This window comes from Gymnoscopelus microlampas (genome assembly GCF_963454915.1).
Source record: "Gymnoscopelus microlampas genome assembly, chromosome: 10".
In the NCBI taxonomy this organism is placed as follows: domain Eukaryota; kingdom Metazoa; phylum Chordata; class Actinopteri; order Myctophiformes; family Myctophidae; genus Gymnoscopelus; species Gymnoscopelus microlampas.
In genome coordinates this window covers 50,486,156-50,558,244 of record NC_139947.1, presented here as the reverse complement: position 1 = coordinate 50,558,244, position 72,089 = coordinate 50,486,156, and the positions used below count along the sequence as shown (strand labels likewise).

The 72,089-nt window shown below is 40.0% G+C and overlaps 3 protein-coding genes across 4 annotated transcripts; all 3 read right to left on the bottom strand.

Annotated features, from left to right (window-relative positions):
* Nucleotides 1-12,715: 12,715 nt before the first annotated feature.
* Nucleotides 12,716-38,271, bottom strand: slc17a9b (solute carrier family 17 member 9b). 2 transcript variants are annotated; one of them, XR_014601639.1, is made up of 14 exons: nucleotides 37,817-38,271; nucleotides 34,863-35,060; nucleotides 31,260-31,399; nucleotides 28,080-28,179; nucleotides 23,745-23,875; nucleotides 22,490-22,586; nucleotides 20,887-20,983; nucleotides 19,629-19,716; nucleotides 17,570-17,604; nucleotides 16,693-16,808; nucleotides 16,272-16,327; nucleotides 15,809-15,838; nucleotides 13,959-14,714; nucleotides 12,716-13,860 (listed from the first exon to the last, which is right to left on the bottom strand). XR_014601639.1 is itself a non-coding variant. In XM_084068988.1 (13 exons), the coding sequence occupies exons 1-13, from the start codon at nucleotides 37,963-37,965 to the stop codon at nucleotides 14,533-14,535; spliced, it is 1,419 nt and encodes a 472-aa protein (XP_083925114.1). In that variant the 5' UTR covers nucleotides 37,966-38,271; the 3' UTR covers nucleotides 12,716-14,532. The 2 variants fall into 2 exon arrangements, 1 of the variants encoding a protein (XP_083925114.1); XM_084068988.1 differs by having other exon boundaries at nucleotides 12,716-14,714.
* Nucleotides 38,272-40,132: 1,861 nt separating this feature from the next.
* Nucleotides 40,133-49,496, bottom strand: LOC311053464 (glucose-induced degradation protein 8-A homolog). The gene is made up of 5 exons (XM_084069000.1): nucleotides 49,491-49,496; nucleotides 47,591-47,720; nucleotides 46,395-46,591; nucleotides 45,017-45,214; nucleotides 40,133-42,583 (listed from the first exon to the last, which is right to left on the bottom strand). Exons 2-5 carry the CDS (start codon nucleotides 47,706-47,708, stop codon nucleotides 42,410-42,412), a joined length of 687 nt encoding a protein of 228 aa, XP_083925126.1. The 5' UTR covers nucleotides 47,709-47,720; nucleotides 49,491-49,496; the 3' UTR covers nucleotides 40,133-42,409.
* An 18,993-nt stretch (nucleotides 49,497-68,489) lies between these two features.
* LOC311053462 (galectin-5-like) lies at nucleotides 68,490-70,090 on the bottom strand. Its single transcript, XM_084068998.1, has 4 exons — nucleotides 70,044-70,090; nucleotides 69,729-69,817; nucleotides 69,157-69,301; nucleotides 68,490-69,005 (listed from the first exon to the last, which is right to left on the bottom strand). The coding sequence occupies exons 1-4, from the start codon at nucleotides 70,059-70,061 to the stop codon at nucleotides 68,853-68,855; spliced, it is 405 nt and encodes a 134-aa protein (XP_083925124.1). The 5' UTR covers nucleotides 70,062-70,090; the 3' UTR covers nucleotides 68,490-68,852.
* Nucleotides 70,091-72,089: the final 1,999 nt, after the last annotated feature.

Below are 72,089 nucleotides of genomic sequence, written 5' to 3'. Positions count from 1 at the left end.
AAATTAAAATGGTTGAGAATCACTGCTAGAGCCGTAAAAATCTTCTCTTATTGGGGGGTCCCTGGCTTATCTTTTCAAATGGGTGGTCCGCAGGCTAATAAGTGTCAATTTGGGGGTCCTTGACATGAAAAAGTTTGAGAAACACTGATATAGGCTACTATCAAACACTGAATCCTTATAATGGAAATGATGGAAATTGTCATAGACATTATGACATTGCTTAACCAACCTATTTTATACTTCGTCTTATGGCAATGTTGCGCTTAGGGAAAATATCCGTGAGCTTGTAGCTCTGTTATTTTAGGGGAAAAAAACATTTGTAATGCAACGTTTGTCTGCCCAAAATAGAGAGGCCAGGTTGAAAGTGATTAACCACTTATTGTTTGTCAAGTGGTCTTAATGAGATAGTTTCACCCCTAAAATGAGTTTTTTTCTCTATGGATTAGTCACCCCATGGAGACTTGAATTCATGGATATTCTTTTGTTTTTGTCACATTCCCAAGCCAATCATTTGATGACTGGCAGCGGTTCCGGTAGGAGACACAAAGAGTCTCCTTTGTGTCTCCTACCGGAACCGTTGCCTACCGGTCCGCTGGTCATCTAATTATTGGCTTATGAATGCAACAAAAACAAAAAAATACCCATGAATTCAATTTGTGTCTGTTAACATTCTCTGTGAATGAGTGTTGTGATTGGATGAAAAAGATAGTTTCCGGGGGGAAACGACGGAACTTCAGTCCCCCCCTGGGAACGAGGCTAGTGTAAGCGACGTAGGTGTGGGTGCAGAATAAACTCATCAACACGGTATAGGTTCTTCTCAATAACTTTGACTAGTCTCTCAGCCAAACAGTACAGTCCAACAGATGTAGACAATCAAATGAATGAATCCCTCGCTCTCTCTCTCTCTCTCTCTCTTCTTCACTCCTTCCCTCTCTAGCTTTTTCCCACAGCACCCTATAGCGGGAGCTCTCATACTGAACAATGGTTATCTCTTATTTCAAACATACTGTAACAATACCCCATGACTTAATTTCACTCTTACACTATAGCTTCAAAGTCAGTTCTTGTTTGCTGATTTTTCTCCCCTGCAGGTATTCCACATCAAGATTTTGTCTTCCTTTGCATTTGGGTCCCAGCTAGAAAAAAAGAAAAACACTTTGGCAAGGCCAGGTTGAAAGTGTAGGTCACAGTGGTTCTCAAAGTGGGGTCCAGCAAAACGATTGATAGTTAGGAACCAAATGGACCCATGTGTCTGTATCTCCGAGAGCATTCAAATGATCCATTTGTCCACTCTCAGAGTTAAATTAACACTGGTGATACTGCAGTGTAGAGTGGGGTCCCAGGGATCAAAATGGTATCAAATTGGGGCCTATATAGCCTACATATTGATATTGGCCTAATAGCCTACATATCAACTGGGGGCTCCTTGAAATTACAGCTGAGAATCGCCACAGCGAGATAAATCTTCTCTTATGGGGGTCCCTGGCATATCTTTTCAAATGGGGGTCCACGGGGTAATATATATACCGTAGGTCCTTGACATGAAAGAGTTTGCGAGCCACGTAGCAAGTGTAGCAGGACATAATGGGAGGATATGATAGCGCTTCATTTTGGGTGTTTTGTCATTCCTGTCCGTTGTAGAAACACCGCTGTGTTCAGAGTGTAAAGTATCATGTTTCATCTGCCTTCACAGAGAAACTTTAAACACCGTTACTGACTGCAGTCAAAATCATACAAATCACCACTGGCACTGAACTGATTCATGCACAGCAGGGAGCCCCAAACAGTGGACATAGCGGAGTGTACAGCAGTGGTTTTCAAACTTTTTCATGTCAAGAGACATGACAATGATAACGTGTTTGGCCGCGGAACCCTAAATGAAAATACTTTGTGCCAGGGACGCCCATACATCTTTTTATGTTGTAAAAATGTTTTTAAAAAATCTTCATTGAGCACAACTTCGCCCAAACCCAAGCAAACCAACCTATATGAGAATTGATTTTTTGAAAACATTAGGATATGATATTTGATGGAAAGTAAACCTGGATTTCATGTTTCCTTAACCACTTAAACCCTACTTTAGTTCACCGGGGTCCCTCAGGGCTCTACACTAGGTCCTCTACATCAAATCTTGTCACCAAAAAAAAGCAGATCTACAAGCTCACAAGTCAAGACAGTTTAGACTTTATGGTGAAATTGCGTTCACGTGATGCAACTTTTACAATCAGCATGATTAAACTTTCATTAAGCACAACTTTTACACTGTGCTCTGCACTGTCCATTGTCACTAAATTATGACACGTGTGTCAGTGTGTGTGTGTGTAGTAGGCTCTCAAACTTGCCCCATAATTACTAAATCCATCCCTGTTCGCGATGCGTTGTGAATCGACTATTTTGGCCAAATGTTCGTCCCCAGAGTAGGGACACTATGGTTCGTGTGGTTAAAGAGTATTGCTGTCGATAATGTTGAGAAAGAACTAGGATAATGTTTAAAATTAGTTGTGAATCATAAGGGACAATCCGACATTAGGCTAACAGGCGCAACGCAATTAGCACATAAAGCCCGTCAATGGGGCCTCGATACAAAGGCCCTCAAAGGAACTGTAGACTTATAAAACCTCCTGATCTATTACCACAGTGAGTGATTAATCCTTCCGCACACAATGGACAACCTTAAACTGCAGCCTTTATATCATTAGGTGGCCCAACAAGGCCGTCCTTCCTTTGGTCTTATAGGCACTAATTAGCATTCGGCTCAGGGACACGGGGGGGAGACGAGGGGGGGACGAGCCCCTCTGCCACAGAGGAAGGACATGGGATGAGATGGCGACACAGCGAAATGTCATTAACTTGATGTTAATTACTAATTAATGGGGCTATTTCATTTACATGTATCTCTGGCTCTCTAATGGGGGCCCTGCCTTTACTGGGTTATACTCTGCCAGCCACGAGATGGGAGGGGGGAGGGGGGGGCGCTTTCTCCCAGTCAAGTGTTGCCAGATTTTGCGAGAGAAATAAGCAACCAGGTCTATGAAAACAAGCCTGAACATGAAGCGACTAACACATGAGCACTTTGAACCTTTATATACATCGGGTATTTGAAAATTTGCTATTTAAAAAAAGAAAATATGTATACCTTTGAAACATTTTAACAACACAGATCTGCTATGGGGCATGGGGCCCGGACCCCCTGGCACAAACTGTTTTCAGAAGGGGATACGCGGACAATTACATATTAATTTGGGGGGGTTTTCTTGACATGAAAATGTTTGAGAACCAGTGGTTTAAACAACATTCAGGAAGCAAGACCAAATAAGCAACTGCACTTTAGAGACAGGCCCCAAAAAAATGCAACCGGCAACTATCAAAATTGACAAGCGACTTTACAGAACAACATGCCCAAAGTTGCTTATATAATAAGCAGATATGGCAACACTGCTCCCAGTCCCCCATCCTCCTCTCCTCTCCTCTCCTCAAAGTGTTTCATCTCTACTAATTAAATAGTGGGCTGCTCATCAAGATTATGTCTTCTTGGTATTTTACAACACCATTCCCTGTCATGATGGAGACCACTCCACTGAGCCTCCTCCTTTATCCTTATGACTGTTTCTTTTAAACGTAGCTGACATGTAGGGGTGCAGCAAACTAATCGCTTTCAATCGATTATGAAAACATAAACGATAATCGACAATAAAATACAAATAATCGATTAACAATCCGATCCCTGTTTTGGGCTGAAAAGGTTCCTAAAGTAACACAAACTTAGACTATTGATTAGTCACACATGGAGACTTGAATTCATGGATATTTATTTTTGTTTTTGTCACATTCATAAACCAATAATTTGATGAACTGGCAGCGGTTCCGGATATCCATGATTTCAAGTGGGGTGACTTGAAAAAATCACATCCAGTGTGAAGAGAGTGGTGCCTTTGAATTAGTGTAACTGGTTGCATCCTTGTGTTGCAATCAGCTGCAGCTGTTGAGGCCGTGCTCAAACGGACGGACGGACGGACGGACCCACACACACGGTCAAGTGTAGGAGTGGCTGGCACCACTCAAAAATCGATAGAATTTTTTTTTTTTTTGGGTGAACTATCCCGTTAAGAAAATAATCAAGAATTGCAGCTCTTTTTTTCATGTGACACGCCGGTTCTCCATGTCCACCTCTAGGACTTTAGTTTTATCCACTCGCGATGACCCCTCCTCCCCCCTCCCTTTTTTTTCCTCCCCTCTTTCTCTTCCTCGTTGCTTGCTGTGGTGGTGGTGGTGGTGGTGTGCCGGCGCGGCGACAAGCCACCGGTCGCCATGGTAACCTGAGCACAATTCCGTCCCATGAGATGATGAGAGAAAGAGAGAGGGACTGGGTTTGGTTGGTTGGGTGGACTGGCGTCTGGCCGTTCACACGTGGGCAGTGCCAGCTAGCCAACATGGCACTCAGCATCCTGCCATATGGTGCCGCCCCATACGTCCTGCTGGCCCTGGGCTGGGGGGGGGAGCTGGGCCTCGAAGTGTGAACAGGACCAGACCTCTTTAACCCGTCAGAACCGGGAAAGCATCCGTGTCATTTTAGATTTTACCTATTTATAAATATAGCACATCGGTTGGCTATTTGAACATAGCAGATCTACAAGCTCGTACCAAGGTCGTTGTAGATCTGCTATTTTTGAAAAATTTAGAACGTTTCTGCAAAATCTTTGAATATACTGTATATATATATTTTTTTTTACTTTAATTTTTTATCCCACGATTTTGTAACCCATGTTTTCACCCAGTGCCACATTGTCTAAGTAATCCTGGGCACTACACTCCCTCAGCCAGCCTAGGGAGAACCTAGAGCCAAGCTCATGCCTCCTTCAATGCAGGAGAGAGCTAGCAAGATGCTTCTTATCACCTGTATTTATTCTTTATCACTGTATATATTTTAAAAACATTTTTAACTCAAATCTTTGCTTCTGGAGGTCCCTGGTACAAAATATTTTGAGATGGGGGTCGGCGGCCAAATACATAAAATATTGGGGGGGTCCTTAACATGAAAAAGTTTCAGAACCACTGATATTATAGCGACATAAGTTTTTCGTATTTGGAAGACATTTGTAGAATCGGCTTCAGGTCTTAATGTGTTAAGAAGAAGAAGAACCCATTCAACAGCTGATCCACATGGACGCAAGGAAGGAGTGGGCACCTAAACAACGTGGGCACCTAAACAATGTGGGCACTGCAGCAGAATTATTCATTATAGTATAATGTATAATTCCATAATTGTTATTAAGGTTGCTTACATCTAGCCTTTATATCTAACCCTAACCCTATCTTATAGTACTTAGATATAAAGGCTAGATGTAAGCAACCTTAAACAAGCTACGTGCTTAACTGAGCTATCCAGTTTAGTAGACCTTGTATTGCGAATTTGTACTTCCATGTACTGTTATGTACTGCCATGTACTGTTCTCATGTCTTACTAAATAAAGTACATCAATCAATCAATCAAAACTTATATAATACTTTATATCAGGGGTCTTCAACAGGGGGTCCGGGTCCCCTAGGGGGTCCTCAGAGTTATTACAGGGGGTCCGCCAAATCTTTGTGTGGTATGATATTTTTTTTACCTTAACCACTTGAACCTTAGCATCCCTTTTCTGAGGAGAACTTTTAGCCAAAAATAGCAGATCTACAAGCTCTCAACGCCTCGCGCTGCGAGGTGTTGAGAGCTTGTAGATCGGCTATTTTTGGCAAAGAGGCTGTAGAGGTGTAGAGGGAGAAAATAGCAGACTAAGTAAAAAAAAAAAACTTTAATCTGAAACACAATTTTATACAATATAGAATAGGGGTCCCTGCTTTATCTCTCTCTCAGCTAGGGGGTCCTTGGCCTGAAAACGTTGAAGACCCCTGCATTATGATATGTCATGTGGTGTAGCTTAGAGCCTAGATGTCTCCACTAGGCCCTGATAGCTATTGTTTTGGTTACAGCCTGTCTCGTTATGGTTCAGCTTGTCCTTGAAGCAGCTACAGTAGAACTATTGTCTGATCCCTGTGTCTCTTGGTAGAACTATACCGTACCACGACCTGAGTGTTATTGTACTTCTCTTAAGTACATGTACATCAAAGCATAACCATCACCCCCACTTAGAATATCATCTCGACTCCTATTGTCTCATCAATTACTGATTGATCCAGAATGCCACAACAGCACCTCAATGTTAAATTGGATATTTCACCCCCCCCCTAAAATGTAAAAGAAAAAACTGCTTTGGAACATGGTCTGAAATAATGCTTGAACATTTGACATTTAAGGCTAGATATTTCACAACAATTGCTCCAAAACCTGTGGATAGCCATTAGCCAGTCATTGTGGCATAAACAATAAGTTGAAGGGGAAATGTCAGTCTGATATAATGATGTACCGTGCATGCTCAAATCATGTATACTTTACATTACTTCAAACCGTTTTCCAAATACATATTTTCTTTTCTTACATTTTGGGAAAAATAGCCAATTTACCACTGAGGTGTCTATGTTTAGGTGCCCACTCTTTCTGTATCCGAATAAATTAGGGGGGGGCTCATGTGTTAAATCTTTCAATATTAATTAAAATTTGGGGAAATTTGCTATGAGGTGAAGTTAGTGTTGTATTTATCATTATTATTGTAGTTCTGTGAAAGGCCTGCATTTTAGACCAAAATGCAATGTTGACGCAATACTCTTTATTTCCTGCACTGTGCTGCCACTCTGTGGCCGTACAGAGAAATTACAGGGTCAGTCAAACTGCATATGGGATGAAACTGGGGAATCATTCCATTCAGTACATTTACAATACCTTAACCACTTAAACCCTACATTACAATACCTTAACCACTTAAACCCTACATTACAATACCTTAACCACTTAAACCCTACATTACAATACCTTAACCACTTAAACCCTACATTACAATACCTTAACCACTTAAACCCTACATTACAATGCCTTAACCACTTAAACCCTACATTACAATACCTTAACCACTTAAACCCTACATTACAATACCTTAACCACTTAAACCCTACATTACAATACCTTAACCACTTAAACCCTACATTACAATACCTTAACCACTTAAACCCTACATTACAATACCGTAACCACTTAAACCCTACATTACAATACCTTAACCACTTAAACCCTACATTACAATACCTTAACCACTTAAACCCCAGCATCCTATTGTGGGGAAAGCTTTTGCAGAAAATAGCCTATCGGCAAGCTCACAACGCGTCGCAATCGGCTATTTTCTGCGAAAGGTTTCCCCACAATAATAGAAAACTGAAAATACACTAGTATAGGGCATTGGTTCTCAAAGTGGGGTCCGGGGACCCCCAGGGGTACTTGAGGGGGTTCCAGGGGGTCCCCAGCGAAATGATGGATAGGAACTAAATGGACCCTTATGGGTCTGTAACTCTGAGAGTGTACAAATGGAACCAAATGGACCATTAAATTAACATTGATTTTACAATATGAATTGGGGTCCCAGAGATAGAAATGCCATTATATGGGGGTCTGTAGCCCTAATGCATGTCAAACTGGGGGGTGCTTGAAATTAAAATGGTTGAGAATCACTGCTAGAGCCGTAAAAAATCTTCTCTTATGGAGGGTCCCTGGCTTATCTTTTCAAATGGGGGTCCGCGGGCTAATATGTGTCAATTGGGGGTCCTTGACATGCAAAAGTTTGAGAACCACTGGTATAGAGCCCTGAGTGGTTAAGCAGCTATTGAGAAACTTAGGCACACAATAATACATTCAACAAATGATCCTTAACACTGCATGTACAGGCCAAGATATACGTATACGTCCATGAAATGGTGGTTATAGGACCTTTTGAGTATTGCTCCATTGTTTTGTCAGACCCCAGTGGTGGGGGTTCTTTTTCTTGTTTACTTAAGTAGAAGTAGCAACAATGTAGAAATACTCTAAGTAAAAGTTACAAAGGTATATTGGCATCAACATACACTAAAGTACCAAAAGTAAAAGTACTCAAAAGTTTTCAAATTTGATGTGACACATTGTGAGCTTGTGGATCAGCTATTATCAACTAGAGACGAAGTATAAATTAGGGCTTAATTGTTTAACATAATATGTTAACCAATTAAGCATATCATGTTTTAATGAACCATGTATTGTAATAATTCAAACCTACAAAGACACTTGTAACTAAAGATTTAATGTCATTGTAGTTGAGTCAAAAGTATAATATCACCTATAGTCTAAAGTTAGTAAAGTAATAGCACACATTTTTGAGTACAGCACTTAAATGTAAATGTACTTAGTTACTTTCCACTACTGGTCACTCACGCCCAAGTAAGCTAAGTACTTACTATTATTATTATTATTATTGTCTTCATACAAAACGTTCCAGAAATTGTCGAAAGAAACTGACACCCTTGCTAAAATTATATTTTTTATTCAAATATCCATAAAATATGCTTAGAAATAGAACATGTCTTTGAAGCAATAGAATACTGCATTTGTTTTCCTTAACTTTGTTTTTCCTATGATACATATTTTACAGGTTATCAAAATTATTCATCAAAAAAAGCTTTCAGGACCCTACATTATAACATGTGACCATAATGATCCACATACAGCTTGTGCGAGCATGGTCACCACAGCATGTGACACAATAAATGACGAGCAATAAAGGCGCTTCTTAACAATACAAGAGCTGCTAAGGCAGTCCAAACATTTGAAGAATGTTGGGGATTTAAATGACAAAAAACAACAACTTAAGACTTTAGAGCTGATGAGGATTAAAACATTTTTTGTTCAGTGGTTTTTCAGTATCTCGCCGTTAAACGTTTTCAGAATGATTCGTGTGTACAGCTTTGTGGTTCCACTACAAAAAGCTCATTAGAAAGAGAGTAATTACAGGTTCCAACTGATTTGTGAAAGCTACAGTATTGTATCATCTGATAATATCTATCAGAAGAGAGCTTTCCAAATTAAAAAGTGCAGTAAGTGTTATTTTTTGTTAAATTAAGTGTAATAGCTCTATATTCTGCAGTAACAGGGGTCTGCCTGTCTCTCCAGCTCTGAAAATGCATTTTCAGGTGGGGATACCTATTTCATCCAATCATGAGAGAGAATTCATACATGATACAGGATAAACAAGTGAAATTGGACGTGTTGACACAAAAAAGTGAGCAGACACAATTGGAACAGGAAGATAAAGCTGATAAATAGACTCCATTGGGCACGCCCGATTAGCTATGATTGGCAACCTACCTGAAAAGAAATGTTCTGTTCATTAAAGACCTGGATAGACGGGGAAACCCATGTTACTGAGCAAACACTCTATAGCAATGATTGATCAGAATATAGAGCTTTAACATTTTAACAAAAATGTTTTGTTTTAACCAAGAAATATCACTTACAGCGCCTTTAACTGTTTTTTTTACAGTTTGTTTGTCTTTGTCTGTCTCTAGTCAGTTAAGACTTATACCCCATTTATACTTTGTCGTACAACGGCGTCCACTATCGGAAAATAGTAGATGTACAAGCTCATAATGTGCATTGTGAGCTCATGCATCTGCTATTTTCGTACACCATCGGGAAAAAAAGAAAAAAGTATGCATTTGTCTATTGAAAACATCCATTTGCCTAAATGCTCTTTGCACTTAATGACATCCAACAATGAAGCAATAAAAAAAAAAGAACAGGGGTTGCACTCTGAAATTACACACTGAAATTACACACTTTCCTTGTTTTTATTCTTCCATATGCTTCACAGATCACACATTTTGTGATCTTTGGGGCCTATGGAATAATAAAAATAAGGTTTTATTGCCGAGTGCGACCCTACGTTTTATATCGCTTAACAGTTTATTAGGACAACGCACCAAGACGTGGTCAGAGCACGTTGGTAACAGAAACAACTTTGCTCTCCAACACTGAAGCAACGCAAATCTTCACAACATAGGCTTAGAAATAACATGGGAATTATTACAATTATAAATAAACCAAAACGTGTGCGCCCCGCCCCCTCAGTAAACAGTTCCTTGTGCAAGTCGTCCCATTTCATGGATTTAGGCACAACATTAATAAATACATACATTAGGCCCATCGACGTCTCAAGTAAGCAACTAGGTCCCCCTCCGGCCCGCAATAATAAGGTCCATGTGAACAAGTCTCATGCAATATGATATTGTGACACTCTCTCTCTCTCCTGTCCTCCAAAAGTCATGGCATCAGTGTGTTTCATAGGCAACGCAAGGGCAAGGGACTGTAATGTTTTTGAACGAGTTTAATTAGCAGATAGAGCCAGACAGTTATATTGGCTTGGCCGATACGATTTGTATTTTATTTATGACTTCAGTATTGGCAATTATACAGCAGATGTGTATTGATTTCATTGCCACTTTCAAACTGGCGTCCGTAATTTGAAAAAGTTTCAGACGTTTAAAAAAAATTATCAAACTTTTTCACGTTGTATGACATAGTGATGCCTTGCGTGTAGATCAGTTATTTTGTAACATTTTTGAATAGGGCTTTAGTAGGTTAAATAAAATATATTACTAATATATATTATCAGATATTTACTTATATCTGAGGTCTCTGCAAAATATGGGACGGAATCGGTCGGGCTCCTTCCTACATCTGTGACCTTTGACCTATCCCTAGTAGCCTGGCTGCTGCCTGAGATCGTCCAGCAGGGGGCCCCACACTGAAGCCTGATTTTTACCTTAGTTGCCTCGTGCTCAGTAAATTAGCAGATCTACAAGCTCACAACTCGTCACATTTAGCTTGTACAGTATATCTGCTATTTACGGCAGGCAGGCAACACCAGTGTCCATCACCTGTGGACTTCCCTGCTAGGGGGATCTCAGGCAGGCAAACTCAAGTGTCCCAAAACTCTTCTTAAAACTCTTTTTTAATGGTACAGCTTTTTCTTAATTGATGCTATTGTTAGGGTTATCATGTTTATGAGAACTTTTGGTGTACCAAGTTTCTTTTTTTTCCTGTATTTTCAGTCATAGTGACATTGCTTTTCATCTAGGCAACGCTAATTGAATGTATGCATGTACTGTATATTTATTCCAGTACCAGGTATAATTGTTTTTTGTTTCATTTTTTACTAGACCTGTGGTTTAGCAAACCGCAGCTACGCTCGGCTTAAGCCTCTGACTCCACGAGCCGAGCAAACAGTCATCTCTCTCCCGATATGTTACATTTCTCTCTTTTGTACAATTGTATAAATATAGATGTGATCAATAAGCAAAAATAATTAAGTGAGGTATCTGTATTTCATGCGGTCATTTTGTTAAGGGAAAAATACAAGTTTGGTCTCCTTTGTACACAAAACATTGATTGATAAACGCTCTTGTGACTAAGCCGTCCCCATCTGCGTTTTAACCCCCCCTCTGGAATAAAAAAGGAAATGAAAAAGAAAAAAAAAGATGAGCTCGTCACCATGGAGATGGGGACAAGTAATTAGCCACCTGGTAATGAGGTGTCACTCGGCGATGACAGACAGCTTACCTACTAATAAGAGCATTGGGGTGTGACAGCCTCTCCCCTCCCCTTCTCTGCCCCGCCCCCACCCCAGATTTGCCCAAGGGTAGGAAGTAGTGATGTGTCGTTCATGATCGATTCGTTCAAAAGAACTAGTTCATTTGCCGCGAACGTTAACAAGCTCGATCACTTTCTGAAACTGTCACGTTCACGCGCAACGTAAAAACGTGTTTTACACACATTATAAAACATACATTAACCACTTTAGCCCTATTTTATACTTGGCTATTTGAAAATAGCCGATCTACAAGCTCACAACGCGTCGCATCGCGACGCGTTGTGAGCTTGTAGATCGGCTATTTTCAAGTATGTTAGTACTTTTACTTTTGGTACTTTAAGTATATTTTGATGGCAATACTTTTGTACTTTTACTCAAGTCAATTTTGAACGCTAGAAAATAGCGCTACTGAACGAGAACGTGAACGAATCATTTGAACGAAACATTGCCGTGAACGTGAACGAAATCGTTCGTTCACTGAAATGTACCTTTTTCCGTTTATGACAGACCATCTTGGTCTGTCATAAACTAACTGGTGAGTCTAAAACCTCCGTCATCTCTCAGTCAAAACAGCCATTATTACACGTCTACTCCTAACCAAGCCTTGAAGCCCGACTCATAATTCGACGTACGACCCGGTTTGCTCGCCGACAACAACATATTTCCGGGCCAGCGGCGCAAAAGGCTGTGCGTACAACGAAGTAGACATCAGGCTTGAGGACATTCTTGACGGGCAGATGAGAATGACATAATATGACACATAAAACAGAAACAGCGGTACAGCAGCAAAGTTGCTACGCAAGCCGTGAGTTGAGTGAGACAGAGACTTGAGGGAACTGCAGGACTAGACTCATACTGTATAGCCTCTCCGCCTATACCGGATACGTCTGGGGAAATCTAAATTCAATGTAGGAGAAAAGCTCAGCTAACAAACCTTACATTAATAACCACTTAAACCAGGGGTCTTCAACAGGGGGTCCGGGACCCCTAGGGGGGTCCTCAGAGTTAATACAGGGGGTCCGCCAAATCTTTGTGTGATATCATTTTCCTTTTTTTTACATTAACCACTTGAACCCTCGCATTCCTTTTCTGAGGAGAACTTTAGCCAAAAAATAGCAGATCTACAAGCTCTCAATGCCTCGCGCTGCGAGGCGCTGTGAGCTTGTAGATCGGCTATTTTTGGCAAAGGGTTATAGGTGTAGAGGGAAAAAAGAGCAGCAAAAGTTTATCTGAAACATAATTGTATACAACATAGAGGGGGTCCCTGCTTCATCTCTCTCTCAGCTAGGGGGTCCTTGGCCTGAAAACGTTGAAGATCCCCGACTTAAACCCCATATGGTTGAGCGGAGTCCCTCAGGGTTCTTTTCTATTTCTGCATTGGTTCCGCAATGCAATTGGTTTTATTTTGTTTTTTATCTCCAAATAGTTTCCACCCACTTTTAGCCCCTACGTTGAATTTAGACAAGATGTCAGCAGATGTATCAGTAGGCGCCGGCGGAGATCTCGGATTTGTCTGGCTAATACGTGAGAATACTGCAGGACTACTTCCTGTCCTCTTGACCAATCCACAGCACCTAACAGTCTAAAGGTCGTCTGAGACGGGGAGCGGCCGACGCGTTCATTTCATTCATTCATTCAATTTGGGACGCGCAGAGAAATTGAGGGGCGGAGAGGCAGGCACGGTCCTGTGAAATTCTCGCTCGTTTGTGCAAACGCCTACGGGCGGCAAGCGCAGGATTGTGGTGAGCTTTTTGTTCCCCCCGCTACGCGCAGGAGGCCAGTTCACGCCAATGATTCCAACACAACCACTTGCAACAAAATCCTAAAACAACAGGACAGTCCACTCCCAACACAGAGCTGCGACCGATTGCCGTTACCATACTGTAGTAACGTGATAAACAACAGACGTGGCTGCCCCTAAACTGGACGGTGTCAGACACTGTTTGCATAGCACTTCAACCTATTACAGTTATTGCATATATCGTCTCTGTTGGGTGGAAACCTCATATGTCCAAAACTGTTCCTTTTTAGGATTCAAAAATAGCAAAAGTAGCAGATCTACAAGCAGATCTACAAGCTCGAAACGCGTCGCGAAGCTTGTATATCTGTTACTTTTGATACTTTTGTGTGACGCTGTACTATGATCAAGTAGGGCATATATTTACAAAAAACACAAAAAGTTAGAATATGGAGATAAGAGGTTTCTGCCCGACAACAACAATATTGTAGATACTCATCTTGAAATAGCTCTCCTTTCCTTTCTCCCATTCGCTCGGTCTATTTTTCTGTTTGTGCGTTTGTGTATTTTTGTGTCACACTCACACACACGCACACACACAGCGCCAGTGTGCGTGTGAGAAAGAAAGAGAGAGAGAACATATTGCAAGTCTGACCTATGGCATTCTTTTTAGTGACCAGTTTAAAGTCGCTCTTTAAACTGGTTTAACATGATAATTCTGCCAAAAGGTTGATAAGCAGGTTTTCTTTCTCCTCTGTCGTTGTTTGGTTGTTTACATCTGTGAGCGTGAGTGTTCTCAGACAGAGCTGTACACGCTCGTGAATGGTGAAATGTTTTGACAGCAGCTTCTGCAACGTTTTGCTTGCGACTGAACGTGTCGAATCGCTGGCGGCGCGATGAGACGGCACGCGCCGACCTGCGACGAGGTAATTCAGACCGTCTCTGCAACGGTTCCGTCACGTTGCAAATCATTGGTCTGGACTGGGCTTTAAGGTTTCACAATTCTAGGCTTCAGCTCCATAATTCACTAGCATTGTGCAGGTTCGGTTTGTAGGCTTATTATTTGTACTACTAAAACCAACCGATGAGCCAAACCACAATGGAAGCTGTATGTGGCACCTCCAGTCCCACAGATAGTACTCTGGTGTGGGGTATTGTGGGTTTGGCTGCTGGTTCTCTCCCCCCCCCCCGCCCCCCCGTGAAGACTGCTCTGGTCCCCTCACAAGAATAATTCCCTGGACTTTGGACAGTTCAGATCATGTGGACATTGTGGTAGCGTGCCTTGGCAGAGTCGATGTCCACACGGCGGGCCTCGGCGAACGCCAGGAACGTGCAGAGACCCAGCAGGTTGACCACCGTGATGAGAGCGAACACCGACGCCCACGAGCCAGTGGTCTCGATCAGGTAGCCCGAGAAGTACACCATCAGGACCCCTGCACAGGAACACGCCGTTACAGATTTAGCAGTATGTTAGGCAGCGTTCAGGGTTTTTTACGCCCAACATGTCTGGAACAACCTACTGTACCAGAAAACTGCAGGTCTGCTGCAACTCTCAGTTCTTTGAATTGCCTTGTTGTTGGAGTGTGCAATACCAATTACATTGCCTTGCCTTACATTAATTATGTCTGCAAACAGCGGATAGTTGAACACAAACACTCCTATTAATAACACATCAAAATGTACATTTTGATGTGTTATTAATAGGCGTGTAAGTTAAGAAGTAGGTTAAGAAGTCAAAGCTCTATATTCCTAAAGTACTTATTGTTATAGACACTATAACACTAGAGTGTTTGTTCTGTAACAGCGGTCTGCCTGTCTCTCCAGCTCTTTAGTAATCAGAAAATACATTCTCAGGTTGGGATACCAAGACCTGACTTATCTTGTATCCTGTATGAAGATCATACAGGATACAAGATAAGTACTATTGGAAGTGATGAAACCAGAAAAATTAGCAAACAAAGTTGAAAGTGAATGTATCACTATTTGTGTAAGCTGCTTATCCACATGGGATTAGTATTATTATATTATTATTACCTCACACTGTTAAATCCTCAGTGTTAATTTAACTCTGAATGTACAAATGGAACCAAATGGACCCATAAGGGTGAGTGTCAGTGTTAAATTAACACACAGGATTTTACTGTGTGCATGAAGTATTAAGTTCCATTGACAGATATCGGCCCTCCACGTTAAAGTTCTGCCTACTAGATGCAAACTGAGCAAATAAGTGATACACGGTCAAAGCCCGCTCCCCCCCCCCGCTCCCCCCCCCCCCCCCGCGGGACCGCTTAACTGTCATCCTTTCTCTCCGTTATTCATTCATCTGACAACAGCCTCCATTATGAAATATGCACGGCTCACAGGAGCCCAACATGACTGACAGGAGACGCTACGGCTCAAGTCTTGAGTTCAGAGGAGCAGATGAATTATTTCACTCCGTGGATCATGAAAGGGCCAAAAACACAAACCCACGGTTTCAGAACTTTCAGAACAAGATCACAGATGTTTTGGTTCTCATGATACTCACCCGAGAAGGCTCCACAAGTATTCATAACGCCTGCGGGGAGGAAAGACAACCATTTTAGTTTTGATGAAGGGTGTAAACAGTTAAAGTGAAACTTTAACCGGTTAAGACCTGAGGCTATTCTTAACAAAAATCCTAACAGTTTTTTGAAAAAAAATCTAAACATTTTTTTTCCAAGATTTTTCAAAAATAGCAGTTCTACAAGCTCATAGTGCGGCACTCGGTGCCGCGCTATGAGCTTGTAGATCTGCTATTTTTGAATAGCCAAAGAAATCTTAAGTGACACAGATGCGTTCCAGGTCTTAACGGGTTAAATAAGCTCATCTAACACGCTAAATCTAACTATTCCGTGAGGAGATTAATAGAATCTAGTGTGGTTAAAAAAAATAAGAAATCAAGATTAAAAATGCAAAATTCCTTAGTGAATGGATGCTTTTGTGAGTGAGCATCCATTTTGGGAACGTACCAAACAGCGCTCCAGCGCAGGAGGGAGCCAGGTCCTGGACATTTACAGACACCCCGCTGTCAAAGAGAGACAAACACATCACTTAACACATTGAGTGCCAAAAGCTCACAACGCGTCGCAGCGCGACGCGTTGTGAGCTTGTAGATCGGCTATTTTCAGCATTCAACCAAGTGTAAAATCAGCCTTTACGACGCCATCAAGGCACCGCCAACATACATTTCAGTCGACTAACTCAACTGTAGATTTAGTCGACTATAATCTTATGATATTTAGTCGAATAAAACTAGACTAACACTAAAACATTTCAGGTGACTAAAATATGACTAAAACTAAATGGAATTTTATTCAAAAGACTAATGGCTAAAACTGAATCAAAATGTGCTGTCAAAACCAACACTGTTGCACCCGTACATAGACATACCTGTGGCTGAAGGTGGTGAGGCCCATGGTGGCCGACACAAAGGCCACAGCCCAGGGGAAGGTGTGGGTCCTACACAGTAGGAGAGTAAACACACTGGAGACTCCCATGGAGAAAAACTGATGGAGAGAGACAGAGATAGACAGAACTTTATTGACGCCACGGGGGAAATGCTGTTCAGAGGCAGTGCACAGCAGTTAAAGGGGTATTTCACTTTAAAATACTTCTGGGGGTCATGTTAACGTCTACTCTGTCTTTTGTGTGCTGTGCTGAGTTTTTAAGTTGCTTGACTCACTGTTTAGATGTTTGATGTACATTTTTAACCAACATAAACCCATTCAAACTCCTCTGAAACTAAACTACAAAAACCCGCTTTTAAAAAATGAATACAAACTACACTGAAATTGAAAAGGAAACATCTAAAGAAAATAAAAACAAAAACTATAATAACCTTGATTGGGGTATTACTTAACACATTGGCTGCCAAAAATGCAGATCTGCGTTCTATTGAGTCCTTAGAACGCAGGCTGCCAAAGACGCAGATCTGCGTTTTATTTAAAATTATTATTTATTTATTTTTATTTTATTTTTTTCAATTTGACCCAAAGACCAAGGAGATGATTTTTCGAAGATTTAAACTCCCATCCACTTCCTTGTTAACTTAAAACTTAAAAATTCTGTATCTCGGCTCCTGAGTACTTTTTTTTTTCATTGAAAAAGTCTGGCAGTCTACTGTAGAAAATAAATAAATAATTCTGGCAGCCACAAGAGAGAGCCGCGGGAGAGAATACATTATAATCAGAGCTTACAGGGAAAAGATCCTTTCATATAAAAGATATAGAGAGGACTAAATACTAAATACACATGAAATCCAAAATACCTGCATCAACTTCCTGACAGAGGCTGTATCAAATCCTGGTGGGATGAAGAGAGAAATAAAGAAATATGGGTACATGAGAAACAATGGAAGAGCTCTGTTATCAACAATCAATCTCTCAACTTAATGCAACATAACTAATGCAGGGGTTTCCAAACATTTCCATGCCAAGCACCCTCAAATAACCATAGCCTCTGCGTTGCAGCCACCCTATTATGTGAAATGTCTTGAAAAAGGAAACTTTCTAAAAGGTTTTTTTTTAACATTGGCAGCCCTATTTTGGGCTATGAGTTATGAATGTTATTTGAATAATTTGTTTACACACACACACACACACACACACACACACACACACACACACACACACACACACACACACACACACACACACACACACACACACACACACACACACACACACACACACACACACACCATCACCATCTATTTTTCATTTGTCTGAAGAACACAGTAGGAAATGGAGGTCTTCTAGTCAGGCATTTCAACAAAAAGAAAATAGAGTCTGCAGTCTGCACAGCGGTAAAGAAAAAGCTCTTCTTTTCCAATTCTACAAATGCCATCTAAGTCAGTGGTTCTCAAACCTTTCCGTGTCAAGGACCCCCAAAATGATATGTATTTGGGCTGCAGACCTCCGTTCTGAAAACGCTTTGTGCCAGGGACCTGGCCTCTCCCCTGCGTGAAATTTTGCGTGGGGGGGGCAAGTGGCCACTTGTGCCATAGCTAAAATCTAAAATGACATGCTTTTCCCATGCTTTTAATGGGTTAAACATTTTCTTTACTGGTGCGAGGACACTAATTTACTTTTTGTTGAATTTCCTGTTGGGTCTGCACGGCATAGGCGTGTGGATGTGTGTATACTCTATATATCAGGGGTCTTCAACAGGGGGTCCGGGACCCCTAAGGGGTCCTCAGAGTTACTATAGGGGGTCCGCCAAATCTTTGTGTGATATGATTTTTCTTTTTACCTTAACCACTTGAACCTTAGCATCCATTTTCTGAGGAGAACTTTTAGCCAAAAATAGCAGATCTACAAGCTCACAACGCCTCGCGCTGCGAGGCGTTGAAAGCTTGTAGATCGGCTATTTTTGGCAAAGAGGCTATAGGTGTAGAGGGAAAAAAGAGAAGACTAAGTAAAAAAAAATCACACCCAGTGTGAAGTGGGCGATGTGTGGTCATCACACTTAAAAAAAAACATAAATGTGTTTTTTTAAGTCCATACTGCTATTCATAGGGCTGCACATGTGTCATGTGTTTCGCTAGCCAATCACAGTCCTGAATTTGCAAAGTCAGCCAATCACATTACAGCTAGTGGTGATGACACTAGCTGTAATGTGATTGGCTGACTTTGCAAAAGTATAGATTTGCATTGACTGTGGAAGGGTTAGCGTTAGGGGTGTGCCGATATATCGTCCCGCGATATATCGCGATACGTTTTCGCGACGATATGTATCGTTTTGGAAAAAAAAAATATCGTTTTGGAAAAAAAAAAAAAAAAAAAAAAAAATTTACCAATCAAAATAATCAGGCATGCAAACAGCCCCGAGGTGAAAAGGGTGACAACATGTTGTTTTTTTCGGCTCAGGTGTCACACTATTGCCCTATTTGGATTCAAAACGGCTGAAAAGCTACAAGTTTGCATGTCTGAATAATGCAAAAACAGAATTATTTGTTTGCATTTCCTTTTTTTCTCCCCTATTTATTTTCATAATAAAAAAAGTGCGTATCTATCGTATCGAAATCGTATCGAAGTTGTGAGCCAAATATCGTATCGTATCGTTTCGTGAAATTAGTGTATCGGCACACCCCTAGTTAGCGTTGTAGACTGCGTTGTAGACTATTGGCCAATCACGGTGCAGGATTGGTCAGTGTCAAAACCTCACTTATAGGGGGCGGTTACACCGCCCCAATAATCTGAAACACAATTTTATACAATACAGAGTAGGGGGTCCCTGCTTCATCTCTCTCTCTCAGCTAGGGGGTCCTTGGCCTGAAAACGTTGAAGACCCCTGCTCTATATTTTCATGCATCTGGCCCGACATACCTTGGCTGATGAGGTGGTCGGACAGGCAGCCGCTGAGCAGAGACGATGGAATGGCCACCAACCAGGGAATGACATTGAACACCCAACCCTGAATGGAAGACAAACATTTGAGTTATAGTCCAAGTCAGGTTGTGTTGCCTTCAGCTACTGATGCTTGTAAGAAGGTGCTGTAACTGATATATCATTGCTGTCGGGGTGGAAACCTAATATATGTCCAAAACTGTTTTTGGAATACAAAATAGCCAAAACAATAGCAGATCTACAAGCTGGTGGGTTAGGGTTACATATGACATCCAATCAGGAGCGAGTACGCCACAATGATCCATTTCTCAGCTTGCTTTACAGTTCCAATTCTGTCTGCTCATTGGTTTTGTGTCATCACTTGTTTATCCTGTATCCTGTATGAGATCTCTCTCTGCTGATTGGGTCGAAATTGGTATCCCGTGGTGAACATTTTATTTTCTCTTTACTAAAGAGCTGGAGAGACAGGGAGACCCCCTGTTACCGAGCAAACACTCTATAGTTATGATGATTGCTGTCAGAATGTAGAGCTATTTAACACGTTAGCAACATTTACACCACCTTTAACCCTTTAAGACCGGGAAGGGAACGCATGTGTGTCATTTTAAGATTTCTTTGGCTCTATAAAAATAGCAGATATACAAGCTACGACCTTGTAGATCTGCTATTTATTTTTCTAATCGTGAAAATGTGTGCAAATCTTTAGTTTGAATATATATATACTTTTTTAAAGCGAAAGTTTTTAACTCAAATCTTTGCTTCTGGGGATTTTACAAATGTCTTCTAAACACTTTTTTTTCCCAACGTTTTTTTTTTTTTTACTTACATGTATGTTGCTATATTTTCAATGGTTTTCAAACTTTTTTCATGTCAAGGACCCCCAAAATAATATGTATTTGTCTGCGGACCCCCTCCCATCTAAAAATATTTTGTTCCAGGGACCCCCAGAAGCAAAGATTTGAGTTAAAAATGATTTGCACAAATTTTCAAGATTTTTCTAAAAATAGCAGATCTACAAGCTCATAGCGCGGCACTCGGTGCCGCGCTATGAGCTTGTGTATCTGCTATTTTTATAGAGCCAAAGAAATCTTAAAATGACACGGATGCGTTCCCGGTCTTAAAGGGTTGATGTAATTATCTACACATCCTTCTTCATTGTAACGTGACTTTTCTTCAGTGAGGTGGGGGTGGTGGTGAGGGACCCTGGGGGGGGGGGGGGATGGAGGAGTGAACTTACCTTGGCGTCGGGGAAAGTGTCCTTGAAGAAAGTTGGCAGCCACGACAGCAGCGTGAAGAAGGTGCTCGCTGTGCAAAGGTGTGTAATGATCACAGCGCTGTCATCATCAGGGACAAGGACAAGAAGAGAGAGGAAAAATTATACCTGGCACCTTTATTTCCACATAAAAATGACACCACTACTAGACATTATATGGTGAAAGAACAGAAGTCTCTGTTAGCTTTGAGCAGAGTAGAAACTGAAGTCACTTCTACCGTATTTGTACCACTGATAACGCAACATTACGTTTTTCAGAAAACACGTTAGGTTTTAGAAGACATCTGAATGGTCCTGACCCCCAGGTTGGGAAGCAGTGATTTAGACGGCCTGTTGTTTGGACAGATGCTGCGTTCATTGTTTACCTGGTCTCCTAGGTTTCTTGGAGGAACCACATTGTTCTCTCTGCAGTGTCTGTTTACCCTGTTGTTTGTTGACCCGAGTTCACGCTCACTCTACTTACTCTGATCTAGATGAGAGGGTGTGAGAACATTGCCTACAGTGTAAAGTGTGTAAAGGGTGACTCTATGAAACCACAGAGAAGGACCGCTGTCATCAAAACAGCCCAGATTGCTTGCATGCGACGACCAATAGCTTCTATAAATAACCACGTACGCCATAGGGACAGGCTGAGAGGAAATGAATGAACTCATTCTCTGACAGACCCATCAGATCATCAGCCACACTGACCAGAGACAAAGTCCTGCTATTCAAAAGTGTCTGATGATGCAAACGGCTGCTTCTATTTATAGATGGAAGGACGCATAATGTACCTTCACCAGGGAGGCGACAGACTGTCTGTCTGTCTGTCTGTCTGTGTGTGTGTGGCCGTGTGCATGGATTAAAGCAAAATAAAATCTCAGAACTGAAAGAATGTGTATGGCCAAGTCTTATTATGTGATTTGTGAAACAGTGTGAAAGGAGCCCCTCCCCACACTAGCGCCGTTTCCTAAACAATTAACACAATATGTAAGATGAATCTGGATTATGTTTTAGTAATATTGTTCCTGCTGTTCTACATACTGTACTGCCAACCAGGTACAGCCGAGAAATCACATATTTAGGCTTTAGCCTTTGCTTTTATGACATATCCGAGACCATTAGGGTTTTAAGGAAAATGCTTCTAAACATTTTTTGCTAGTTTGACCACTTCAAATGCTCCAATCTTTGAAAATATTAACCGGAAATAGCCGATCTACAAGTAGTCTTGTAGCTATTTTCGCTACATGCTACATTTTCGCTACATTTTCACAACATGCGCAGTCATAGAAGACATGCTGACTTCTATGGAATCCAAAAGACAGAAATCAGTCGTGGCGACTGAACACTTGAATTCATGTGTGTGTGGCCGTGTGCGAGTCCTCCGTGTACAACTGATCTAAAATGTTGTGTTTGGTTTTAAACTCACTACACAGCAGGTTGTGTTTGGTTGTGTTAGGTTGTGTTTGGTTTTAAACTCACTACACAGCAGGTTGTGTTTGGTTGTGTTAGGTTGTGTTTGGTTTTAAACTCACTACACAGCAGGTTGTGTTTGGTTGTGTTAGGTTGTGTTTGGTTTTAAACTCACTAAACAGCAGGTTGCTTGAAGAGGCGCAGCCAGTGTCTCTTGGACAGTTTGGACTGAGGTCCACTGCTTCCCAGAGACTCCAGAGTTATGATAGGGCCTGGAAGGATAGATATACAGAGTTATTATAGGCTCTAGAAAGATACCTATACAGAGTTATGATAGGCTCTAGAAAGATAACTATACAGAGTTATGATAGGCTCTAGAAAGATAACTATACAGAGTTATTATAGGCTCTAGAAAGATAACTATACAGAGTTATTATAGGCCCTAGAAAGATAACTATACAGAGTTATTATAGGCTCTAGAAAGATAACTATACAGTTATTATAGGCTCTAGAAAGATAACTATACAGAGGTATGATGGGCTCTAGACAGACATACGCGTACATACTGTAATTGAACACATCAGGACTCAGAACACATGTATGTAGAAGTAGGACAGAAAATTATTATTAATCATTGATGCAAGAACATGAATCACAGGACACTAAATCGCGCTTAAGCGGGAATTCAATGTGAAAATGATTATCAAGGGCACTGGTTTTCAACGTAAGGTCCGGGGACCCCCAGGGGTCCTTGAGGGGGGGTCCCCAGCTAATTGATAATTACAGAAGGAACCAAATGGACCCTTGTAGATCTGTAACTCTGAAAGTGTGCAAACGGTTCCATTTGTTCAGAGGTCTCAGAGATACAACATGGTATCGATTGGAGGTCCATGGCTCAGTCAATACATATAAAACGGGGGTCCTTGAAATGAAAAAGGTTGAGAGAATCACTGACCAAGAGCTAGTGTTGATTTTTACAGGACATTTTTTTTAGTCGACTAAAATGTATGTTGGCGGTGCCTTGATGGCATCGTAATGGCTGATTTTACACTTGGTTGCATGCTGAAAATAGCCGATCTACAAGCTCACAACGCATCGCAGTGAGCTTGTAGATCTGCTATTTTCAGAGTACAACACCCGAGCGCAACCAAACATAAAATGACTTGTCTTTTAGTTCTACTGGATCTCTTCTCCACTAGTCCCTCACTAACATTTTAGTCTAGTTTTTATTTGTTGACGAAATTATCAATATATTTAGTCTTATTTTTGGTCATCGTAGCTTAGTTTTTTAGCTTTTATTTCGTTTTCGTCAGTGAAAAAAGGTAGTCGACCAACATTTTTCACTAGTTTTAGTCGACGAAATCAACCGAAAACTACCAAGAACACAGAAAGTAAGGGCAGGCAGAGGCAGAATGACCAGCGGCGTTTACCTTCCCCTTTGAGCAGATACTTCCACATGCAGTGTGCCCACAGGACCGAGAGCACCCCCGACACGTAGAACACACTCTCCCAGCCGTACAGGTCCAACATGAGGGAGCCGGCCCCTCCTATCACCAGTGTGCTGGGAAAGGAGGAAGAAGGAACAAGTCACAACAAGTCACAATACGTTAAATGCAGAATGATCAAGAGCACTTCAGGGGACAGACTAGGGCTGGGCCATTAACCCTCTCAATTCGGGGAACGCATCTCTGTCACTTTCGATTTCTTTGGCTATTCAAAAATAGCAGATCTATAAGCTCATAGCGCGGCACCGAGTGCCGCGCTATGAGCTTGTAGTTCTACTATTTTTGAAAAATCATGAACATTTGTGCAAATATTTGAATTTTTCTTTTTTTTTAAGCGGACATTTGTAACTCAAATCTTTGCTTCTAGGGGTCCCTGGAACAAAATATTTTACAAATGTTCACTTTAAAAAAATATATATTCCAAGATTTGCACAAATTCTGACGATTTTTCTAAAATAGCAGATCTACAAACTTGTATATCTGCTATTTTCTAATAGCCAAAGAAATCTTAAAATGACACAGATGATGCTTCCCCGCTCTTAAAGAGTTAAGCAGAAACATAACAAAACCGATATTTAGAACCAATAACGGACTTAATTTGTCTCGTGTAGGTTAACCGGATAATCTGGAAGCAGATTTTAGTTTTTGATATTTGTATTTATTTATTATATAACAACAAATCAACATGAAAACATTCTAAGATTTTTTTTATAATCTACTAAATCGATTATTAGTCTGATTAACTGATTAACTTAACCCCAGGAGCCGGGAATCGAACCAGGGAACCTTGATAATGTTGTACCCGCCATTGGTACAGAAATGCATAGACATCATGGAAGGTACATCATGTGGCCTTCATTCATTAAATACCTAAACTGAAAAAGGCTGCAGTGACACAGTAACCTTGTGTTGTTGCTTTCCTGCATAGTGCTGGAAAGGCATTTGCACTGACTGTAATGGGACTCTTCATTTGTTTTAGGACGGTTTACGGTGAGACGCTGTAACCTTGTGTGTGTTTTCCTGCATAGTGCAGGACAGTTGTATAGGTAATAGGTATATATACTATTGTATACTGTTGTTCTGTATTGATGGCGCTTCTTGTTTTCTTTTTCTGGCCTTGTATTGCTGTATATACGACAGTACTTTCTTTCCTTACTCTTTACCTGTAACTCTGTAACTCTTAACTCATTCAGTGCCAAGCTTATTTATTCATGTTTATGGAATTTTGGCTCTGAGTGCCACAGCCAAAATTCATTGTAAAAAAAAAAGTGCTTAGGAAGCGAGATACAGCCTTTTTAAGTTATAGGTTAAACAAGGAGTGGATGGAGCAGCAAATCTTCAAATCATCATATCTTGGGTTCTGAACATGTTTTTCCCAAATTGTTGGGAACATGTTTTTTTATGACGGATTGTGGCGCTCTGGGCGTCAGGCCACGTGACGGATTTGACGGATTGTGGCACTCAATGAGTTAACTGCTGTGCTGCCTGTGGGCGACTGATTTCCCCCCGCGGGATCAATAAAGGTGTCTATCTGTCTACAGAGGCCAAATCCTCCCCCCAGCCTCTTGTTACAGAACATTTTAGGAGAAACACTGCACCTTGCAGAATGGCTATTTTCGGCAAAGAGAGAGGGGGGGGTGCCCAAAACCCCTGTGGGACACGGTCTATGAAGCATAGAGGGTTGGAGGTGAACCTTAGTTTAGTTCAGTTTGGTTTAACATAAAAATGTTAGTACATAAAATTAGGAAACAGTAGTTGCATTGCAGGGAAGGAAGGGAGGAAGCCATGGCAGGCTTATATACAGAGTCCGTATCTTGTTGAAGTTTCAGTAAAAAAGCAGCCATAAATCTCTCATCTAGCAACCTTGGGTTGTAAATACTTTAAAACACATGATTTAAGTCCAAATATTTGTTCATCATCTATCCTGTCAGCTGTTCCCGTGTTCCTCGAGTGTGAAACGAGGAAGTGTTTTTATTTCTCCATCATGCTCATTGCATGGTGAAACAGGACTCTAAATCACACTTTTAGCACACAAATGAATGTGAATAAAGTACGCTCTGCCAGTGATTTGACTTTGTTTTGGGGAAGTGAAATGGCTCTATCATTTTTATGTTCCCCATTTCTTTACTTTGTTTCTTTTAAGTTTAAGTTAGGCTCTATACTGTATATTGTGAGAAAATACACAATATACAGAAAATACATTTTCAGATGGGTCACCGATTTCATCCAATCAGGAGAAAGAACCCATTTGTAGTGTTCCAATTCAAATTTCATCAGCTCATTTATTTTGTTTCATCACTTCATTTGTTCATCAGGATACAGGTCATTTGTTTGTCCTGTATCCTGATAAAAGTGGTATCCCGACCTGAAAGTGTATTTTCTGTTTACTAAAAAGCTGGAGAGACGAGGAGAGGTCTATTATTGAACAAACTGTATAGCAACGGTTACTGGAATGTAGAGCTATTTAACACTTACAAAAAAAACATCACTTACAACACCTTTAAGAACATCGAAATCTGGGACCCACCAGATTCAGTGATAGGTAGGGTAAGTGATATATATATATATATATATATATATATATATATATATATATATATATATATATATATATATATATATATATATATATATATATATATATATATATATTTATTTATTTATTTTTTTGTTAGAAGGTTAAAGTACTACATTCTGATAGTAATCATTGCTACAGAGCGTTTGTTCGGTCACAGGGGTCTCTCCAGCTCTTTAGTAAACACAATATAAATACATTTTCAGGTAGGTGACAACATTTAAGCCAATCAGGAGAGAGCACTGAAAATGCATTTTCTGTTTAATAAAGAGCTGGAGAGACATGGAGACTCCTTTAACTGAACAAACACTCTACAGCAGGGATGGGCAACTGGCGGCCCGCGGGCCGCATGCGGCCCGCACCGTCACTCAATGCGGACCCAGGCCAAAATCCCCCCCCCAAAAAAAAAAAAAAAAAAAATCTTTTTTTTTTTTTTTTTTTTTTTGGGCCAAAAATGTTTTAAATAGTTTTTTGGCCAAGTCTACACTTGCAACCACACGTAACTTCTACTTTATTCTTCTTATTCCTCGTCTTTGTATTGGTATTGTTTGTGTTGGAGCGCCTCAGTGCGGCTGCAGAGTTCATGTGCAACCTCTTCCAGAGAGAGATAGACACTAGAAACTCTGCTGGAGACACAAAACAAACTGTGTAGACTTGGCCCTTTGAAATAAAATGTATTTTGGCCCCAAAAAAAAAAAAAAAGTTTTCTTTTTGTTTTGCATTAGTCGACTGCCAGTCGACTATTGGCAATTAGTCGCCAATTACATTCGACTAAACAAATCCTTAGTCGGGGAGAGGCCTACTAAATGCTAAATAAAAACAAAGTTATTACAAATAATAATAGTTTTATCCCTTATTTATCACATATGTGACTATTATGGGCTTTTTGAGTAATGGGGTACTATGGCGAGAGTGCCGATAAACGGGCGTGCATTTTTTTTGCCGATAAATCCAGCCCTGGCATTTTGGTCCGAACCGGCGCACCGCCCCCGGACCGTTTTGCCAACGGGAGGGGTTTTGTCAACGGGGGGGGGGTCCCTGCCGATAAACAATGCGGCCCCCCTGCCGATAAACAATGCGGCCCCCCAGAGTGATTGAGGAAATTTTGTGGCCCTCACCATCTAAAAAGTTGCCCACCCCTGCTCTACAGCATGGGTTTTCAACTGGTGGTCCGTGGACCACTGGTGGTCCGTGAAGGTATTGCATGTGGTCCCTGACCATGCATTTAGTAGGAAAGTGAAGATTTGTATTATATTTTATCGACCACTAGTTGAGAAACAGTATGATGTATGATGACGCATCAATGTTGTCAGTTACTTGGAAGTCCGATGTCAAGAACTTCCACAGAAATGGGAATTAGAATTTCAAAGGAAACTGTACCGGTTTACCTGGTTGAGTCATCATTAGTAGGAAATGTGCCCATATCAATCACATGTGCTTGCTCATACATATGTTGCAATTAATCAGTTAACATGAGTTTAATATGGAAGAAAATCTAAGTGACACAACTCCTTTTTTTCCACCTATTGTCAGAATCCACTACGTGGAGCAGCAGACGTATATCTTGGCTAAGGTACCCAATACAACCCCAAGGTTCTTTTTGAAATTCCAGGAGAGACGCTGCACCTCAGGGACTCCTACTGCAAAGCAGCTAAAAATGGATTGTGTTACAAAGCACAACTCACCCCAAGTAGGAACCACTTCCCACTGTGCTCATGAGGAATCCTCTCTCACTCTCAACCACCTTCTGAGAGCACAGACTGGCCAGAGACGGGTAGTGTACTCCTAGACAAGAAGAAATGAGGATGAATGGCAAAGTTCAGGGGCGTCACGGCCATTCACTGTGCGTACGACGCGACACCCTCACTCTCCCAGATCCGTGATTTCATACCCCCACTTTTTGAAAAAAAAATGTCTTTCTTTTTTTTTTAAATAATAAATCGGTAAAAGCAGGCAAAAATAAGAATTAAAGGTAGGGTAAGTGATATTTTTGGGTTAAAACAAAAAGTATTTTGTTAAAAGGTTAAAGCACTATATTATGATAGTAATCATTGCTATAGAGTGTTTGTTCAGTAACAGGAGTCTCCCTGTCTCTCCAGCTCTTTAATAAAAAGAAAATACATGTTTTGGTAGGTGTCAAAATCTCAGCCAATCAGGAGAAAGTACCCATTTTTAAGCTTCATGTTTATAGTGTTCCAGTTCCAATTTTGTCTGCTCATTTCTTAGTGTCATCACTTCCAATTTCACTTGTTTAATCTGTATCCTGATTGAGTTCTCTGTCCTGGTTGGATAAAATTGGAAATGAAACTGAAACGGAAACGAAAATGCATTTTCTGTTTTATAAAGAGCTGGAGAGACAAGGAGACTCCTTTTACTGAACAAACACTCTATAGCAATGAGTACTATCAGAATATAGAGCTATTTAACACTTATTTTAATCAAAGCAAATCACTTACCCTACCTTTAAACACCGAAATAAAGTAACCAAAACACAAAAAAAAAAGCTAACAAAAAACGCAACATTTTGAAAATACATAATTTGTTTACATTTGACAGTTACAAATGTTTTTTCACGATTTTTCAATAAATAGCAGATCTACATGCTCATAGCACGGCACTCGGTGCGGCACAATGAGCTTGTAGATCTGCTATTTTTTGAATAGCCAAAGAAATCTAAAATGACACAGATGCGTTCCCAGATTGAATGGGTTACAGTTACAGTTTTCGTTCTGATTTGCCGTCTCTCCCCTGAATGACTATTGCGTCGCAGGCAGGCAGAAACTTTGTACAGTATCTCCATATTTCATGTGTTCATAAATGAATGCCCTATTCTGTACTTGGTCTAATAACAGTGTCAGCTCATTCCGCACCAATAATACGCAACTAAACTAGTCGCACCTTGTAACCAGTTGCAACAACAACTATCCCTAAACTGCGGTCAACTCAGACCACTGCAATGTCTTGCAACATGGTTGCAAGTTGCAACTAGTTGTGTTGCGAATCATTGGTAAATAAACGGTCTACAAGCTCACATAATTGCCTTGCGATGTGATGCGTTGTGAGCTTGTAGATCGGCTATTTATCTATCTACAGTCTATTTTTGAACATTTTGAACGTTTTCACCTAGCATAATAACATGCCCCAAAATAGGGATGCCAGGTTGAGCGTATGACAAAATAATAAAATAACAACTACTGTGATCCATCAGAACACAGGCTCTTTTTTCCTGTTTACTGAAAAGTAAGAGACGGTTTTGTCTCTGTCGGGTGGAAACCGCATATTTCCAAAACTGTTAGTACTTTTCAGGATTCAAATTCTAAAATAGAAAAAGTAGCAGATCGACAAGCTAAAAACGAGCTTGTAGATATGCTTCTTTCGATGCTTTTATGTGACGCTGTAGCATGATCAAGTAGGGCGTTATACTCAGGGGTGCACATAACTGGTGCGCAGGTGCACATGCGCACCCACAATAAAAAATGCACACCATATCAGACGACGCGAGGCGCTTTTGCGTACCAACAGCTGGGACAGGAATTTCCAAGCTTTTATTTTTTAGCAAAACTAAAAAATAAAAGCCTGAAGATCGAGGCTAGGAATTTTCTTCCTGAAGCCACACTCACACAATCACTTTAAAGCATGCGTCGGCCCTAGGGGTGTGCCGATACACTAATTTCACGAAACGATACGATACGATATTTGGCTCACAACTTCGATACGATTTCGATACGATACGATACGCACTTTTTTTATTATGAAAATATATGGAGGAGAAAAAAAGAAAATGCAAACAAATAATTCTGTTTTTGCATTATTCAGACATGCAAACTTGTAGCTTTTCAGCTACAATAGCCGTTTTGAATCCAAATAGTATGACACCTGACCCGAAAAAAAAACATGTTGTCACTCTTTTCACTTCGGGGCCGTTTGCATGCCTGATTATTATGATTGTAAAAAAAATATATATATATATCGTCGCGAAAACGTATCGCGATATATCGCGGGACGATATATCGGCACACCCCTAGTCGGCCCCATACACAGCCATTAGGCGGAGGGGGAGGGGAGGACGCATGCTGCACGTGATTGTGTGAGTGTCTCGCATCGCCTCGCTTTGCCTCGCTGCGTGCACGCAGCCAGCAGCGGCTGTTAGAGGCACTCGTCACCGATGATGAACGCACCGTGATGGTGCAAAATATGCCGTGAACGTCCCAATCTGGCGGATAAAAGCAGCGCAGCACAGGGCACCAACCTTGGGGGCTTCACCAAACGGTGTGAGAGAAAATAAACGGCGAAAATCGGCAAAACCCGACAAAACTGTCGGGTGGGCACCGTGCTCGTGGGTGCAGATCTAATAGCAGATCTACAAGCTCGTAGCGCGGCACCGAGTGCCGCGCTACGAGCTTGTAGATCTGCTATTTTTGAAAATTCGTGAAAATGTGTGCAAATCTTTGAATATATATATTTTTAAAGCAAATATTTTTAACTCAAATATTTGCTTCTGGGGGTCCCTGGAACAAAATATTTTGATGGGGGTCCGCGGCCAAATACATATAATTTTGGGGGTCCTTGACATGAAAAAGATTGAGCACCACTGATACAGAAACATACGTTTTTCAGAATACTGTTGAGATTTAGGAGACATGTAGAATCGGCTTCAGGTCTCAATGGGTTAAAAAGGTAAGAAAATCGAAAAATCGCTGTCAGTCTGGGCCTTATTTAGTAGTATATACTCTGGAAGTTATTTTCTGACAGTAATTTACTGGAAAAAAAACACGTTAAAAAAAAAGTTCAAACATGGAGATAAAGAGGTTTCAGCCCTGACAGTGAGACTGGTGTATTGATTCAGAGGGTTTGCAGCGTCTCACCTTGCAGCAGGCCCATGAGGAAGCGAGACAGGGTCATGGAGAAGATGGGCTGCGAGCAGAAGTGGGCCAGGATGGGGGTGAAGGCCGTCATAGCCCCCCAGGCCGCCGCGGACAGCAGGAGAACCTTCTCCCCTCCCACCCTGAGGAGGAACACAGATCAGATGACACTCAGGCCCCGTTCGGTCACTGTTTGTTTACACACTCTGCTGACTTTATTAAGAGAGGCCATTACGTCACCATGCTTAACTCATGAAGACGGGGAAAGCACCTGTCATTTTGGATTCGAACCATTATCTCATACTTTCGCTATACATGGATTAAAGCAACATTAAATCTCACGACTGAAAATGTCCTAATGTGCGATTTGTGAAACAGTGTGAAAGGATCCCACACACACACACTATTGCCGATTCCTAAACAATGAATACAATATGTAAAATTAGGATGCTTTATAGTAATATTGTTCCTGCTGTTCTACATACTGCCAACCATGTGAAGAAATCACAGATTCAGGCTTTAACCTTTGCTTTTATATGAAATATCCGAGACGATTAAAATATGATGGAAGATGCTTCCAAACATATTGCTAGTTTGACCACTTCAAATGCTCTAATCTTAAAATAACCGAAAATAGCCTTTCTACAAGCTCTCAATGCGTCGCAGACGCATTGAGAGCTTGTAGATCGGCTATTTTTGCTGTGCAACATGCTTCCATAGGAGACATGCTGGCTTCCATGGAATCCAAATGACTGAAATCAGTCTTGGTGACTGAGAACTTTAATCAAATCTTTGAATATACATATTTTAAAGCGAACATTTGTCAAATATTTTGTTCCAGGGATGGACATCCAGAAGCAAAGATTTGAGTAAAAAAATCTCGTTTCAAAAAAATATATGTATTCAAAGATTTGCTAAAATGTTTTAAAAAATAGCAGATCTACAAGCTCATAGCTATTTTTGAATAGCCCAAAGAATATAATAATGGTTATAGCTAAATGACACAGATGCGTTCTGTAAACGTTGGTTGCTGTAGAACTTTGAACTCTCTAGAGGTCTCCCATGGCTGCATTGGTTGTTAACCACTTGAATCCTATTATATACACTTTGGTGACCTGTGGTGTCCCCCATGGATCTATACTTGGCTCCTCCTCCTTTTGGCCTCTATTCCAAAGCTCACAATGTGTCATGTTGTTGTGAGCTTGTTGTGTATTATCTGCTGCTTTCACCCAATGTTGGCCTACATATAATTACACGCCCATAATAGGAACATGTGGTCAAAATGAGACATGACTTGTACTGCTTGGTATTTTTCCTTGAAAACGGATTTAGTGTCAAAATCATATGTCCATTCGGACAAGGTACTGAGTACTGACTATTCGTGCAAACTTATTAATGTAATTCATAACAATAATAATACATACAATTTAAATAGTGCTTTTCTAAGTACTCAAATTCGCTTCACAAAAGAGGAACAAAATAAAAACAACTTTAACAACTTCATAAATCCTATATACTTTATACTAGATTTTGAGAGGAGGTAGTACCATTTTCCCGTTAAGACATTTGCGGTTTTGTTTTTTGGTTTTGTTTGTGTTATTGTTTCTGTATTTTTGAGTTGATATTTGAACTGTTTGGTTGCTACTATATATGTCTATGAATTGAATACCAAGGACCCCAATGGAAACAAGACCGCAAGGACATTTTTGGACGGACCTTTTAGACAAGTATTATAGAGTAAGTATTATTAATGTAATTGTGCTGTTGTTTACATGTTTTGCCTAATAAAATATTCAATCAATCAATCAAAAATACTTAATTGACCCGGATCCCCCAGGTGTCTGCACTTGGCCCCCTTCTTCCCCCCCCCCCCTCTACACCAAATATCTTCGTCGAAAAATAGCCAATATACAAGCTCACAAGGTGCTGCGTTGTGAGCTTGTAGCTGCTGTTTTTGCCGGATGTTTGCCTATTATGACATGTCCGGAACAGGGACACCAGATGAGACCAAATGACTCTGAGACATAATTCATGTTTAAAATGATCCACGTTTCAGTTATTTTGCTCACAAAACAATAACCTTTTGGAATTTATATGGAGAGTGTTTTGTATTAAGAAATAAACTTTGGGTAACAATTCCGTTTGCATCTATTTAAAAGACTGTGATGATTTCCCATGGGACATCTAGACATGCAAAGATAACAAACGCACCCAGCCCTCATTAGGATTATAAAGTCTTATTGCTTTGCATGAAAAACAAAACTGAACAAACAAAAGCCGACTAGTGACGCACAAGGTACCACTCTTACCACGCCATTAACAAGCAGGCAGCTTGTGCAAGCACAATCAATGACCATTTCAAACAAACCAGACATATCCTCGTGAGGATGGGACCCATACTTTACTCTTATTTACTCACCATTCATACAGTAGCACGTCATTGAAATTAATAATCCTCAAAACAACAGTTCATTGTCATGGCCTTTCCGGCTTCAACGTGATATTATGATTATTGCAAACGTATTGCATTATAAATTGTTCTTTTGGTAAATACAATCCTGAATGACCGTTACAGGTCTGTAACGCTGAGAGTGCACAAATACTGTGAAGTTATAGGTAGCAGCTACTGGGGAAAAATGGCAAATGCTGTTGGTGTATACCAGGGGTCTTCAACAGGGGGTCCAGGACCCCTAGGGGGTCCTCAGAGTTACTACAGGGGGTCCGCCAAATCTTTGTGTGATATGATTAATTTTTTTTACCTTAACCACTTGAACCCTACCATCCCTTTTCTGAGGAAAACTTTAGCCAAAAATAGCAGATCTACAGGCTCACAACGCCTCGCGCTGCGAGGCGTTGTGAGCTTGTAGATCTGCTATTTTTGGCAAAGAGGTATAGGTGTAGAGGGAAAAAAGAGCAGACCAAGTAAACAAAAAAGTTTAATCTGAAACACAAAAGTAAAGTACCAAAAGTAAAAATGCTAAATGTTTTGAAAAAAGCAGATCTACAAGCTCACAAACGCGTTGCATTGCGACGCGTCGTGAGCATGTAGATCGGCTATTTTCAAATAGCCTGTGTATAAAATATAGGGCTAAAATGGTTAATGTATGTTTTATAATGCAATCATTTATATCTGCAAAGTAACTAAAGTTTTCAAATAATGTGTAACAATCCAGTACAACCTTGAACCGGTATTGTAATTGTAATTGTAGAGCAGATGTCCACATACCAGCTCTGTTAGTGTGATAAAAAAACAGTTCTGGAAACGATTCCAAAATTAAACCGAGTCAGGTTCCTAAATGTCGGATCCGGTTTCCTCCGGTTCCCATTCCAACCTTTAACCCATTATGAAGACCTGAAACGCATCTGTGTCACTTTAGCTTTCTTTGGCTATTCAAAAATAGCAGATATACAAGCTCATAGCGCGGCACCGAGTGCCGCGCTCTGAGCTTGTAGATCTGCTATTTTTGAAAAATCGTGAAAAAAAATGTTTTCGATTTTTTTTCAAGAAACTGTTAGGATTTAGAAAACATTTTTAAGAATCGCCTCAGGTCTTAAAGGGCTAATATCAGGTAATATCAGTTTCAAGGTTGTTGTTTTTTTCTTTACCTGTCGGCGACATAGCCACCGAGGACTTGTGTGAAGCAGTAACCCCAGAAGAAGCTGCCCAGCACCATGCCCGACTCCCTCTTGGTCCAGTGGAACTGCTCCGCCATGCTGACGGCACAGATGGGCATTGCCACGCGGGCGCAGTACAGCAGGCAGGTCCCCAGCAACAGCACCACGGTCCATATCCGGGCGATTGGTCTGCACAGGGAAGAGGTCGGGTTCAGAGTCAGAGGTGTACATTTTGTAAAAAAATGTTTTCAATACTTTTTACTTCTACTCCACTACATCTCAGAAGCAAATATTGTACTTTTAATCCACTATAATTATTTGAAAACCTGTAACTAAGCACTTTAGCCATGGCTATTTGAAAATAGCCGATCTACAAGCTCACAACAGTTTTGAGCTTGTAGATCGGTTATTTTCAAAGGATTTTTATACATTTGGAAACATATGAAATGGGATACTGTACATAATGAGTACTTTTACTGTGTGTGTGTGTGTGTGTGTGTGTGTGTGTGTGTGTGTGTGTGTGTGTGTGTGTGTGTGTGTGTGTGTGTGTGTGTGTGTGTGTGTGTGTGTGTGTGTGTGTGTGTGTGTGTGTGTGTGTGTGTGTGTGTGTGTGTGTGTGTGTGTGTGTGTGTGTGTGTGTGTGTGTGTGTGTGTGTGTGTGTGTGTGTGTGTGTGTGTGTGTGTGTGTGTGTGTGTGTGTGTGTGTGTGTGTGTGTGTGTGTGTGTGTGTGTGTGTGTGTGTGTGTGTGTGTGTGTGTGTGTGTGTGTGTGTGTGTGTGTGTGTGTGTGTGTGTGTGTGTGTGTGTGTGTGTGTGTGTGTGTGTGTGTGTGTGTGTGTGAGAGAGAGAGAGAGAGAGAGCGAGAGAGCCCAACTGGTGCCCGTGGTGAAACTGAACCTGAACACAGGATCCCTTTCTCAGCTTTTTTTCTTAGGATTCATATAACAGTTTGATGTATTTGTCTCATTACTGACACATGCATGGTAAATCATCATTACTGACCACATGCATGGTAAATCATCATTACTGACCACATGCATGGTAAATCATCATTACTGACCACATGCATGGTAAATCATCATTACTGACCACATGCATGGTAAATCATCATTACTGACACATGCATGGTAAATCATCATTACTGACCACATGCATGGTAAATCATCATTACTGACACATGCATGGTAAATCATCATTACTGACACATGCATGGTAAATCATCATTACTGACACATGCATGGTAAATCATCATTACTGACACATGCATGGTAAATCATCATTACTGACCACATGCATGGTAAATCATCATTACTGACCACATGCATGGTAAATCACCATTACTGACCACATGCATGGTAAATCATCATTACTGACACATGCATGGTAAATCATCATTACTGACACATGCATGGTAAATCATCATTACTGACCACATGCATGGTAAATCATCATTACTGACACATGCATGGTAAATCATCATTACTGACCACATGCATGGTAAATCATCATTACTGACCACATGCATGGTAAATCATCATTACTGACACATGCATGGTAAATCATCATTACTGACACATGCATGGTAAATCATCATTACTGACACATGCATGGTAAATCATCATTACTGACACATGCATGGTAAATCACCATTACTGACCACATGCATGGTATACTGGGTTTAGGTATTCTGCTTTGATCAGTCCTCAACTCATGACATCCAGACTCCAAATCATGTTCTGGACAGGCCATGTAGGCATTGGTGCCATGGTGGAAGAAGTACTCTTTTACTTAAGTAGCAATACCGCAATGTAGAAATACTCTGTTACAAGTTAAAATCCTGTATTCAGGTATAACAAATATTACTAGTACCAAAGTAAAGTTAGGAAGGTAAAGGTACTGCATTTTTTTCAAACTTTTCCAAAAATAGCAGATCTACAAGCTCAAGCCATGTTGATGTAGATTGGCTATTTTCGAATAATCAATCTATGAAATAGGGCTTAATTTGGTTAATATGTGTTTTGTAATTACTGCTGTAATTACTGTTATGAATTACTGCAAAGTAATTCATAACTACAGTTTTATAGAAAAATAAATGTAGTGGAGTAAAAAGTACAATATTTGCCTCTGAGATGTAAGGGAGTAGAATTATAAAGTATTGAAAATGGCCATACTCAAGTAAAGTAAAAGAACCTCAGAATAATACAAGTAACAGTAGGCTACTTGAGTACATGTACTTAGTTACTTTCCATCTCTGCCGTTGGGGACAATAGGGATATGCTTTCTAATTCTACCCCAACAGTTTAAAAGATAATAATAAACAAATATGAATATGTTGTTTTTCACCAACTGTTTTGCTTTGTTTTAACCAGAGGAGGAGACCTCAAAAGTTGAAACAAAGTATCAGCAACACTTCTGATCTGTCATCGTGACGTTACATTGATTCAAAGTAGCCAACGTTTACACAGATAGATGACTATACAAACTGTATCCTATGGATAGCCTACAGCTACAATACATCATCTGAGAGAGAGAGAGAGAACTCAGTCTTAAAATCAAGTACATGTTGATAAATAACCTGCAGCAACAATATTATAGACCATTGGTTCTCAAATTGGGGTCCGGGGACCCCCAGGGGTCCTTGGGGGGGTTCCAGGGGGTCCCCAGCAAAATGTGTTTATATAGCAATAAGTTTAACCTTTTATACTTTGGCTATTGAAAAATAGCAGATCTACAAGCTCATAGTGAGGCACTGAGCTTGTAGATCTGCTGTTTTTGAAAAATCGTGAAAATTGGTGCGAATCTTTGATTTAAACGATCATTTGTAACTCAGATCTTTGCTTCTGAGGGTCCCTGGAACAACATATTTGAGATGGGGGTCCTTGACATGAAAAAGTTTGAGAACCACAACCACTACTGATATAGACTATAAAAAAAAGAATTCTATACCTCGGCCAGTAGGTGTTCTGTTCAGTCCAAGTCTTCTTCTGACATGATCCAGGGGGTCCGAGGACCTTCTTGTTGTCCGGTGGATGGGTCTCCTTGTGACAGACCAGATCTGGACTACAGTTCTTTCCATATTTTTGAAGAATTGCCATTCAACGTCGTAGAGGTTTGTTGAGCAGCTCTCTCCTCTCCCCCGGGCTGTTTGTTCACAACCAGGCACTAATATGAGTGTGACTGATCTCTCTCTGAGGTCGATGGAAAAACCACCAAAGTGAACGTCGTTTAGAGCAACAAACAGCACGAACCCCGTTTAAATCGCAGCGAAACAACAAACACATCTTTTGTTTTCGGCTGATGATGATGATGGATCCATAACCGTGATGATGATGATCGGGTTAAAGGGGGGGAAGGAGGTTAAAACCGTTGGGGGTGAAACAAACAAACGGGGGGAAAGGAGAACCGAAACGACGCTATACACAGCGGTTGTGTGTTTCCCTGATGCTTCAGAGGAGGAGTAATCCACGTGTCAGTTCTCTTCTGCTCTCAGCCGCGCAGTTCTGCTGGCCATCGGTAGGGTTCAGTCTAAGCCCTGATGCACGGCTGTCATGTATTCTGTATGACAGTAATGGATGAACGTCAATCTGGTGTTTGCACTTTCTCAATTTACGTCCCGTGCATCTACACAAACGTTCACATTTAAAATATAAAGTGCTGACCCCATGGCCACGGATGTTACTATTATGTTCGGGGTTTTAGAAGTACCCGCATCTTCTGTACTGTTCAATAACAAAACATTTTAATCCGATTGGTGGCCATTTTCTTAGGTTTTTTACCATATGGGTTCAATTACGCGACCCTATCGGTCGGGAGGTGTATTGCACTCTGATACGTTATAACTCTATGAGAAAATGGCCACCAATCGGATTAAAATGCTTTTTATTGAACAATACGGAACATACGGGTACTTCTGCGGGCCCGTACATGATTGTAACATCCGTGGCCATTAGGTAAGCACTTTATATTTGAAATCTGAACGTTTATGTAGATGTATGGGCCAAAAAGGGAGAAAGTGAAAGCACCAGGTTTAAGTTCACCCATGACTGGCAGGCATGATATGACAGTCCTGTATCAGGGCTAACACAGTCAGGAAGTCAACACAAGCAAGTGACTTGTCTTTTTCTTAAGTCAACGGGCTTTAAAAACAAAAACATGTCTTATTAAACCACAGTTATCAGCCAGACGCCCAGAGAACGCCCTGCTAACTGTTCTTCAATGTCCGATCCATCCAGGCACATTATATGAGGATGACTGTGCGTTCTATACCTTTTATTATTATTATCACAAGCTGCTGGGTGTGCAGGATGCAGGATTCATGTGGCTTCCCTATCGGATTACAACACTGTCAGAGAGATAACAGCATCATGTGCCACTGCTGTCCCTTTTTAGTGCCGATAAGGGAGAGAAGCCTGGCTGGGACGTCCCTCTCTCTCCTCCTGGCTCCTGCCCTCATGGCAGCCAGCCTGAGCCTGAGCCAGGTGGGTGTCGATGCCATCACCACCACCACCACCCTATGCCACCACCACGGTGCCCTGCTGTCTCAGTGCTGAGGTGTTGTTGTTGCTGTTGTCACCAGAGATAATAAGCTCCTGCGCAGTAGCCTGTCTACAAAGGGCTCGTTCACGCACAGTAAAAATGTATGGTTAAAGCCACAATCGGTAACTTTTTTTGATGTCATATGATAATAACTAATGTTTTGTTTACCACTCTGACAAGACATAATATATGTTTATATATATATCTGTGCAAGACAGCGCAAATCTATAAGTGTGTGTGCATCATGTCACATGTGAATGGATCATGTGTATAACTGTGTGTGTAATGTAGCCTATGATAATAAACATATTGAGGGATCAAAGAAAAGAAAAAGGACATACCAACTTCCCCTGGGGAGATACTAGTCCAGGGGTCTTCAACGTTTTCAGGCCAAGGACCCCCTAGCTGAGAGAGAGATGAAGCAGGGACCCCCTACTCTATATTGTATAAAATTGTGTTTCAGATAAACGTTTGCTGCTCTTTTTTCCCTCTACACCTATAACTCTTTGTCAAAAATAGCCGATCTACAAGCTCACAACGCCTCACAGCTAAAGTTCTCCTCAGAAAAGGGATGCTAGGGTTCAAGTGGTTAATGTAAAAAAAAAAATCTATCACACAAAGATTTGGCGGACCCCCTGTAGTAACTCTGAGGACCCCCTAGGGGTCCCGGACCCCCTGTTGAAGACCCCTGTACTAGACTATTGTGCTTATGTACTACAGGCAGTATGCCTACTCCCTAGCCTAGTATCATGGAAGACTATAGGGAGACCACCTACAACCAATGCAGATGTGCTGGTGGTAGTAACACTTGCTATGCATCCCGTGTCTATAATGCATTGAGCATACTTATAATGCATTATAATCTGCTTATAACACTGAATGATTGTAGTTAGAACTCACAAATACTCATGCTTGGTAACAATAATAAGTACTCATAAGGCAATCATAACACATTACAAAGCCTATAATTTAACTCCAAATGGAACCAAATATAGTTTTTACAATACAGCTCCTCTTCCTCGGGCAAGATTAATTATTAAATCAATCTGTAGACTGCAAGACTGCATTCAAGTTCAACTGTGTGACTTTCTGCTTTATGCTGGGGTTGTCTGTATGCAACGGTATGTTGCTGCACACTGCTAAACCAGTGGTTCTCATCTTAATGTCAAGGACCCCCAAATTGATATTTGGCCACAGATTTTGCAAGAGAGATCACAAGAGAAGATTTGTTTTGTTAAAAAAGTGTATGTTTCAAAATCTTGTGAGCTTGCAGATCGGCTATTTTGTGTGGGGTTACTTTCTTTTTTTAATGCTATATTAAGCTAATTCTGCACATAAAGTACATAAAGACAAAAATATGATTTGCCCGTTTTGAAAATCCTTTTTATTGCAAAATAATATCAGTAAAGCACATCAAATTTTCCAAAAAAGAGCTACTTATTCCATACATGTAAATAAACCATCTGTAGTATATAACTGTCCTCGCCCCAGAGCCTGTGTGTTTGTGGATCTTGCCTGTATTCACATCTTTTATAACATCCTCATGATGTTTCACCTTATTAACAGTATGAATCACAATGTAAACTGAAAATGCTGAACTTTCTTCATAAAAATGGAGATTTATGGCAGTGCACATTGAGACGGACAAACAAAACAAGCTCGACAGCAAACTGTATACTGCTCTAGGTGTACGTGGTAAAACTCCTCTGTGTTTATTTGATAGTGTATAAATACTCTGAGTGTGTACAAATACACCATTTGTGCATGCTCTGAGCTGAATTAACACTCGGGATTTTTACAGCGTACATTACATAAAAGTGAGAGCCTAATTTAGGCTTTATTCACAGCTTCCCATGTCAACTTTCCCTGCCAGTGGACAGAAAAAATGTATGTATAGTGTGACTGAAATATGTAAAAGAATAACATTTTTATCCTTAAAGGTGGTATACTGCAAGTGATTTTTTGTTAGTTTGATTAAAACCCAACATTGTGTTTGGGTGTTTTTGTTAAAAAGTTAAATCTCTGTATTCTGATAGTAATCACTGCTAAAGAGTGTTTGTGCAGTAACCGTGGTCTCCATCTCTGCAACTCTTTACAACACGAAGACCATTTATCAGCTTGTGTTACGCTTGCTCATTTATTTGTTTCATAACTTCCCGACCGGAAAATGTATTTTCTGTTTACCGAAGAGCTGGAGAGATGTGGAGACCCGTGTGTTACTGAACACTCATATCTATAGCAATAATTACTAAGGGAATACAGAGCTATTTAACACTGATTTTAACAAAATAATAACAATAATCACCTACACCCACCTTTAACATGAAACTATATCATAAACATAAGACAAATCATAATTCTCACTCAAAAGTCCCAATGGTTTGTATATGTTGCCATTTCAGAGCCGGGTTTGAACATATTCCGAAGGGTGAACAATCCGGTTTGCACATTCTACGTTATCAAAGTATCGCAAAAAAAAGCAACCCTTACAAAAAAAGAAAAGGTTGTACTGTATGAGTCTGTTGGGGGGTATATATATATATATATATAAATAGATAAATGAAGTAGTGTGTCCATTCCTGTACCACAGTGGTTCTCAAAGTGGGGTCCGCGGACCCCCAGGGGTCCTTGGAGGGGGTTCCATGGGGTCCCTGGCAAAATTAGTTAATAAAGCATCACAATCATTTTAACCACTTTATCCATTTATATGTTGGCTATTCAAAAATAGCAGATGTACAAGCTCACAGCGCGTCACTTCGTGCCGTGCTGCGGGCTTGTAGATCTGCTATTTTTCAAAATGTTTGAAAAATACTGAAAATATTTGAAAATATTTGAATAATTTTAATACTTTTATTTAAACTTAAATCTTCTCTTCTGGGGGTCCCTGGCACAAAATCTTTTCGGATGGGGCTCCGCGGCCAAATACATATCAATTTGGGGGTCCTTGACGTGGTAAAAGTTTGAGAACCAATGCTGTACCAGATGCCCACTCTGGCCTCCTTTTCACTTTGGGTCCTCGATGGTTCCTTTGCTGAGGTCTGTCATTTTGGGGTACTTGACCTTCTTCTGGTCCAGTTCATTCTGAGCCCAGAGCAGCAGCTTCAGCAGCTTGGCCAGCTTGGGGGTGGACTCTCTGTTCTCGTAGTCCAGCACCGACTGATTCACTTCACTCCATACCTGAGGAAAAAAGGCAAAAGAAATGGGAATCAGCGTTGCAAGGTCTACTTATTATTAATATAAGCGACTTTGGGCTTTGTTTTTTTACAAGTTGCTTGTAAATATTGGTAGTTGCGGGTTGTGTTTTTGTGCCAGGAACCCCCATACCACATTTGCGTTGCTAAAATATTCTAAATCATTTTTTTTCCACAAATATCCGATGCATACAGGTTCATGTGATTGTTTTCATAGACCTGGTTGCTCATTTCTATCACAAATTCTGGCAACACTGACGGGTATCCTTCTGTTTAACATAATCCTTTTGTGCACACACAATAAATGGTAAATGGTGCATTTATATAGCGCTTTTAACCAAAGCGCTTTACATTGATTGTGCCATTAACCCATTCACTCACACATTCATACACCGATGGCGGAGGAAACCATGCAAGGCACCAACCTGCTCATCGGGAGCAATTAGGGGTTCAGTGTCTTGCTAAAGGACACTTCGAGACTAACTCAAGGGGAGCGCCCCAGCCCGGGATCGAACTGGGAACCTTGCGGTTTTCCAGTTCACTACCCGGCCACTCTACCCCTGAGCCACTGCCGCCAATGTGACAATAAAAAGTGACAAAATGTTTTTTTGTATTAAACAATTAGTTGTTCCTGAAGTGCTTTTACCAGAAACCAGTACGCTTTGTCATTGATTCTGAACCATCAGTACACTTTGTCATTGATTCTCAATCAGTAGTACACGTTGTCATTGATTCTCAACCAGTAGTACACTTTGTCATTGATTCTCAACCAGTAGTACACGTTGTCATTGATTCTCAACCAGTAGTACACTTTGTCATTGATTCTCAACCAGTAGTACACTTTGTCATTGATTCTCAACCAGTAGTACACTTTGTCATTGATTCTCAACCAGTAGTACACGTTGTCATTGATTCTCAACCAGTAGTACACTTTGTCATTGATTCTCAACCAGTAGTACACGTTGTCATTGATTCTCAACCAGTAGTACATGCATTAGGCCAGGGTTTCTCAAAGTGGGTGCCGTGATGCCGTGATGCCAGTCCAGGGGCCCACAGAATACTCTGAATATTTTGAATTGATCAAAATCACTTTTATACTGAGTACTGCTTCACACCTGTAAAACTGTGACGTGATAAAAACAAGTTTCTTAGGATACAAGTCCAAAGACACTGAATATTTTAAGAGATTGAAATCACCGGCTAATGTATCCGGTAGGAGACACAAAGCAGATTATTTGTGTCTCCTACCGGATAAACACACGGTCAACAAATTATTGGCTTAGGAATGCCACAAAAACAAAAATAAATCCATGAATTCAAGGCTTCATGGGGTGTGCAATTGATAGAAAATAAGTCATTTTTTTGGGTGAACTCCTCCTTTAACAATGTTAGTAGTAGTAGTAGTAGGGCCGGCCTCTCATCATACTGTTAAATGTAAAAGTGGTAAAATAAGCCATGAATATAAGGTGCTAGAGATGAAACAATATCTGTATATTGGTGCCCTGAGACCAAAAAGTTTGAGAACCACTGCATTAGGCTACGGAACCCCATAACTGGAGTGTTATGGTACTGTACAAATGTCTTTTTGTGAGTGTTCCATAGAGTTACAGACCCGCAAGGCTCCATTTGGGTCCTAAGTATCAATCACTACTTTGGGAACCACTGCTATATGTCAAGAAACCATTATGCTTGATATCGTCTCTGTCGGGTGAAAACCGCATACGTCCAAAACTGTTACTTTTCAGCAAAAGTAGCAGATCTACAAGCTCAAACTGTGTGCAACACTGTAGTATGATCAAGTAGGGTGTTAATTCATAAAAAAACACAAAAAGTTAAAATATGGAGATACGATATTTCTGCCCAGAAAGCAACGATATATTACAATCTGTCGTTCTATGGTGTGACGTCACACGCGGAAGATAGCCGATCTACAAGCTCATCGGCTCCTTCTGGAGTACATTAACCCATTAAGACCAGGAACGCATCTGTGTCATTTTAAGATTTATTTTGCTATTCAAAAATAGCAGATCTACAAGCTCGTAGAGCTTGTAGATCTGCTATTTTTGAAGAATCATGAAAATGTGTGCAAATCTTTTGAATATATATATATATTATTTTTTTGGCAAACATTTTTAACTCAAATATTTGCTTCTGGGGATTCTACAAATGTCTTCTAAATCCTAACACAAATTATGTTGCTATAGTCAGTGGTTCTCAAACCTTTTCATGTCAAGGACCCCCAAATTGACCGGACCCCCCCCCCCCCCCCCCCCCCCATCTCAAAATATGCTGTTCCAGGGAAGCAAAGATTTCAGTTTAAAATGTTTGCTTAAAAAAACTAATATTCAAAGATTTGCACAAATTTTCAACGATTTAAAAAAAAAATAGCAGATCTACAAGCTCATAGCGCAGCACTCACCTTCTGTCTCTGCATCATGTTCAGCAGGTCTCCGAAGGGTGACTCCTCAGGATTGTCGAAGGCCAACAGAGCTAGCGTTCTCTCCATCTCTGTGAGACACTCGCGGCTCTCCTCGCCCTGCTCCGCTAGCTGCGACTGGGCGAACTCCAGCGCCGCCTCCGTCTCCCTCAGACGAATCAGCTCGATCAGGTGCTGTTGCTGTAGTAGAGTAGTGGAGAGAAAACGTGGTCATTTAGGGCCGCGAGAGTTAATCCAGCTAATCAGTCCATGTCCTGTCCAGGATTATTCCAGCCCGGGTCTCTCCACATCAGAGACCAGATTCCTACCCTTTCAACCCCCCAAAAAGTTTTGTTTTAACCAAAAACAATTATTGCTTACCCCCAGGGGGGTCCCCAAATTATTTTGGGGGGGTCCCCATTTGATCATCTTAATGTGCAACATCGTTTTCTCATTCATCAGTTAACAAACCAACTTACAGTATAAGTGTATTCAGGATATCTGCACATTTATAAAGTGACAATTTAAGGAATTTTAAGACCTTTTTAATACCACATTGGCCAAATTGTCAAACATTATTACATAAGAAAGAGGCAAACCTTGTGAAAATAGCCAATCTACAAGCTCACAACGCCTCGCAGTGCAAGGCGTTGTGAGCTTGCAGTTCAGCTATTTTCACAATATTTATCTGTGGAACCTAGTCAAAATAAATGTAATGCCTACAATTCCATGTGCTTGTCAATATGACTATTTTGAGGGGTTGTGGCCTGAAAAGTTTGGGAACCTTTGACTTACTGCAAATAAGTTCCGGATTGCGGCTTAAAGTTTAGAAAGGATCACATAAATACAGTCATTGAGGAAGAAATGATATGGCTGCTTATATCTAACCTTTATATGTTACTATCACTTGTAATACTTCTGCAATACATTATTATATTTAACAGCTTGTAAGAGCCTAGATGTCTCCACTAGTCTAGGCCTAATAGCTGTTGTTTTGGTACAGTTGTTATGGTTCAGTTTGTCCTTCAGGCAGCTACAGCATAACTATGATCTCTGCCCTGTGCTCCAGGCAGAACTACCGTACCACTGACATGAGTGTTAATGTACTTCTGACCATGATATCATGTACATAAAGCATAACCACCACCACCACCTAGAATATTGTCTCGACTCCCATAATAATAATAATAATAATAATAATAATGAATTGCATTTTTATGGCGCTTTTCTAAGTACTCAAACTTACTCAAAGCGCACTTACAATGGTTCATTCATTCATTCAGGGAGGGGACATGTGCCTTATCAATTGCTGATTGATCCAGAATTCCACGACAGTCACCATTTTTTGCTGGAAGGGAAGCCTGTATGTTCGTATATGTACCTGCAGGTGAAAGTAAAGGTAGCGGTTGGTGTCGAGCAGCTCTGGGTGCAGGCTGTTGATGAGTGCGATGGCCTCCTGGATCTGTCCCTTCAGAATCATCTCTCTGATCTTGATTCTTTCATCCAGGGAATCCAGGTCCACGCTAGGCTCGATCCCAGACTCCATGCAGAACTTCTCCGCCGCTTCCTTGAAGCCCTCTTTTGAAATCAAATGAAAACCATTGTTAACAGAATCCCAGTGCATGCATACTGCATCTAAAGGGATCTTCCACTTTAAAAAAAAAAAATTGGGTCATTTAATCGTCTACTCAGGCTTATGTGAACACCCCAGACAGTTTTTAAGTTGCTGAGTTGATTCAGTATTTAGATATTTATTTTATCAGACACGCCCCCTTCCTATACAAACCCATTGTAACTTCATGGTTCTGGTGACTCATACTGCCCTCCTAATACGTGAGGGGGCCGTGTTTTTTCAATTACTTTTTTCATTTATTTAAAAAAAAAAAGATTTGGAGAATGTTATTACAGTAAAAAACAATTATGAAAAAAGTAATCGAAAAAACATGGCCCCCTCACATATTAGGAGGGCGATATGAGTCACCAGAAGCAAGGGTGTTCTTGTCTTGATGAATCTATCATGGTTAAAATATAGTTTGAAGTTACAATGGGTTTGTAAAGGAAGGGGGCGTGTCTGATAACATGAATATCAAATATCTAAATACTGAATCGAGCAACTTAAAAACTGTCGTGGGTTTTCACAAAAGCCTGAGTAGATGATAAAATGACCAACATTTTTTTTTAAAGTGAAATATCCCTTTGAATAAAACACCACCATACATTTCTTCCACACTTGAAAATCTTGAAAACGCACCGGACACTTTCAAGAATTTCAAGTGTGTACAGAAAAGGTTGGGAACCACTGATTTATACACTTTTTTCTGACTTGAATAGACAAGATAGAAAGCATTAAAAAAGATCAGAACACATCAGTTATTATTCTTAAGTTATATAAATAAAGCAAAGCCAGTATGTATCAGCAGCACTTTACTGATGAATTGAATACATAGGACCACAATGGAAACAAGTCCCCAGGACTTTTTTGAGTTATCCTTTTAGCTCATATGTCTGACTGTAGTGTAGTGTACCTCATGCTGTTTTTCATTTCTGCCTAAATAAAGTCTTCAATCAATGAATCACCTGTCACCAAGTAGTTCATGATGAGCCTGTTCATGTCAGCTCTCTGTATGTGGACATTGTTGAGCTTGTCCATCCACTCTTCTTTTGTTATGTCCTCCGGCTTGTCTGCATAACTCATTATGAAGGTAACCTACGAAGTACAAAGCTTTAGTTTAGACAACGACAAGCAACTTGTATAGAACATCTGAGTATGTATTTATTTAGTGCATCAGACAAATAATGCTGCACTTTACTGATAACAAATGCAACATCAGTATTTTAGATATCACTGTGAGAGGGGCAGATGTGTTAGTAATTAAAAAGGGTGACCATATTTTCAAAAACCCAAACCGGGAACCTGAATCACTTAAACCCATTTAAAAATAAAACACATGGCAAAAACAGAAAATCTACAAGCTCGATCTGCTATTTTCACTACTTTTGACAATTTATTTGGCATAGTTTTGATGTTTAGATTTTCACCTGGTGTTTTAACCAGGTGAAACCACAAATTATTTTTATCACTTTCAGTTTCAGCACACCTATAATAGTGACTGCACGCCTCCCAGAGCTTGTAGATCGGCTATTTTTGGCAAAGAGTTATAGGTGTAGAGGGAAAAAGAGCAGCAAAAGTTTATCTGAAACACAATTTTATACAACATAGAGGTTGCTTCATCTCTCTCTCAGCTGGGGGGTCCTTGGCCTGAAAACGTTGAAGTTTTTTAAACACATGGCAAAAACAGAAACTCTACAAGCTCGATCTGCTATTGTCACTACTTTTGACAATGTATTTGCCATAGTTTTGATGTTTAGATTTTCACCTGGTGTTTTAACCAGGTGAAACAAATTATTATAGCACTTTCAGTTTCAGGCAGCACACCTATGGTAGTAGTGTCTGCACTCCAACAGAACGTGGTAAACATCTACTATGTAAAGCATTGGTTCTCAAAGTGGGGTCCGGGGACCCCCAGGGGTCCTTGGGGGAGTTCCAGGGAGTCCCCAGCTAAACAATAGATAGTTAGGAACCAAATTGACCCTTATGGGTCTGTAACTCTAAGAGTGTACAAATGGAACCAAATGGACCCGTTAGGGTCCATTTGGTTCCATTTGTACACTCTCAGAGTTACATTAACATAACATTTTACAATATAAATTGGGGTGGCAGAGACAGAAATGCCATTAAATGGGGGTCTGTAGCCCTAATGCATGTCAAACTGGGGGTCCTTGAAAATAAAATGGTTAAAAATCACTGCTAGAGCCATAAAAGATCTTCTCTTATGGAGAGTCCCTGGCATATCTTTTCAAATGGGGGTCCGCGGGCTAATAAGTGTCAATTTGGGGGTCCTTGACATGAAAAAGTTTGAGAACCACTGATAAAGCGTTCAAAACAACTCTGGGTCCACCAACATCACACAAGTGTCTAACAGACAAACCCTGCTACACTTTAATACTGGCAACAAATGTAGCAATGCTTTATAGTAGACAGTGACACTGTGTGTGGGCAGACAGACGTGTTATTATATCATGTTTTCTGAAGACAACGATGACAAGCAAAGCAACTGGTTGAACATATCAGACACATAATACTACACCTTACTGATAACAAATGTAACACAACAGTGTTATTATTATTATTACTACTAACTAACTAACGTGACAGTGTCCCTCAAACCGGTCATTTCAGACCCAACAAACACACCGGAAACCATCCACTGCGTTGTGTTTCAGGGCCTACGAGGAAAACACAACAAAACCGAGCCTGCACTTTCCTGACCAAAACAAAGGCTATAACTCCTGCCCTCCTCCCGCGATATTTACATTACAAATGACACTCTGGGCGTTAATTCCATCGATATTAACGCCTTCTGTTTATATGTCGCGTATGTGTAGTAAAAAAATGGTTCATTTAATGACAGTTTACCTGAATCTTATGTCTTCTTTTTACTCCTCAGCAGTAGCTAGTTAGCTAGCTAGCAGAGAGCTCACACACACGGAGATCTCGCGTTATTGTCTGAGTGAGCGACCGTGCGAGATTTCGTCTGGGTTGCCAGATTTTGTGAGAGAAATAAGCAACGAGGTCTAGGAAAACCAGCCCAAAAGAAGCAACTTTAGTTAATAGGCCGCATGAGCACTTTTTTGAGAATATTTGAAAACAAGTCGCATAGAGCTTGTAAATCTGCTATTAATATTTTGGATTAAAAAAAAAAAAACATTCTAACAACACAAATGCTGGGCTGCGTGCACAAAACATTTTCATGAAAATATTTGAGAACCAGTGGTTTAAATATATTTTAAATGGAAACAAGCCTAAATAAGCAACTACACTTTAGAAACATGTACTGTTGTTCTCATGTCTTACTAAATAAAGTACATCAATCAATCAAAACAAGCCCCAAAAAACCGCAACCACCAATATTTACAAGCAACTTTACAGGGGAAAAAAGGCCAAAGTCGCTTATAATATTCCGACATGGCAACGCTGGTCTAAGCGACCGAGCGAGATTTCGCTTTTTTATTTGCTCCTTTGATTGGTCGAAAACTCGCGTGACGTCATCCTTGTGCTTTGCGTCACCGGGCAAGCAGGTGAAACGCCCCCTGGTTTCTATTCACTGTTCAGTGTTCATATCCGGTCTAAAGCCCGCCTACTGTATCCGGTAAGTTCCACGCACACGTACATAAATGCACATACACTACTTCCGTATCCGTTATGGACCGGATATGCAAACTTGCAAAGAGAATTGATCCCCAGGGCTGCATCCGAAATCAGTTACTCGTCCCAGATCCAGATGCGTATATCAATATAAGCTCAGATCATCTTTAGGGCCCTAAATCATACCTAGAATTAGCATTAGTGTCTATTTCAAACACAGTGTTTTTACCTAGGAGATAAATAGATAGACAGACAGACAGACAGACAGACAGACAGACAGACAGACAGACAGACAGACAGACGATAGACAGACAGATAGACAGACAGACAGACAGACAGACAGACAGACAGACAGACAGACAGACAGACAGACAGACAGACAGACAGACAGACAGACAGATAGACAGATAGACAGATAGATAGATAGATAGATAGATAGGGAAACCTTGTATCTCCATATTTCTCCATCCAACCCTTTTTTTTTGTGGCTAATTTGGGACATACAAGGTTTCCTCCCGACAGTGATGAGATATTAAATAATACCTTTCATAAAGTATTTTTTACATGATTCTATCTTTTTGCTTTTTAATCTTCAGTGCATCTGTAGTTGGACTTTCCAGTTTCCTTCCTGGGCTGATTAGAGTTGAACAATTCCTGCACTCTGAGCTGACAGGGTCCTTAAAGAAACCATGATTGTTTATAGACTTTTGTATTGATTGATTTATCAATAAATAACTCTCCAACCCCCTTCTTTCCTTCTCTTGTACATATTTTTCACTCTTCATATTTTCTCTTATATGTCATCATGTTTTGTGTGCATGGGGATCTCATATTAAACAAGCTCAGTGCTTAATGAGTCTTCCAGTTTAGTAGACCTTGTATTGTGAATTTGTACTTCCATGTACTGTTGTTCTCATGTCTTACTAAATAAAGTACATCAATCAATCAATCAATCAATTGAACCGTTCTTAAGGATACCAGTGAAACAGGAGTGATGTAGTTTCACCTTGAGGCCACAAGAGGGCAGCAGAAGTCTGACTCAAACATGACCTAACACTGTCGAATGTGAAGAAATGATGTGAAGAAACAGATGATGTTGATGTTTCCTGTTGACTTTTAGACAGTGGCGGACAGTTTGACAAAAAAAGGTAAAATTGTATCAAACATATATACGTGTCTACACATTTGGAAGCTTTAGTTGCTTGTTACTTTGCAGATTATTATTATTATTATTATTATTATTATTATTATTATTATTATTATTATTATTATTATTAAATTAATTAATCAATTAAGGAATCCTTAAATGCCCCACCAACACCCCATTGGCAGTTCTTTGTTCAGAAGGACAACAGAGGCAACAACCTGTATGTGTTGTAGAGGCAAGGAACCATGGAACCATCTGGAAGATGATCTTTCTACAACATCACTTCCTTCAACGTAATGAAGCTGTTCTGTTTCTCCATCCTTGGTCTCTCTGCTCACTAAAAGGCCCTGTTCAGACTGGCAGCCCAAATCACATTGTTGTCCTATATCCAGATTGGAACTAGATGTATTTGATCAGGTCTGAACAGCATAAAACCACATGGAAACTGATTCTTGTTTTAAATGTGATTCAAATGTGATTTCTAAAGATGTGTCTCAGTCTGGACATTCTGACACTGAAGCAGGATTTATACTTTGTTGTACAACGGTGTCCCTTGCCGAAAATAAACGATATACAGGTTCACAATGTGAGGCGTTGTGAACTTGTAGATCGGCTGTTTTTGAATACACAAATCTGATCTGATTCACTTGCAAATAACAGTGTGAACAGTCACTAAAGATCATATTTGAGAAACAAATCAACAAAGGCCTTACTTTATTGTCAGGCCTGCCTCCATTCCCCCTGAGCTGCCACAACAAATAGCATCTTTAACCCTTAACACACAGCCTGTTAAACACTTACTGATTTAACCACTTGAACCCCAGCGTCCATATTCTAGGGGGACAACATTAGCCAAAAAAACAGATCTACAAGTTAACAATGCCTCACGTTTGTGACACATTGTGAGTTTGTAGATCTGCTATTTTTGGTGAAGATATTTGGTGCAGACGGGAAAAGTGTTCAAAGTTGTAACTCAAGTCCAGTTCTCAGGGGTTTAAGGGGTTAAAAACAACTAACCTTGTATTGGCCAATCATCACCTTTGAGTGTAATTGATCATAGTATGTTGTATAGCCTACATGTGATATGGTGTTTCTGAAAAGCTGAAGTGCCTAGAGATGTATTTATTATCAAAAAGTTATTATTATTATTATTTTTTTTATCTGTGCTGTCCTTTATGTATGTGGGTTTGTATGTGGGGAGTGGGGAGGGATCTGGGGGGGTTGTATGTATACTTTGTGAAAAATGAAAATGAAAAATAAAATATTTAAAAAAAAAAATGTATCAAAAAGTTATTATAAACGTGTGAATTACGACAGAGATGTTGGTGCTTCATAACAACTGTGCCAGATAGATCATTCTTTGTCTATAATATTTTCTAAATACTACTAAATATACTACTTATAATGCATTATAATCTGCTTATAACACTGTATAATTATAAGAACTCATAAATACTCATAAACAATAATCATAACCCATTATAAAGCATTTTATAATTACTTATAAGGTCGAGTATAAAAGCATTGTAATCGGTTCAGGGCAGGAATTTCAGAGAGGCCATGAAGGCCATGGTTCCTTATCTCTCTCAAAAAGTGATGAAGCACTTTTAAGGCATGCGGAAAAAGGTATTAAATCACTGGTGGAGGTTGGATGGCAAGGATCCCCCCACCCCCTGTCTGATTTAAAAACTGGGTCAATTAACCACAAATAAACTTTCTTGCCAACAGTCTTCTGAATTACAGTACAATTACATTGTTACATGTAATTGTTGATTTTAGCTCGGATTTCAACACAATCCATCTAGATATTCTTCTCAAATTGTACTTTTCCCCCCACTGTAATCATTTATTTGCCCCTACCTCCTGAACACAAGGTAGCACAGAGACATGACATGTGGACCCGTTGGATTCGTCTCGACGTCCTCTTAACATTGATACCTGGCTCGTAATGCTACGAGCTTCCTAGCCAGAGAAAATGCTTAAAATGTGTGACAGCAGCGCCTCCAACGGAGCGGAGATTTTCTTTTTTATTGTTTTTTGAATGTTTTGTTGTTGTTTTTGAAGGTTTTGTACCATTTCGCCCAAACGCAACATAGCGAGCTGTAGGCACACTAAAAACTATGAATGATGGCACTGGGACGAAACCAATTTCAACCATAACAATAGATTATAGTGATGGAGGTTTCGTGTCAAGGAAAGCAATTACATTTGCCAATCAGGAAATGGTTCACATATTCACAGACTCGGTGGAGGAAACCATGCACCAACCCCTTCATCAGGAGCAGTTAGGGGCAGGGGTCATCACCATGGCAGCTTGTGATGGACATTTTCATTAATATTTCATTTTTTCCACGGATATGCAAAATAATCATCTTATCAAAAACAGAGTGGCCTAGCCCTAAATGTATACGAATGGACTCCTAATGTGTCATAGGGTTTATTCCAATGTGCTGCACATTTTAAAACATAGTCTGCTTAACTACTGAGACACTTAATGACCAACAAATTAAATCCTAATTATTTTGGATAATAATTATTGAGTCTCATCAGTACAGACAGTGCTTCAACCTCAAAATGTCCAAGGTGAGTGGGTGTGTATTATACATCATATGGCTAATATAGAGATTGCTGGGTTCTCAAAAGACAGTGTTATTTGAGGACAGAAGGAGATCAAGTTCTACCTGCTAAGTTAGTGGATTCCATTAAGGTGATCAGGTATTCTCTGTTGATGAGAAAGTCCAAGGCATGCACATGTAACAATGAAAAAAGACACACCACACAAGCTACAGTTGATTTGTTTTGATTTATTAGACATAATAATTACATGTTAAATGCTTCTCATGGAAACATCAAGGATAAAATGCCAATGGAACACTGGAACAAGGAAACTTGGGAGACATGTATATGATGAGTGATTAATGAAGGGCATGACAGGATTTTAATTGTCACAATACTTGAATGTGAAGGCACCTAACTTTCATCAGACATGAGTTAACCTTTAGGTTGGAGGAGGTCCTAGGCAACTATTATAGTTGTCAATTATTGTAATTAGCGTGTTACTTTACGAGTGACCAAAGTTATTCAAACACATTTTTATATGTTTCTACATTATAATGAGAAAATATATAGGCTATGTAAAATAATTAAAAAAAAATAAAAAATGTGCCACGGACATAGACATAATAGGTTCAAGTACTCTTTTGTCCCCCTGTCAATCACAGTCCTCAACAGATAGAAGGTTTTGAGGTGGTGCTATTGAGGTGTTGCTCTTGTTGCACTAGGTATGTTGGTTCGGGTGATTTATTATGCTGGAGGGTGAGGTATAGGCCTAAATGACTATTAGGGTTGTACATGTCACTATGTGCCTTATTGTTTTTTGTTTAGTTTTTGTACTGTATTGTATTGTATAGTAATGTATTGTATTGTGTATATATGCTGCTGGTCCGTTTCTCCAAGACAAAATAAAGTAACCTTAAACCTTGAACCTTGAATACCTAGTCTATAAAAAAAACGTGCACACAATTATTTCATTTGAGGCCTCAATATAAGGTTTCAGAAGAGCAAAAAAAACAGACAGACAGATAATTCATTCCATCTGCCAACCAGCACAGAGCGCAATATAGACCATTAATTCCAGAAACCAAAGCCATCCTTGTTTGTAGATATAGGCATATGGATATAAACTATTTAATTCCAGGAAGTTCCTTTTTATTTAGGGGATATCTATTGGTGAATGAGATGTGTGCAGTGCTTCTTTACGCACATCGGTTAAAGACGTAGGTCTACAGTAGCTGCGTGTTGGCCTACCTACTGTACCCGCAAAGGTCAAATGTATCCCAAAATGCGTTGCCATGCAAAGAGCGTTTCTCTCTCTCTGTGCTAGGCCTACTTAAATTTAGCAATTTGCACTTGGCATAACATATTGATGTAAGAGCTTCATTGCAAAAAGCTTCAAATTCACAAACACCAGCGTTATTAATAACCACACGCAGAGCTGATGGTATACTGTAGGCTCACCGTAAGCGCTTTTATAGACCCATACATTCCAGTGATCATAGCAACAGTTATTGTCCAATTAAACGGGCTGCAACACATGTATACTTTGTCATGTGTGTACAGTACAAGCTTTCAGGCTGCAGTGCCCAAGCGCACCTGTGGTCAGTACAGTAGGCCTACCATGAGTCATTATGGTGCCTACAATACTTGATGCTTTCTGGTCTATATCATGTATCATGGAGTCCAACTTTGAAAATCAGGTGACACCGTGACAGTTACAAATTAAATTCATATTTGTCTGTGATTTCCTCCGATAGGTGGCCGTGGGTAACTCTGGAAAACGCAATTGGTCTTTTTGGGGCGGCAGTGGCTCAGGCAGTGGCTCAGGGGTAGAGTGGCCGGGTAGAGTGAACTGGAAAACGCAACGTTTCCAGTTCGATCCCGGGCTGGGGGGCTCCCCCAGAGTTAGTGTCGAAGTGTCCTTGAGCAAGACGCTCCCGATGAGCAGGTTGGTGCCTTGCATGGTTTCCTCCGCCATCGGTGTATGAATGCGTGTGTGAATGGGTTAATGGCACAATCAATGTAAAGCGCTTTGGATAAAAGCGCTATATAAATGCACCATTTACCAAAATGCATGCACCATTTCTATTTTCAATGATTACCTCACGAAGTGAGATACAGTACCCAGTGCACTAACTACTGTACAATTAAGGAATAAAACCCCACCGTAATAGCATCAATTTTTCACCATAATAAAGCCTACCCAGGTTATAATCAACACACAACTATGGTAGGCCTACATCTTCAGCATGCGTAAAGACGCACAACAGCAGTAAAACTAATATATAGGCTAATTTACAATTTCTTTTTTTCAGCCAATGGCTACTCCGGGGCAGCGGGCTCAGTAATCATATACACCTTGATTATTAATTAAAGACACTAGTGAAATATCAAGCAAAATAATGAAGTAATTATGAGTTGTTGCTGCTTGGGAGACAAAACCTGATGTTGAGACTTTAACCACTTATGACTGCCTTCCAAATTTTGCTGGTCCTGGATTGGCAACCCGGCCTGGCCGAGACCTGCATGCTGATCACCATTATTAGTGTTTTTCTCTAATGTGCCTCTTTGACCAACGTGGAGATTACATGTTTACAAATTAAACACTACACAGCGTAGCTGATACCTGAAAAAGTAATAGTGCCATAACTGAAATTGTTTGGAACTCTCTCCCTTCCTTGCCTATATTTTGTGTCTGTGTTTCAAATGAGCCACATATAGAGTGTATCTGAGACAGAACAAATCACTTGGCTGATCACATTATTCTACTTGTCCCAGAAAAGGACAACCCTTAAAGCTGAAAAATGTGTTTGATCCTAGTTTTATTCTAACCGAGATTAGAACCCGGGTCTCCATTATAGGAGAACAATTACATATCTACCGCTCTTTCAAGACTGAATCACTGCTAAAAGGGTGATATTGTACTTATGAGCTTCCAGTGCTATGTTTCAACCAGTATAGGTGTCCTAACTGACACCAGGGTCTACATTTCTCAATGGAAGAGCAGGGAGACATGCAGCAGATGTGCTAGTCAATATACTCTACCATACTTTCTATATATTGGCTAAAATGACATTTTATGTATTAAATTAAGTTCCTGATTGCAGCTTTAATGATGAGGCCTTATTGGTTCCATGTATAACTTTCTGAGGTGCCTTTAGGTCCCACCCACTCCATTTGTATTACACATTTAAAATGACCAATGTTGACTCCGCCCACGACGCCGGCAAGATGGCAGCACTCTAGAGCTGCTCTGACCTGGCCAAATATAATCCGCTTAAAACAACATATTCCCGAATAATTTATGGAGTTCTAAAATGTAATCTCACCGTACTATGAACCAAGAAGTTAGGAAAAGTGAAAGAATTAGAAACAAGTCTACAACAACCTGGCAATCACACTTCTTTCCCCAACGCGGGCGACGAGAGATCACAAGAACCACGCCGCCGGTCACAGCCGAGGAGACGCCATTATCACCCGAGTCTGTAAACTACACAACAAGTATGGACTCCGGTACCGAGGCGATCCTCGCCGAGATCCGGACCTTTCGACAGGAGGTAAATGGACAATTGGAAACTTTGAATGTGTCCATGACCGAGATACAACAGTCGGTCTCTGGTTTGAGGGTTCGAATGGACGAGGTTGAAAGTCGAGTTGGTGAAAATGAAAATGGTTGCGCTCTCAACCAGAGGCTCCTCGGCTTTTTGCTCAGGAGGGAGAGAGAATTAGAAGACAGATGTGAACTTTTGGAGAATTCCTCCAGGAGGAATAATTTAAGGGTGTACGGGGTCCCTGAGGGTTCAGAATCGGGGGACACGGTAAAGTGGGGTGAAAACTTCATCAAAGACCTACTACACTTGCCCCCTGAGACTGAATTACGCTTGGAACGTATGCATCGCTCTCTAGTCAAGAAGCCGGGAGCAACGGCACCAGCGAGATCTTTTGTGGCTAGATTTCTCGACTTCCAGACAAAGGAACAAGTCCTCACGAAGGCATGGCAGGAGAAAGATCTGAAATACAAAGACAGCAGAATCGGCTTCGATAACGACTATCGACTATCGTTAGGGTTACCCTAACCCTAACCTAACCTAACTAACAGTACAGCATAGGCGCAAAGAATATGCTGATATCAAACGTCAACTAAAAGCTAAGAGCATAAAGTTCAAGTCCCGCCATCCTGCAAAGCTACTAGTGGAGCTTCCAAGCGGAACAAAGACCTTCTCTTCAGCGTGGGAAGCGGCCGAGGGACTGGCGGAGCTGGGCATAAAGACCGACCTGTCTGAGTGGGAGAAATTGGACCGCGAGCAGAGGTCGCATCGGATGGCAGATAGTCGGCAGGGACGGAGCGACGAATGCGGCGAAAATACGCAGCGTTCTTCACGACGCAGAGGAGCTGCTGAAGCCAAGTGGGGACTAATTCTTCAGAGGAAACTACAATTCAGTTCGGTGAGAGTGAGTAATCAATAAACGGGACGTTATGGGACGTAATTATTATGGTAGACCGTTCAGTAAAGTTTAGACACAACAATGATTGTTGAAGATTGGAATGACGACCTTTTTGTCATCTATCTACTTTTCGTTTTTTATTTCAACTTATTTTGTTCTCTATGAGGATTGGGGTATTGTTTGTGTTTCTATAAATCTCTCTGTGAAGGAAAAAATAAAAAAAAGGAAAAACAAGAATGATGACAAGTCATATTATACCAGCTGCATGCTGCATGTTGTAATTTATTTATTTTTTGGGTTCAGTTAGCCTATTTAGGCAGGTGGATGGTGTGTATGCATGTGGGTGTGTGTGTGTGTTTATATGTATGTATGTATAATTGTATGTATGTGTATTTTGAATCAACTTTTCTGACTATGTATACTTTGTATTTTGGGGTTGGGGTGTGTGTGTGTGTGTGTGTGTGTGTGTGTGTGTGTGTGTGTGTGTGTGTGTGTGTGTGTGTGTGTGTGTGGGTGTGTGTGGTGGTGTCTTTTTATTTATAATTTTTCTTAAATTCACTATATCCCAGATTTAAATTCACTTATTTTCACGTAAATAACAATGCTGGTCTGATGGAAGGTTAACACATGGGCCAAAGGACAACATTAGCTTGTTTAAATGTGAACACACTTTAGGACAACTAGAAGGTTAAACATGTGTTCATGATATCTTACAGAAGGTTATGTATAATTTGGTTTGTAATAAGTTAGGTTTACCATAATGGGGGGGGCGGATTCGTTGGCTGGGGGGGGGGGGGGGGGGGGTTAACTCTATTGGGCTATTTATCGCGGCCAAGACCTTACAAAGGTCAATTCTCAGTTACTTTTTTATTTTCTATCTTAGCGTTGCTATGTTTCATCAGGCCCGGACGACTCTTTTGTCGATCTGGTTACTCCTATCCCTCTCGTGGGTGGCAGGCTCCCCTCAACTTTGGAGACATGTTAACCAGCAAAGATGTCAGGCAGTAGGGGGGTTGCCACGCGGAGAGAGATTCACTAAATTGTGGGTCAATCGTTTTGGAGTCCAGAATGCTCATGTATGTATAGTTCAATGTTATGCCATATTGCGATTTGTTGTTATTGTTAGAGTCAGCACAATCTTTCCTTTTTTAAATGTTTGCTCTTTTCCTCTTTTTTCTCATTGTTTTACTCGCTATGTGCAGAAGGCGTCCCACTGAAGTCACAATCTAGAAAGATGGTCACATTTCCACGTTTTGATACCATGGTGGCCACCCTTAAGGTCATAAGCTATAATGTTAAAGGCCTCAATAATCCAATCAAGAGGAAGAAAATTCTGACACAATTAAAACAACTCCATTGCCAAATAGCCTATATAAGAAAGTCATCTCTCAGATGCTGAACACTAGAAACTAAACAGATCCTGGGATAGTCAGGTATTCTTTTCTTCTCACCCAAATAGTAAGAGATGTGGTGTAGCAATACTAATCCACAAGATGGTGCAATTCACCCTTAAATCCCAGTTTAATGATAAAGAGGGCAAATACATTCTGGTCAATGGCACAATTGACGGTACAGAGGTGTCTCTCCTAAATGTGTATGCCCCAAACGATAATAATCCCCAATTCATAGCAAAAATATTCAAATTAATATTAGAGAAATCAAGAGGTATACTGTTGATGTGTGGAGATTGGAACACAGTACTATCGCATTCGCTCGACAGGCTGCCGGCTACAGGGACACCCCTCTCCTCAATGTCGAGAGCTCTTAAAAATAACTGTGGTGAGGCCGGATTGGTTGATGTGTGGAGACACTTGCACCCTAGAGTAAAGGACTTTACTTTTTACAGCAATCCAAATGATTCCTACAGCCACATCGATATGATATTTACCCCCAAATCTGAAGCTTATAGAGTAATCAAATGTGACATTTTACCAATTACATTGTCAGATCACGCACCTGTAGCCCTGTCATGGGATTTGGGAGGGTCCTATTCATCCAAGCGGTGGCGACTTAATACAGGATTATTGAATGACACTGAGTTTGTTAAATTTATGGAGCAGGAAATAAAACTCTATCTTGAATTCAACATGACACCAGATATCTCACCCGTGACACTATGGCAATGAAAAAAATGCATCACAATCAATTGGTTGAGTCTGCTCCCTCCGACCCCCGAGCAATGGTTGAATAAAGTCAAAGAGATTAGAGATATGGAAAGAATCACTTATTTGTTGAGGCTACAAAACGAGCAATTTACCAAAAAGTGGACGCCTTTTGCACGCATTGAGTTATAAGATTTATATCTTTTATAAAGAGATTTGTATTGTGTGTATTTTGATAACTTGAATGTGCGGTATGTGTGTGGATATTTACATAATGTGTTACAAGTGTAGGTGTGAGGATATTGTACATTCTTCGGTTCTTTGATGTTTGTATATTTCTCTTTTACTCCTGATTTTTATTTTATTTTATTAACTGTATGTCTTTTGTTTTGCTTTACCTTTCTTATTCTTTTACTCTTTTGTTGTTGCTGTCTATGCATAAATGTGTTGATCTGATGATAACAATAAAAAAAATAAGTTGCAAAAAAAAAAAAAGACCAATGTTGTGGTTTGATAAGGTAAGAAAGACACATTTTATATTCACATTAGACTTTTTTGAAGTGCATTTTTTTAAAGCAATCATTCATATTTTTTTAAAGGATAACGAATGCTTTATTATCCAAACATTTGCATCATACAAAGTATAGACTATAGTCTAATCCATTAGTTGACATGTTTTGCCTTTGGCTCAATCTGTATTGGGCGCGTAGTCCACCGTAATATCCACTGGAGAATCCAAATCACCTTTCACGTCCATGCACTTGATCGATTCATTGCAGTGGCGCGGGTAGCACTTTAATCCTTCACCGTTCATCACGAGGTTGTACATGGTATCGAAGGATGTGATGTTCATCTAAAACAGACATCTTGGTATGAATTTTAGGGACTGAAAACTAGCATTCTCACTACTGCAATGACCAGGCCAAATAGGGTTAAATTTAAATCTAATGCCTTGCAAGTATTTACAGATTAACTATGTGGGGAAAAAAGCTATACAGTACCTTAAAATCCTTTCCTTTTTGGAAGGGATTTGGATAATGCTCTGTTGGACCCTTGGAACTGCTTAATATCACCTCATTCTTGTCGAAATCCACAAACATTCTAAATGCGATCCCAGAATGCTGGTGTGATCGGAAATTAAGCTGAAAGGCGAAGCTAAAATGAAAATGAGGTTAACAGACTTTCTTCCCCCATGATGAGTTTATCATCATACACATCTCTTATTGCAGATAGGAAGTGCTCACACAAGGGATAATATACATAATTATGAGTTGCTGCTTGTGAGACAAAACTTGATGATGCAACATTAACCACTTAAACCCCAGCATCCATAATCTACAAGCTCACAACGCATCACAACATGATTGGCTATTCTGAGCGAAGATAGGCCTATAGAGCAAAAACAGAAAAGTCACTGGTATAGAGCCCTGAGCCCTAAACCAAGTAAAGGGTTTAAGTGGTTAATGTTGAAGGTTCTAATCTAGGAAAGTTACAATACTGCTAGAATTTCTGGGAAATAAAATGGTCAGCTATCTATATTCCCTTAGACAAACATACAGCCATATTATATTGCACATATAAGGTAGTATTGCTAATGTCATGCTTTATGCACCTTTCAGCTACAACTTGCACTGTGGCTGTGATGTTAATGGCGCAGCGGTTGGGAAATCCTTTAGGCAGGTCATATCTACCTGGCACCTTCTAAGGGCAGATGAGGAATAAAAAATTAATAATACAATTTATTCAGTAATTGCAATGTTTTGAGTTGTATGTATGTATGTATGTAGGTATGTACGTACGTATGTATGTGTGTGTATGTATGCATGTATGTGTGTAACCTATATATGGATGGACGGACGGACGGACGGATATACATACAGACAGTATATTTAATCGTAAGTCAAAGTTATTTCCCTCGGGGTAGTTAACCCAAATTCTGGAGTCTAAAATATATTTCTAAGAAGTATATTATTAGATACTGAAGAATATTAATATAATGTTTATGTATACCATTACATTAACCAGATTATGACCTACGCACAATCAATGACAGACAAAGAACATATTTGTTATCTAGGTAACAATTAACAGTATAAAGTATTATATTATAATATTGGAAGAATTCAGAATACTTACATATTTCATTCTCGCAGAGTAGAGTTCTATTCTTGGTGGACTGATGCAGTAATCTTGAGAGATGGGTACAGACAACAGTTCACTCTTCTATTTATATTGTATCCTATAGGGGTGTAAACCATTCCTGTTGGCACCCTGCCCTCCAACCTGCTTGAGAACACCAGTTGAAAGACAGCCCTAATGGTTAATGCTGTGTCACCCTGGTGACACAGCGTTGGTGCATATATCATACGTCATCCTGGAATGGTTTCATGTGTGTCATGTGTCCATAAATAGGACCAAATAAATAACAATAAGTAACGTTCTACTAGAGGAAATGATTAGCTGCCTTAATTCTGTGAAAATTGCAAAATGTACTTTCAATCCTTTGACGGAGAAAAACGTTTTTATTCTTTTTGTTTTTAAGACAACAGATTCATGGAGTGTATGTGGTGTGGTCAGACAATCATTTAAGTCAACAGCATGCGAGGGACCACAGTGAAAAAAATGTGTAGGAAAAGGGCAAAAACAGAAGGCATGTCATCTGTTCAGAAGAAACTATTTGTTACCAAGGCAAAGGAGGTTTGCCTTGTTAGTTGAGAGACAGTGTTTCAAAGTATCCAATAATGACGATAACAACTATAATAACACTCCACAATCATAATCCATGGAAACCCTCCAACCCTCCATCCACAGCCTGGTTCTCCAACCTAAAAGTTAGCTCACCTCTGATCAAAGTCAGCCGTCTTCGCATTAAACTATTTTGACACTGCATTCAATTAAAATCCTGGCAACAGAGTCTGAGAGTGACGGCCAGAGTCTGGAAATGAGCTGATGGGAAGGACAAGGAAACTGGCAGCGATAAATAAGTCATACTCTTTATCTTTGAGGTGAACAAATAGGCTATTGAAGGCATGAGGGGGAAAAAAACATAACAATAGATTATAGTGATGGATGTTGCGTGTCAAGGAAAGCAACTACATTTGCCAATCAGGAAATGGTTCACATATTCACACACTGTCGTTGGAGGAAACCATGCACGAGGAAACCATGTGATGGACATTTTCATTAATATTAATTTCTTTCCACGGATATGCAAAATAATCATCTTATCAAAAACACAGTGGCCTAGCCCTAAATGTATACTAATGGACTCCTAATGTGTCATAGGGTTTATTCCAATGTGATGCACATTTTAAAACAATAGTATGTCTGCATTAACTACAGAGCCACTTAATGACCAAATTAAATCCTAATTATTTTGGATAATAATTATTGAGTCTCATCAGTACAGACAGTGCTTCAACCTCAAAATGTCCAAGGTGAGTGGGTGTGTATTATACATCATATGGCTAATATAGAGATTGCTGGGTTTTCAAAGACAGTGTTATTTGAGGACAGAAGGAGATCAAGTTCTACCTGCTAAGTTAGTGGATTCCATTAAGGTGATCAGGTATTCTCTGTTGATGAGAAAGTCCAAGGCATGCACGTGTAACAATGAAAAAAGACACACCACACAAGCTACAGTTGATTTGTTTTGATTTATTAGACATAATAATTACATGTTAAATGCTTCTCATGGAAACGTCAAGGATAAAATGCCAATGGAACACTGGAACAAGGAAACTTGAGAGACAAAAAAGATATGTACATGATGAGTGATTAATGAAGGGCATGACAGGATTTTAATTGTCACAATAGTTGAATGTGAAGGCACCTAACTTTCATCAGACATGAGCTAACCTTTAGGTTGGAGGAGGTCCTAGGCAACTATTATAGTTGTCAATTATTGTAATTAGCGTGTTACTTTACGAGTGACCAAAGTTATTCAAACACATTTTTATATGTTTCTACATTATAATGAGAAAATGTATAGGCTATGTAAAAAATATTTAAAAAATAAAAAAAATGTGCCACGGACATAGACATAATAGGGTCTTTTGTCCCCCTGTCAATCACAGTCCTCAACGGATGAAAGGTTTTGAGGTGGTGCTATTGTTGCACTAGGTATGTTGGTTGGGGTGATGTATTATGCTGGAGGGTGATGTATAGGCCTAAATGACTATTAGGGTTGTACATGTCACTATATGCCTCATTGTTTTTTGTTTAGTTTTTGTACTGTACTGTATTGTATTGTATTGTATAGCAATGTATTGTATTGTGTATGTGTATGTATGCTGCTGGTCCGTTTCTCCAAGACAAATTTCTCCCAAGGGAGACAAAATAAAGTAACCTTAAACCTTGAACCTTGAATACCTAGTCTATAAAAAAAAAAAAAATGAAGTACTGTTGCACTCCACCTCTCCCTTTTGAAATGTGTAGTTATTTTAAATGTGATCCATCGGGGAAATCAAGCTAAACTGTGAGGCTAAAATGAAAATGAGGTTACATTACATTACAACACATTAATGTTTATCATCATACATGTCTCTTATTGCAGATAAGATAAGAAGTGCTCACGCAAGGGCCAGTCAATGGCCAGGATGATATTTTTTAAACGTACACACTATGTAATATAACGTGCGCATGATGTAGTATAAACTTAACGTTTTACTTACACAAATTGTGCAATTTATGCGCACACATTTTTTAAATGAGTGCACAATGTAATAAAACGTGCACACAATTATTTCATTTGAGGCCTCAATATAAGGTTTCAGAAGAGCCAGCAAAACAGACAGACAGATAATTCATTCCATCTGCCAACCAGCACAGAGCGCAATATAGACCATTAATTCCAGAAACCAAAGCCATCCTTGTTTGTAGATATAGGCATATGGATATAAACTATTTAATTCTAGGAAGTTCCTTTTTATTTAGGGAATATCAATTGGTGAATGAGATGTGTGCTTCTTTACGCACATCGGTTAAAGACGTAGGTCTACAGTAGCTGCGTGTTGGCCTACCTACTGTACCCGCAAGGGTCAAATGTATCCCAAACTGCGCTGCCATGCAAAGAGCGTTTCTCTCTCTCTGTGCTAGGCCTACTTAAATTTAGCAATTTTCACTTGGCATAACATATTGATGTAAAAGCTTCATTGCAAAAAGCTTCAAATGCACAAACACCAGCATACTGTAGGATGTAGTGCAACTATAAAACCACTGTAATAGCATCAATTTCTTCACCATAATAAAGCCTATCCAGGTTATTATCAACACACAACTATGGTAGGCCTACATCTTCAGCATGCGTAAAGACGCACAACAGCAGTAAAACTAATATATAGGCTAATTTACAATTTGTGCGCACATCTCTTTTTTTCAGCCAATGGCTACTCCTGGGCTCAGTAATCATATACATCTTGATCATTAATTAAAGACACTGTTGAAATATAAAGCAAAATAATGAAGCAATTATGAGTTGTTGCTGCTTGGGACACAAAACCTGATGTTGCGACTTTAACCACTTATGACTGCCTTCCAAATTTTGCTGGTCCTGGATTGGCAACCCGGCCTGGCCGAGACCTGGTATGCTGATCATCATTATTATGAGTTTATTAGTGTTTCTCTCAAATGTGCATCTTTGACCAATGTGGAGATTACATATTTACAAATTAAACACTACACAGGGTAGCTGATACCTGAAAAAGTAATAGTGCCATAACTGAAATTGTTTGGAACTCTCTCCCTTGTCTATATTTTGTGTCTGTGTTTCAAATGAGCAGTGGTGGAAAGTAACTAAGTACATTTACTTAAGTACTGTACTTAAGTAACATTTTTAGGTATTTGTACTTAACTTGAGTATTTCCAATTTCCAATACTTTTACTTCTACTCCACTACATCTCAGAGGCAAATATTGTACTTTTACTCCACTACAATTATTTGAAAACTTTAGTTACTAGTTACTTTTCAGATATAAACTATGATATAATAAAACATACATTAACCACGTTAGCCCTATTTTATACCAAGGCTATTTGAAAATAGCAGATCTACAAGCTCACAATGCGTCGCATCGCGACGCGTTGTGAGCTTGTAGATCGGTACTGTAGATTAGTACTTTTACTTTTGGTACTTTAAGTACATTTTGATGCCAAATTGCCAATACCTTTGTACCTTTGGATTTTTACTTGTAACAGAGTATTTTTATATTGCAGTATTGGTACTTTTACTTGAGTAAAGAATTTGAGTACTTTTTCCACCACTGCAAATGAGCCACATATAGAGTGTATCTGAGACAGAACAAATCACTTGGCTGATCACATTATTAGTGTGGTTGCCCAACAGGGCAACCAGACTATTGTTATTGATACACTTTATTCCACTTCTTCAAGATAAACAATATTTCAAACCGCATCTCCTCCCACAGTTTATTTTTCCCAATTTAGTGCCATATATCAAAATGACCGGCTTCACCGGGAATCGTGTGCTTGTATTTTGTTAAGAGATTGGTTGCATAGTTTTATTGATATTGATTTATTAGTGCATTAAATGTCCCCATCCGCTTTAATGGAAAAGTGAAAAAACTCAAATTCAAGTATTTTTTTCTCAGAAACCGTAAGAGCTAGAGTTATCAGATTTGGAGGAGAGGTTCATAATATTGTCAGAAATTATTGAAAAAAATATCACACCATTCGGCCACATGGTGGCGCTATAACAGCCCCCTTTACGTTTTGGCCTGTAACTCTTGAACCGTAGGTCCGAAAATCAAAATTTCTTTTCACCTGGATTCCTTGGGTCACTACGCATCTCCCCATATAGGCCACGCCCATTTGCGTCAGGATAGATTTTTTGATATTGATTTATTTGTGCATTAAATTTCCCCATCCACTTTAATGGGAATTGCAAAAACTCCCATTCAAGTACTTTTTTCTCGGAAACCGTAAGGGCTACAGTTACAAGATTTGGAGGGGAGGTTAATAGTTTTTTGCGAAATTATTATGAAAATAATCACACCAGTCGGCCACATGGTGGCGCTATAACAGCCCACTTTACCTTTTGGCCTATAACTCTTGAACCGTAAGTCGTAAAATCAAAATTTCTTTTTCCCTAGATTCCTTGGGTCATTACGCAGCTCCCTATATAGGCCACGCCCATTTGCGTCAGGATAGATTTTACGCCATTTTGAATTTTCTTCAAAACACACTTTTTGCTCCTTTTCCTACAATTTTTTTCCCAATCTCACACAAATCGGTACATGTGATCTATGGACCCATGCGATAAACCTATCCAAGCGGAATTTTGATAGTCCGTACCGTCCGTCCGTAAATGGCTTCCAAATTTAGCGGGAGGGGCCCGTTTGACCAAAAATGCCATAAATCACGAACGAAACGTCCGGTCAATCCCAAATTTGAATCACATGTCGAGGGTGGTATACTAAACCAATCCCCAAAAGCATTTCCACTTTGATCCATAGGGGGCGCCACGAATGCTCAAAATGTAACCGTTTGATGCAAAAACCTTATTTTGGGGGGATCGATCCTCTCAAAATGAAACGCAAGCGATCTCAGGAGTGACGTGACAATGTAATTGGCGCGGTCTCCGACGGTATTCCTCCCGGCGTATTGCTCGAGTCCCGACCGGCGTCGGCGCAACCACACTTTGCAATTGCCAATTGCGACGCGTCTAGTTCTACTTGTCCCAGAAAAGGACAACCCTTAAAGCTGCAATTAGTTTTTTTATTCTAACCGAGATTAGAACCCGGGTCTATAGGAGACCAAATATCTACCGCTCTTTCAAGACTGAATCGCTGCTAAAAGGATGATATTGCTTATGAGCTTCCGGCAGTGCTATTTTTCAACCAGTATAGGTGTCCTAACTGACACCAGGGTCTACATTTCTCAATGGAAGAGCAGGGAGACAGCAGATGTGCTAGTCAATATACTCTACCGTACTTTTTGTATATTGGTTAAAATAACATTTTATGTATTAAATTAAGTTCCTGATTGCAGCTTTAATGTTGAGGCCTGGAACCCTATTGGTTCCATGTATAACTTTCTGAGGTGCCTTAAGGTCCCACCCACTCCATTTGTATTACACATTTAAAATGACCAATGTTGTGGTTTGATAAGGTAAGAAAGACACATTTATTATTCACATTATACACTTTATTGAAGTGCTTTATTTAGTTTTTCCAGACATTTACTGTATATCCTTGTGATAATTGATTTTATCACAGTGTTCCTATTGCACAACAATTAAAGCAATCATCAAGGATCAATCAAGGATAACAAATGCTTTATTATCCAAACATTTGCATCACACAAAGATATAGACTATAGTCTAATCTATTAGTCGACATGTTTGGCCTTTGGCTACATCTGTATTCAGTAGTTCAGCGTAATTTCCACTTGAGGAACCAAATCATCACCATACACCTCCAGGAAGTTGGTCAACGCATCGGTGCTGTACTTGTAGCTGAACACTTGATTACCATCGATCAGGATGTTGTACAGGTTAACTTCGGCAAGGAGGGTAATCTAAAACAGACATCTTGGTATGAATTTTAGGGACTGAAAACTAGCACTCACTATTGCAATGACCAGGCCAAATATGGTTAAATCTAAGGCCTTGCAAGTATTTACACATGAACTATGTGGGGGAAAAAGGCTATACAGTACAGTAGCCTACCTCAAATTTGTTTCCTCTTTTGATGGGATTTGGATAATGCATGGTTGGACCCTTGGAACTGCTGCATATCACCTGATTGTTGACGAAATCCACAATCATTTTGAATGCGATCCCATCGGGGAAATCAAGCTGAACTGCTGTGAAGCTAAAATGAACATGAGGTTAACAACTTTCTTCCACAATGATGAGTTTATCATCATACACATGTCTTATTGCAGATAAGAAGTGCTCACATAAGGGATCATATATTATGAGTTGTTGCTGATTGTGAGACAAAACTTGATGTTGCAACATTAACCACTTAAACCCCAGCATCCATATATAATCTACAAGCTCACAACGCATCACAACACGATTGGCTATTTTCAGCAAAGATATAGAACAAAAAAAAAAGTCACTGGTATACAGCCCTGACTCTGAGGGACTCCGGTAAACCAAGTAACGGGTGGTTACAGTACAGCTAGAGTCTCTGGGAAATAAAATTGTCAGCTATCTATATTCCCTTAGACAAACAAACAGCCATATTGTATTGCACATATAAGCTAGTATTGCTAATGTCATGCTTTATGCACCTTTCAGCTACAACTCGCACTTTGCCTCTGATCTGGATGGTGTTGCCGTTGGTGAATCCCTTAGGCAGCGGATATTTACATGGCACGTCCTAAGGGCACATGAGGAATAAAATATTAATAATGCAATTTATTCAGTAATTTCATTGTTTTGAGTTGTATGTATGTATGTATGTATGTATGTATGTATGTATGTATGTATGTACACGTACGTATGTACGTACGTGTGTATGTATGTTTGTATATATGTAGGCTATATACGGACGGACAGACAGACAGACAGACAGACAGACAGACAGACAGACAGACAGTACGTACTCGTAAAGTGGATGCCATTCTTGCAGAGTAGAGTTAAATTCTTGGTGAGAGATGGGTACAGACTACAGTTCACTCCTCTATTTATATTGTATCCTATAGGGGTGTAAACCATTCCTGTTGGCACCCTGCCCTCCAACCTGCTTGAGAACACCAGTTGAAAGACAGCCCTAATGGCCCCCCTATTATTCCGACATTCTAATTCTAACACAACCTGGATTCGAACATTGCATGTGTCAGAGAACCACTTCTGCTATTTAGCAACATTTACAGTATATCTAGTGTGAAATATGATTTACTGGTCCACAAATTTCAACATAAAGTTGATGATGAAATTGACCACTTCTGTAACTGCTCACTTTTGTCAAAATATGAGATAGTTTCATAAGCCATGTGCAGTACAATACTGGTTTGTAAAGAAGACCATAGGGGTCTTGCCCTATAGATTATCATGCTGGGGCCCTTTAGTTTGTATTTATTTTATTGTATTTATTTGATTGACAGATGAGCTTTCACTACTTATCATTATTATTATTTCTTTAATCACAAATATGAGGGCCGCTGTAATTAATATTCCCAGGCTGACTTTTGTTTCCAGTCCACCATGACATGAAGTTGGTGATAAAATGTAACACTTCTGTAACTTAGTCATTTAATCTTTTGTCTTCAGTTTTCTCCCATTAAGTGAACAAATATGTTTCATAAGCCTGTGTAGTACCATAATGTATGGTTTGCAAAACAGACCTAAAATGTACAATTTACAATTTAAGCATTTAGCAGATGCTCTTAATCCAGCATGATTTACAATAAACAAGGTAAACACGTACATCAAATGCATAGAGACGGTGTAGTGCCTCAGTAATAGGATCATAGGTCAACCAAGAACCTAGCATCAGTCTAAACAGTGCAATATCAAAAAACAAAAAAGATCTGTAGGCCTACATTGAAACTATACAAACTATAGGAAATTACATTTTAACCTTTGCATAAGACTGCATGGTCGTCAAGGCTAGGTCAAGTGCTACAGGCTAAAGTGGAGTCTGAGGAGTCTTCAGATTACGGCAGAAAATTGGTCTGTAGTTCTAACTGCAATGGGGAGTTTGTTCCACAGTTTAGAAGTCTGGGACGTATGGAGTGTTGTCCCGGATGTTTTAGGCAAGGTTCTGACAGTTTCTCTGTGTCCCCTACACACAGACATGCACACACATTTGCACCAAATTATGTTTCTATGTTTACAGTTTACATGTGTGCCAAATGTCATGCCTGTATTCACCGCGTAATGATTTTTCACATAATTCCCCCTACTATCAGTTATCTTTATTTTTTTGCATTTGGAATCACACGTCGGTTTGTTTACACAAGCCACCAGTCTGGTGCCTTGCCAATAAATGTAACGCAGGCTCTAACGCAAATCTTTTATTTATTCTACACATTTTTAGGCTATCCCTTGTCATAAGCCAACTAAATTAAATAAAATCGGACGTGGCCTATTTTAAAAAACATTAAAAATGTAGCCAACACAATCAAATTCAATCTGTCTAATTTCAGGCACATAAGACCGTATCTAACAACAGACACAGCCAAAATCTTCATGCATGCTATGATTTTCTCACACATCACATACTGCTTCACAACCTGGTCACAGACAAATCTAACAACTCTCAAACCCATAGAATCACTTTACAAACAGACATTAAAAACACTTGATCAAAAACGCAACCGTTACCACCATTGCCATATAGTTCAAAGGTATAATTTATTTCATTTTGATAGCTTTAAACATTTTCAGATGCCTGTCTCATTTTTAAGGTTTTAAATGGGCTTGCACCTCCACCACTAAAACAGTTCATAGAGCGAAGGGAGAGTGGTGACAGAGCAACAAGGGCAAATATAGCTGCAAGCAGCGATAATACGGGGCCAGGAGAGAGAAAGAGAAATGATAATTCCTTTAACAGGTCAGTTCATGAAAGTCCTTGCGGTCTTGTTTCCAATGAGGGCCTGTGAGCAATTAGGGGTTAAGAGTCTTGCTCAGGGACAAATTTCATTTCA

Bases quoted from the DNA above. Each gene is read 5' to 3' on its own strand.
- slc17a9b (XM_084068988.1), bottom strand. From the start codon at position 37,965: ATGGCAATTCTTCAAAAATATGGAAAGAACTGTAGTCCAGATCTGGTC. The intron at 19,717-20,886 runs GTAAGTTCACTC...TCTTCCATTCAG, and splicing joins ACACTTTCCCCGACGCCAAG to GGTTGGGTGTTCAATGTCAT. The intron at 17,605-19,628 runs GTATGTCGGGCC...TCATCCCACCAG, and splicing joins CGACCACCTCATCAGCCAAG to GATTTGATACAGCCTCTGTC.
- LOC311053464 (XM_084069000.1), bottom strand. From the start codon at position 47,708: ATGAGTTATGCAGACAAGCCGGAGGACATAACAAAAGAAGAGTGGATG. The intron at 46,592-47,590 runs GTGATTCATTGA...TGATTTCAAAAG, and splicing joins CATGAACTACTTGGTGACAG to AGGGCTTCAAGGAAGCGGCG. The intron at 45,215-46,394 runs GTACATATACGA...ACTCTACTACAG, and splicing joins ACCTTTACTTTCACCTGCAG to CAACAGCACCTGATCGAGCT.
- LOC311053462 (XM_084068998.1), bottom strand. The intron at 69,302-69,728 runs GTGCATAAAGCA...TGTTCATTTTAG, and splicing joins GTGCGAGTTGTAGCTGAAAG to CTTCACAGCAGTTCAGCTTG. The intron at 69,006-69,156 runs GTAGGCTACTGT...TGTCTGTTTTAG, and splicing joins AAAGAGGAAACAAATTTGAG to ATTACCCTCCTTGCCGAAGT.